Source organism: Dendropsophus ebraccatus, chromosome 5, assembly GCF_027789765.1.
Source record: "Dendropsophus ebraccatus isolate aDenEbr1 chromosome 5, aDenEbr1.pat, whole genome shotgun sequence".
Classification (NCBI taxonomy): domain Eukaryota; kingdom Metazoa; phylum Chordata; class Amphibia; order Anura; family Hylidae; genus Dendropsophus; species Dendropsophus ebraccatus.
Genome location: NC_091458.1, coordinates 51,933,858 through 52,005,946, shown reverse-complemented (window position 1 = coordinate 52,005,946; position 72,089 = coordinate 51,933,858). Strand labels below are relative to the sequence as shown.

The window sequence follows — 72,089 nt, the reverse complement described above, 5'->3', positions numbered from 1 at the left end:
CAGGCACAGCTCTGCCTCCTCTATGAGAGGAAGCTAACATCACACACATCATGGCCGCCCTCCATCCCAGTGATGTCCACACACACATCAAAAATAACACTGTCCCCCAGCATCCTCCTCAGGGGGTAAGGGGAGCACTGCTGCATCACATTCAGGAGGCTGGGAAAGCTGGGTGACAGGTAATGATCAGCCAATATCCTCCTATATACACTCTGCCTGGTTGTTTAGTAAGAAAGGAACAACAGAATGGCCGTACAGAACACTAGGAAAGCTGGGTGACCGGCAGGAGTGGTCAGCAGACCCAAGAGAAAACATGGTATAGTAATTACTAGCAATGGATTTCATATTTCCTACTCATATCTCAGCATTCCTGCAGCAGCCTGTATCTCAGCTTCCTCATGCCTGCAGCAGCCTGTATCTCAGCTTCCTCATGCCTGCAGCAGCCTGTATCTCAGCTTCCTCATGCCTGCAGCAGCCTGTATCTCAGCTTCCTCAGGCCTGCAGCAGCCTGTATCTCAGCTTCCTCAGGCCTGCAGCAGCCTGTATCTCAGCTTCCTCAGGCCTGCAGCAGCCTGTATCTCAGCTTCCTCAGGCCTGCAGCAGCCTGTATCTCAGCTTCCTCAGGCCTGCAGCAGCCTGTATCTCAGCTTCCTCAGGCCTGCAGCAGCCTGTATCTCAGCTTCCTCAGGCCTGCAGCAGCCTGTATCCCAGCTTCCTCAGGCCTGCAGCAGCCTGTATCTCAGCTTCCTCATGCCTGCAGCAGCCTGTATCTTAGATTCCTCAGGCCTGCAGCAGCCTGTATCTCAGCATTCCTGCAGCAGCCTGTATCTCAGCTTCCTCAGGCCTGCAGCAGCCTGTATCTCAGCTTCCTCATGCCTGCAGCAGCCTGTATCTTAGATTCCTCAGGCCTGCAGCAGCCTGTATCTCAGCATTCCTGCAGCAGCCTGTATCTCAGCTTCCTCAGGCCTGCAGCAGCCTGTATCTCAGCTTCCTCATGCCTGCAGCAGCCTGTATCTTAGATTCCTCAGGCCTGCAGCAGCCTGTATCTCAGCATTCCTGCAGCAGCCTGTATCTCAGCTTCCTCAGGCCTGCAGCAGCCTGTATCTCAGCTTCTTCAGGCCTGCAGCAGCCTGTATCTCAGCTTCCTCAGGCCTGTAGCAGCCTGTATCTCAGCTTCCTCAGGCCTGTAGCAGCCTGTATCTCAGCTTCCTAATGCCTGCAGCAGCCTGTATCTCAGCTTCCTCAGGCCTGTAGCAGCCTGTATCTCTGCTTCCTCATGCCTGCAGCAGCCTGTATCTTAGCTCCCTCATGCCTGCAGCAGCCTGTATCTCAGCTTCCTCATGCCTGCAGCAGCCTGTATCTTAGCTTCCTCATGCTGCAGCCCTACCAGGGTGAGCTCCATCTCCTCCCTCCAGAACATGACTGTAAGAGCGCCCCCTGCCGGCCCGAGGCTCCTCCCCCACTGCGGAGGGTGTACCTGGTGCTGAGCTGTGCAGTGCTGGGCACAGTGGTCCGTTGTTAGGAGCCCAGGCTGTGTGTATGGAGCGCTGATCCCCTCCTCCTGCCTCCTCACAGGAGGATGAGAGAGACATAGTGCCGCCCCCGGCCTGCCACACACTGCCCCCCTGTGGTGGAGGACACTCACTGCAGCTTCTGACACAGAGACCCGAGGCTGGGAGCTGAGTTATATGTCACCTGCAGCTGTAATGTGTAGCGGCCAATAGGGAGGAGGTGATGGCGGGAATCCACGCAGCAGCAGCATCTCTGTAGTGTCCTCTGGCAGAAACACAGCCCATCTAACTTCTATTTGTTGTTAGATGTGCTGTGCAGCTCTCTGCCGGAGCGCCCCCTAGCTGGCCGGGAGTGAGGCGCCCTGTGCAAGGGCACAGGTCGCACACCCCAAAGGCCGGCCCTGAACGTATGCTAGCGATTCTGAGATTGTTTTTTCCTAACATATGGTACTTTATGTTAGTGGCAAAATTAGGTCACTGTCTTGTGTTTTTTTTGTAAAAAACATCAAAATATCATGAAAAATTTTAAAAATTTGCACTTTACGAACTTTGAAATTCTTTGCTTCTAAAAAAAGAAAGTCACATGATAAAAATTAGTTAGTAAGTCACATTATGAATATGTCCTCTTTATTCTGGCTTCATCTCGTAAACATATTTTACTTTTTTAGGGTGTTACAGGGCTTAGAAATGTATCAGCAAATTATGAAATTTTCATGAAATTTCCAAAACTGATTTTTTTTTAGGCACCAGTTCTTTTTTTAAGTTGATTTAGGAGGCTTGTATATTGTAAACCCCCATAAGTGACCCCATTTTGGAAACTAGACACCTTAAAGAATTAATCTAGGGTATAATGAGCATTTTAACCCTACAGGGACTGGAGGAAAGTATTCACAATTAGGCTGAAAAAAAAATGGAAAATAAAAATTTTCCAATAATATATTTGTTAAGATTAAAGTATCTCATTTTCATAAGCAACATGAGAGTAAAAGCACCCCAAATTTTGTAACGCAGGTTCTCCTGAGTATAATGGTACCCCATATGTGGGCATAAACCACTGTATGGGCACACAGCGGGGCTCAGAAGGGAATGAGCGACAATTAGCATTTCCAGTTCAGATTTTTCTGAAGAAGTTTCTGAGCGCCAGGTTCGTTTGCAGAGCCCCTGTAGTGTCAGCAGAATAGAACCCCCCCCAAAACTCACCCCATTTTGGAAAGTACACCCTTCAAAGAATACATCTTGGGGTATGGTGACCATTTTGACCCCACAGGTTATTGGAGGAAAGTATTCAAAACTAAACCGTAAAAAATGAAAAAAATTAATTTTTCCAATAACATGTTTGTTTAGTTTAAAATTTCTCAATTTCAGGGGAGGAACAGGGGAGAAAACTCACCACAATATATGTAACACAGGTTCTCCTGAGTAGAACGGTACCCCATACTTGGGCATAAACTACTGTATGGGCACAGAGCAGGGCTCAGAAGGGAAGGAGTGTCATTTTAGTTACATGCAATATGTGGGTGTTTACTGGCTATCTGGGGTGGTAATGGACAATCTCGGGGTGTTTACTGGCTATCTGAGGTTGCGAAAGGGAATCTGGTGTGGTTATGGGCAATCTGGGGTGGTTACGAGCAGTCTGTGCCAATCTGGGTAGGTTATGGGCAATCTGGGTGGTTACGGGCAATCTGGGGTGGTTACGGGCAATCTGGGGGTGTTTACTGGCTATATGGGGGGTACAGGCAATCTGGGGGTGTTTACTGGCTATCTGGGGTGATTACGGGCAATCTGGGGGTGTTCACTGGCTATCTGGGGTGGTGATGTGCAATCTGGTGGTGTTCACTGGCTATCTGGGGTGGTGACGGGCAATCTGGTGGTGTTCACTGGTGATCTGGGGTGGTGACGGGCAATCTGGGGTGGCGACTGGCAATCTGGGGTGGCAACCGGCAATCTGGGGTGGCGACGGGCTGTCTGCGATGGTTACGGGCAATCTGTGGTGGTTACGGGCTGTCTGCGATGGTTACGGGCTGTCTGGGGGGGTTATGGGCAATCTGGGTGGTTACAGGCAATCTGGGGAGGTGACGGGCAATCTGGGGTGGTTACAGGTAATCTGGGGTGGTTACAGGTAATCTGGGGTGGTTACGGGTAATCTGGAGTGGTTACAGTTTATCCGGGGCGACTTTTGACTTTGGTGACGGGTAAAAAAGTGCTGTCACCATTTGGAACAAGCAATCAGTGGTATATAGTATATACCGCTGATCGATTGTACTGGGACCACACCGGGTGGTCCCCGATCATTGCCCCATGCTCTCTGCCACCTCCGGTGGTGGAGAGAATGGAGCTTTGATCATTTTTAGGAATCCATCACTGTGAACAGAGTCTGTTCACAGAGATGGCGGCGGCCGTCTTGGATCAGATGGCCGCCCAGGGAGGGTCAGTGACCAGGTCACTAGGGTTAATTCTGGGGACAGGGGGGGGACATGTTTTCATCTCCTCTCACTGTGGATTCACTGTGAGAAGAGATGAAAGTGTTCAGCTGCGCTGGCAATGCCTGTTAACGGTGGCCGCCGTTATACTGGTAATAACGGCGATCGCCGGTGAGGGGACTGGCCGATTGCTGAGAGGAGGGGGCTGCGGGCATTACCGGCGCCGCTGCACTATTCTGCGCCATCGCCATAAAGAGCTGATGGCAGCAGAATAGAGCCCATTAGTGATCGCCGTAAAAATCCGTATCGGCGGTCACTAATAACATAATACATGTATTCTCTGGGTCGCTACGGTTACGGCGATACCACATTGGTGTAGGTTTCTTTAACTATTACCGCTTTGGCGCAATAGAAACTATCTTCCTAGCAAAAACCCACAAAAACTGTCGCTGCATTGCAAGATCCATAGCGTTCTCATCTTTTGCGCGACAGAGCTGGTTTTGGGCTTATTTTTTGTGGGAAGATCTGTAGTTTCTATTGTTTCTATTGTTTCTATAACATATTTTCTAAAGCAGATTGATAAAATACTGCTATTCTGGTACTGTTTTTAAAAAAAAAAAAAAGTACAGCGTGTGTCGTGCGGTGTATTTATTGATATAGTTTTATAGATTGGGTCATTACGGACGTAACGATACCAAATATGTATATGATTTGTGTTTTTGATCACTTTTATGTCACGTTTTATTGTGTATGGGGAATGTAATGCATCTTTATTGTTGGGGGGGACTGGGGGGGGGCTGTGTTGTGTTTGGTGCACACTTTTTTCACTTTTTTTTACTTTTACACTAGTGTACATTACTGTACACTAGTGTAAAATACTTAGATCACTGATACAATACATTTCAGTACCTGATGTACTGCAATGTATTGTATCATGCCTCATGCTGACAGGTAATAGCCACGGCCACCCCTGTCAGCATGAGGCATCTCCATGGTGACCCCGGAGACCTTCATTAGGACCCCGGGATCACCATGGAGACATCGGAGGACCGGACGGCGCCGCGGGACATCGTGAATATGCGTGCGGCGGTCACTAAGGGGTTAAAGATGTTCACATGAGACTTGCAATTATGCTTCGCTGTAAAAAAACAAACAAAACAAAAAACAGCATTTTGAGAAAATAAAAAAATTAACATTTTAAATTTTGAAATACAAATTTGTAATAAAAAAATTGTATTTACATTAAAAAACATTTACAAACATTTACAAACTTAATTACTGATTACTGATTAAGTATTTTTTTTTTGTAAAAATAAGACTCATTTAACTATCAATATTTTCAAAGATTAAAATGGAAAATTTAAATCATATCCTACTATGGTAGTCTACCAGTTTCACTCAAAAAAAGCTACCATGATTCCCCTTGTATAAGTGGATTAAAGTAGATTAAGTAGTACACTATTCGAAATACTCATTTTCGATCGAGTATTCGACCAAAAATGCAGTAAAAATTTGATTTCCCTCGCACCTCCCTGGTGCTTTTTTTCTTCTTTTTTTTTTAAATAATAATTATGCAGGAGGGGGTGGGACAGGCACTAGGAGCACACAGGCAGTGAAAAAAAATCCTGTACATTCATTGGCTGGTTAAACCAAGTGACCGTTAGAGTACAAGAATAGTGGTTTTCATATTCTTTTTCAGATGCTACTTGGAGCTAGACAGGGAGACAGTGTGTAGCACTGACAGTCAGGGGTTAATTTATTTTAGGCATCTACTGTATACTGGCAGTGTGCAAAAAAAAAAAAAAAATAAAGATTTGGTACTATTGTTTTGCATTCTGTGTGTACCATAAACCAGTTGAACGCCTGTTGCCTGTAGGCATTCAACAAATTTCATACATTGGGCATTTGGCTGTATACTGAGAGTATGCAAAAAAAAAGTTTCCGTTTTTAGTTAAAACAGAAAAATTTCATTCTAATTTATACAATACAATTTATTGTGAATGAAAAATAGCATAATTAGAATGGAAATTTGATGTTTTAATTAAATATAAGCTATTACAAGGAGCGGTATTCCCAGCATTAATACAGCTCCCTGTGACAGTTAATATTTAATTAAAAAAAAAAAAAATCATATTGCTATTTTTTGTTTACAATAGCAAAACTGAAACAAAAAACTGTTTCAATTAAATATACTGTAAAAATATTTATTTATTAACAGTATTATTTAATTGAAACAGTTTTTTTTTGTTTGTTTGTTTTGCTATTGCTAAACGCAAAATAGCAATATAAAAAGGAAGATTTGCTGTTTTTGATTAAATATTAACTGTATCTGGGAGTGGTATTGCTGCTGGGAACCCGCTAATACCGCTCCCTGTGATAGTGGTGTAATACTGCTTCCAAGTTACATTCCAGAGGTGTTTGCATAATTTTCTGAAGGTGTCATTATGGACTTGGTGACCTCCAAGTGGTCGAATTTAGGTTTCCAAGAAACAAGCATTTTTTTCCCCATTGACTTTAATGGAGTTTGAAATTCGATCAAATTGAGTATCGCGGTCTATTCGAATCAAATTTTGAACTTTCGAATATTTCACTACTCGCCCATCTCTAGAGATAATAATAACTAGCCTTTAACAGACATTAGAAAGCAAATTGCATGTTTTTTTTGCTATTTTGATCACTCATTTGAGTAAGAATAAGACCATGTTTTTTGTTGTCTGGTCCTATATGCAAAACAGCTTGTTATTTTATTTTATAAGAACTCTGTATTAATGTCGCTTTTCAAATGAATGATACACATTAATAAAACATTGCCATAGACGTTATTAAAGTAAAATCACTAGCTTGTTCTTAGAGAACTCCTTTCATCATTATACATTACAACGTTACTTGAGTTTTGATAATAAAGGTATATAGCTTGTATGATGTCTATAAAAGTGCATGATGCTACAATGGTCATTGAGTGTATAGAGATTGGTAACACCCAGGTGGAGTATAAAAGCCCAATGTAACAGATGCAGAAGACATAAGTCAGGTGGAATCTCCAGAGTACTTCACATTCTCTTTCACTGAGAAGAACCATCATGTCTCATCACTCCATCCTCGCCTCCTCTGGACACAAGCACTCCAGCTCTCATGGCATCTTATCCCATTCTTCTAAACACACAGGACATGGACACAAGGCTCATCATGGCTTCAGCAGTGCAAGTGCCCATAACATTGGATCCAAGGGACATAAGATCTCAACTGGAAGTTTTCATAAAAGTGGACATGGATCTGGATTTGGAGGAATTGGTGGTGGTTTTGGAGGACAATCTGGCCACGGTGGTATCACTCCTGTGTCTGTGAATGAAGGACTTCTGGCTCCTCTTAACTTAGAGTTCAACTCTAACATCCAGAGAGTAAGGAATGAAGAGAAAAACCAAATTAAAGGCCTCAACAATAAGTTTGCTTCTTTTATTGACAAGGTAAGATTTGCAAAAAAAAAACCAAAAAAAACTAAACTGGACAGACTGTTATTGATTCAGAAGCCAATCGCAGCCAATTGCAGACAAGGTGCCCTAGGGGGCCCAGTAAGGATATTCATAGTTTATATAGGAGGAAGGGAGAATGCAAACATTCTTATAACGGTGAGAAAAATAAATTCATGTAAGATGCTAAAATACACACTTTTTATAATTTCTTTAACCCCTTCACGTCCGCAATGCGCCTATATTTGTTCCTACTGCTGATGCCCAGTGCAGTAGGATTGTATATAGAGACGTTTGTGGCCATGAAGGGGTTTTAATGTGTGTAGGGAGGCTCCAATGAGAGTGGTCCTGCACACAGCAGTTTCCCCAGGACATTAACCCCTTAAATGCCACAATCTATAGCAATTGCAGAGTTTAAGGAAGTCAATGACAGGATAAGCACCAGTCACTGACTGATCGGGACCTGCAAGAGTCCTGATGTCTTTCCCTGACAAGCGAAGGACAAACACTCATGTCAAATCGTCAAAGATCGCTCTATGAGAAGATCGCTGATAGTTCTGATCAATGCTATGCAATGAAATAGCGTTGATCAGTATATGCAATCCAATGATTGCATACGTAAATGGAAAAAAAAAGGTTTTAGAAATATTTTAATTGCTGATTTTTAAAAAATTATATTTAGAATTTTTTTTTTATAAAAAGCTGTCAAAATTTTTCTTTTACACCAATATTATACCAGTAAAAATTTGTGATCATGGTGCAAAAAATAACGCCCACCCAGTATTGTAGGTGGAAAAATATGGAGTTATGGCTCTTAGAAGGCAGATTGTGACCTTTAAATCCGTGCCTCAATGACCTTCGGTCATAAAGAGGTTAGAAATAAGTAAGCTATGCTATTCGTTATACTGTATGCTAATGTTTTTGCCTTTTTTTTTTTTTTTCATTAAGGTGAGATTTTTGGAGCAGCAGAATAAGATGCTCCAGACCAAGTGGGCTTTTCTACAAGACCAGAAAACAGCCAGATGTCAGATTGAACCTCTGTTTGAGACCTTTATCGGCAACCTCAGGAGACAGCTGGAGAACCTGGAAAGTGAGAGGGCTCATCTAGATGCTGAAAGAAACAATATGGAATCAACTGCTGAAGACCTAAGAAGAAGGTACTAATCATCCAGTTTTTTAATTTCTAAGACTTCTCACATTAGGTATCAGGGTTATGAAATCCATACAATCTAATCCATCTAGACGGTCCATTTAGCACAGAGAGTCAATTTTGTTTCAGTCACATTTAGGCTATGTTCCATTTTGTGGTAGTTTAACAGCCTTCTTGTTGGACAGCCGTCATTTTGGCGCCAAAATACAGATGAATTATGCAAATTACACGATATACTTATTATTCAAAATAACACGTTATAGTAACACTTGAAATGATGAAATACCGTTCTATAATTTGTTACATTGGGGCCTAAAACGAAATAGTAGATAAATTCCTGGGGGCAGGGCTGTGTGTGGTATAGACAATAGAGAAAAAATGCATCCATAGACAATAACTATTTTTTTAGTTATGGATAAAACACTTTTATGGTAAACACTTGAAATTCCTAGTCCCCAATGCAAAAATGTAAATGGGCCCTCACCTTGCATTTTCAACTTATGTGTCAAAGGCCCAAACACCAAGGCCTACACTGTTATAAGCTTTGTATCTGCACCCATAGGGAAGTATAACATTATTACAGAGCCAGCATAGGATAAGAGATAAGTAGAATCAATATTAAACCCAAGACATTAACCAATAACATGTTTCTTGCAGCTATGAAGAAGAGATGAACAGGCGCATGGCAGCTGAGAATGAATTTGTTAGTATAAAGAAAGTAAGTAAAAAGTTGTAAAGAGAAAGTATTGTATTAACATATGTATAATATTATATATTATAAGCTATGACTACCTTGCCTTACTACACGCTTAATATAATATGTATCTTTGTATTAATTGTGTATTTGTTTTAGGATGTTGATGCTGCTTTCATGAACAAAGCTGAACTTCAGGCCAAGGCCGACTCCCTCACTGATGAAATCAACTTCCTAAGGACGTTATACGATGCTGTAACTATGATATTTGTGGTTCATTTTTTACTGAAATTGTAGGAGTGTGTGTATATATATATATATATATATATATATATATATATATATATATAATTATTTTTTACAGGAGATCAGTCAGCTCCAGGCTCAGATATCAGACATTTCGGTTGTTTTGTCCATGGACAACAGCCGAGACCTGGACCTGGATAGTATCATTGCTGAGGTTAGAGCCCAGTATGAAGAGATTGCTAATAGAAGCAGAGCTGAGGCCGAGGCCATGTACCAGTCAAGGGTGAGTGTACAACATGGGCAGTTAGTACATATCTGTATTTATTATCAGTATATGTTGATACATGGTTATTTTTCTGACCTTGCAGTTTGATGAGCTCCGTATGGCAGCCGGAAGAAATGGGAGTGATCTGCAGAGCAGCAGAGATGAGATCGCTGGACTCAACCAAACAATCCAGAGACTTAAAGGAGAAATTGAATGTGCAAAATCCCAGGTAAGCAGAAATAAGTTCAACAACTGGCAAACTGTTTAGGTTTGCATAAAACAATAGTAATTGTTACTGTATGTATAGCGTGCTGCACTGGAAGCTGCTGTATTGGAGGCTGAGGAACGTGGTGAAGCTGCTGTGAGGGATGCCAAGAATAAACTGGTAGAACTGGAGGCTGCTCTACAGAAGGCCAAGCAGGACATGGCTCGCCAACTGAAAGAGTACCAGGAACTGATGAATGTCAAACTGGCTCTGGATATTGAGATCGCCACCTATAAGAAGATGCTGGAGGGAGAGGAGCACAGGTGAATAAGCTTTTTATAGATCATGGGTCTCCAAACTGCGGCCCTCCAGCTGTTGCAAAACTACATTTCCCATCATGCCTGGACAGCCAAATCCAATGCTTTAGCTGTCCAGGCATGATAGAAATTGTGGTTTTACAACAGCTGGAGGGTCGCAGTTTGGAGACCCATGTTACAGATGTTCATGTTTATGTCAAAATCTTTAGTGTAACTGACTAAAAATAAAAATAACAGAAATGTGTTTGTAAGAGAGTTAAAACTAAAAAGATCATCATAGCTATACAACTCCAAAATAACAATCATTGTGTTCTGTTTCAGGATGGCTGATGATAGTTCTGTGAAGATATGTAAGTATAAGCAATATGCTAGTCATATTTACACTTTATATGTCTTTAGAAAGCTTTGTACTTAGGATATTCTAAGATTATACATTCCCAAGGTCCACAAAAACCTTCTCAAATGTCATATAGGCAGTATATGTAAATATGTAATAAATGCTTGACAAATGGGACATCAACCAATAGGGTGCACGGTGTGTTCCTCCTTTTTCAAAGGTAGGGGAAGACAAGACAATACATGTAATTAGTTGACAGTGCCAGTCACACAGTACCCTCCTAACAATGCCAGCCATACAGTACTCTATGTGCCAGTGAAATTCCTTTTCTTCCAGCTCCTTCAATGATATCTATAATAATCAACAATCACAATCACACTAATATATTAAAAAGTATACATCTTTTGTTCACAAACTGATTTCTACTCTTTTGCAGCTGTTCTACATTCAAGCACTGGAGGACATCACCATTCAGGAGGTCACCATGGTGGACATCACCATCCAGGAGGCCACCATGGTGGACATCACCACCATCCAGGAGGCAACCATGGTGGACATCCCCATTCTCATCACCACCTTGGTGGACATCCCCATTCTCATCACCACCTTGGTGGACATCCCCATTCTCATCACCACTCTGGTGGACATCACCATTCTCATCACCATAATATATCTAGCAGCCATGTTTCCAGCAAACACCACTCTGGTCCCAGCCATCATTGTTAAAGTGCAATGTTAGACCACAGACCAAACGCCCAATGAATTCCACAACACTGTATATATTAATGTATGCTTTATTGCTGAGCTTACAGGAGAGTGAGAGTCCATTGTATTTTAGTCTAGTAGTTTTACCTAAATCCATAGGATGCATTGAAATGATGACTGCTTGTCTGTGCTGCCTTAAATAAACCGCTGACTTCAAAATGTATTGTAATGTCATTCTTAGTTCCTAAATATAAACCTCTAGGAAAGGCTCTGATGTAAAGGAATGGAGATTTACAGTATTATACAATTCATAAAGTAATCTACTGCCATAAAAATTTATTTGATTTACATTAAAACTTCTTCAAGACAACAATTTCAATCCAATTGGTGTACGACCTGTGCAACACTACTCACACGGTGCTGGCTGTCCTTAATATTGGTCAAGATGAGAGAACAGCTTAGAGCGTGGGTCTCCAAACTGCAGCCCTCCAGCTATTGCAATACTACATTTCCCATCATGGCAGGACAGCCAAATACAAAATTTTAGCTGTCCGGGCATGATGGGAATTGTGGTTTTGCAACAGCTGGAGGGCCGCAGTTTAGAGACCTATGGTTTAGAGGAAATGTTCCTTGCAATTTAACCATTGCAGGAGCAAATAGAGTGGGACAAACTGCATGAAATGGAGACGAGAAGGCAATCAGAGAAAAGATTTTTGAGGTATTGAGTAACCCTGATGCTTTGTCAAATTCCATAAGTTCAAAGTCCATAAAGTTAAACCTACAGAACCTCTACTGCTTTATTCTAGAAGGCAGAAAAACCCTTATGAGGCAGGTGCCAATGCCCCCTCACAGAGAGAAAAATTCCTTCCCGACTACAATGGCAAACGGAATAAATCCCGGAGTCATTGTTACATCACATGAAATCTAATGTCAGTCAATCAAAGAATGTTGGCGAAAATGTCCTTGATGGAGGAAATTTCTGATTGTCCTTACATGAATATTCCAAACAATACCATGAAGGCTTTGGCCCAGGTCAACCAGTCAGAAAAATGTCAACTCCTGTCACATTGCCTCAACCAGGTGTTATCTATAGACCTATAGATATTGTTATTAAACATGTTCACATGACACTTTCAAGTATGCTTGACTGTTTACAAAAATATAGCATTTTGTAAAAACGTAGCAAAATCAAGAAACCAAGTCATTACTTTGAGCATAGCCTTCAATGACAACGCAGATGAATTAGCAATCAGCATCAGCTGTAGCCATTAACGCTATAGAGAAAATATCTTTGTAATGATAAAACTCAGACCCAATGCATGGAGATTTTACAATTCTGAAATGTCTTCCGTTAGCTCAGACAGAGTAAGGGAATTGAGTGGTTTCCAAAAATTATTTTAGATACCTCTTTCCAAATGTGAAGGTTTGGTTGTGGAAGGAATTCATATACAGTGGTGCCTTGGATTACGATGCATAATTCGTTCCGGGACCGTGCTTGTAATCCAAATCCAATCTTAAACCAAAGCAAATTTTCCCATAAAAAATAATTGAAATTGGTTCCACACCCCAAAAATAATAATCATTTATTCTGAATAACCTGTAAAACAGATAAAACAAACATTTAGAAACAGCTGAATATGTCATATTGTAAGTTACTGTACAGTAATGGAGAGGATGGGAAACACAATGGCAGACAGAGACTGCAGGGAGCATGAAGGAATGAGCAGGGCAGATGTGAGCACTTAAAGCGTAACTGTCATGTTTTTTTTTTATTGCAGAAATCAGTAGTATAAGCGATTTTAAGAAACTCTGTAATAGGTTTTATCAGCCAAAAAAGCCTCCTTCTGTACTCAAGAAGCAATCTCCCAGCCTCCCCCCCTGACTTCTTATCTGTGCATTATCAGGCAAACACGTCTTCATTACTGAGAAGCCAGTGAAGATGGGTTCTGCTCTCTCCATTGTAAGCCTATGAAGGGGGGAGGGGCTGAGGGAGATGGGGGAGCAGGAAGAGGTGACATGAAGGTCAGCTGTTTGTAGACTCTCTGGGCACCTAAAACGCTAAATTCAGGTGTCAGAAAGGTCAGTGCTTATCTATGAACTTACTGAGAGAAGATTGCAGGGTGTTGTGCTTTGCAGAAATCCTCTGTGCTCAGTCACTCCTAACAGCCCCTCCCCTCTCCATAGCAACATAATGGAGACAGAAATCCTGCTTCATCTGATGTGAGGGGGGAGGCTGGGAGATTGCTTTTTCAGTCCAGAAGGAAACTCTTTTAGTACATAAAACCTATTACAGAGTTTCTTAAAATCGCTTGTACTGTTGATATTTAATGTTTTCAGAAAAATGGCCCTGAAATGACAGTTACGCTTTAACTGCAGAACTCTCTGTGCAGGGAGAGAGAGGTTACAGCTATGGAGAGATAACCTCCACAGTCCTGTCCCCTGATGCAAGCCCCAGCCTGAAGTAGATCTGCTATGATTTGGAAGGTGAGGGAGACTTCCTGGGTCAGAGTACAGTGCTGTAGACCCTGCTATGCAGACCATGCCCTCCCCCAACTCCCCCTCCCACCTAGTACAGGGAGCTCTTAAACCAAAGCAATGCTCTTATACCAAGTCACAATTTTTAAAAACTGTGAGCTCTTAAACCAAAACTCTCTCAAACCAAGTTACTCTTAAACCAAGGTACAACTGTATATTTAAGGGTATAAAACAAAAATCCTTAACAAAAAGGGAAATAACAACAATTTTCCAATTTGAAGCTGGGTTCACACTACGTATATTTCAGTCAGTATTGTGGTCCTCATATTGCAACCAAAACCAGGAGTGGATTAAAAACACAGAAAGGCTCTGTTCACACAATGTTGAAATTGAGTGGATGGCCGCCATTTAATGGCAAATATTTGCTGTTATTTTAAAACAACGGCTGTTATATTGAAATAATGGCAGTTATTTACTGTTAAATGGTGGCCATCCACTCAATTTCACCATTGTGTGAACAGAGCCTTTCTGTGTTTTTAATCCACTCCTGGTTTTGGTTGCAATATGAGGACAATAATACTGACTGAAATATACATAGTGTGAACCCAGGGATGTGTATAAAGCTCCTGTTGCAAGAAAGTCTAGGACAGAATAAGAAAAGAGTCCGAATAATTAATTTTATCCTGGAAAAATGCTCAAATCTAACATAAGCAAAAAAAATTTTTTTTTTAAAAGCATATTACATTGCATGATAATTGTGTTCTTTGCTTCTATTACTAGTTGTCATTAACTGATAGCTGAACTATTACGCAGTTCAGTAGCAGCAGGTTTGATCGATAATCCACCTGTGTGCCTTAAATTATGTTTCTGCTTTATTTGGGACTCTGCCCACCCCCAGGAAGGACTGTAGTCCCTGCATCGTCTAATCTTTTTTTGTCTACACAACTACTTGTTCTCCTTAACAATAGAGATTAGGCTATATTTATTACACACTCAATGGTTACTTTACTACAACAAGCTGAGACCCAAGTGATAATGTAAATGACCAGAGCCTAAAGGGCCAGTTACACTGAGCGATTATTGGCCTAACTTGGCCAGTTACCGACCGCTAAGGCCGATAATTGTTCAGTTTAATAGCACATGTTGAAAGGCAACGATCAGCCGACATGCATGATGTCGGTTGATGGTGGTCTTTCAAAATGAGGAAAGGTCAGCAATGGTCTGTAGAACATAGGGGAGAACATTATAGCCAGGGAAGCAACTGGAAATGACTGGGCCCCATAGCAAGCTTTGATAGCCTGCTCCCACACCGATTTACCACAAACCCATCAGGTGTAGGTGCAACTGTTACCATTTAGGCTACATTCATACAACGTATATTTTTCTATTAATCATGGCCGCTGTTGCCGATTTGCAACAACAGCCGTGATTAATAGAACATTTATGTTGCACTGCAGTCAGAGGGAATCCTGGCCAGAGTGTATACGCATAGGTGTGAGGTGCAGAGCTCCTTTCTCTCCTTGTCTGTATACACATAGGGGGACATTTATTAAGTCCGACATTTTTTACGCCGGACTTAAAAATGTCCCTGCATCTCCGGCGCTACCAAGATTTATGTAGAGGTGGACTGCCTCTACATAAATCCCGTGCGCTCCGGTGCGCACGACCGAAAACGTACGCCAGCTGAGGGCTGGAGTAGGTTTTTGGCGTAACTTTAAGAGAAAAAAATAATGAATCACGCGGACTATGAGTCCGCGCCCCCGTTCCGCCGCTCCACAACCCCTCCCCGCCCCCCCCGCCGTACCCGACAAAAAATGCCGTTTTGCAAATATTTTATAATATTTCGCCGAAAATCAAAGATACAATACACAAGGGTAGCCCCAGATCTTCACGCCATGTATATTAGTAGAAGAACTGAAATTTTTCATCAACTGTGAAGATCTATATTAAAATATAACTTTTATTAAATTGCTAATAAAATGTGCGATAGTGTGAAATTAAAAACAAATGGTGCAACATAAGCTAAACTTGACTATAAATAAGATGTTAATCAGAGTAATGTGTAGTGTCAGATGAAATTGCAGTGTAATAACCCAGAGGGGTAAACCGTATTAATGTCCCAGGGGCACTTAGCCACTACCTCTCAGCTTTATGGACACGGTCCCTTGTAACAGTTAGTGATATTGAGACAAGTTATATTATGTCTCTATTATGGCGATAAACAGTGATCGCTACTGATTAGTAAGTGAGCTGGATAGCAATATAGATGTAATGGGAAATGAACTCCCTTACCTATACCTATAAAGTAGCTCAACTCTGATAGCAATTACATACAGATTTCACAGTGATTCACAATAAATTGTAATGACATCACTGAGACTCTGTCACTACTGTCACAGGTTATACTGCTGTATATCAAATCATTCGTACGTATATCGTACGAGTTTCACAGTGATTCACAATTAGAATGACATCACTGGGACTCTGTCACTACTGTCGCAGATAAACTGCTGTGTATCAAATCATTCGTATGTATATCGTACGATACGTATATAGTTCAGAGCGCAGCTATGGTCCCGTCCGGTGGAGCAGCCGCCACCCCCGGATTAGAGAACCGCAAACAGCGCTATGTGAGTTCACTCAGTTACACCATTTTTTAAAATCTGCTAAACACAACCCTCCACCACCCCAACGTTTCACCACTAAAGTGTGGCTTTATCAAGGGGAATACAGAACTATAGTATTACCATATAGGTATAGGTGTTACCACCTCTTATCAATGTGAGGCAGGTACACACCTTTCACAAAGTAAAGGGTAGCAATCGTTTGTTAATTTATTCACACATTTCTATGAGAATTAACAGGAATGTGTGTGTGTATATATATATATATATATATATATATATATATATATATATATATATATTTATTTATTTATTTTTCCCTTAACCTAGAAAAAAAAACCTAAATAATATGAGAAATGGTGGTGTGTTGTCAGTTGCTGTATAAACTCCTTCTGTTGTTTTCATCAATGTCATCACTTAATTGTTATTATGCTATGATACATCACTGTGCTAAAAGACTGATCAGCTGAACCAGTGTGTTTTATAACATGGTAAACATAAGTCATCACTGAGTAAACTAAAGGTTTAGCAGCTATATTGTGTTAGCAATCGAAGTAAGCTCCACCATTAAACTGTATGTCAGCAGGATGTTCTCTATAATTTAACCCCTTCTCGACCCATAAGATAAACATATTTTTAGCGTATGTCAGCGATAAACTGGGATATATACATAATTTTACTTAATTACTGTAATTAAATATATATGCCAACTTTATTTAGGTATTTTTAGGCAAATTACCTTTTTTTGCCACTTGGGTCAATGAGAGAATAAACCTGTCCCTATAGTATACTGCTATCACATAGGGTAATGTTCAGTAGCATGGTGACAAAATGGCCGTTCTTGTCATTGAGAAATGTGTTGTATTGAACGCAATGCAAACAACAGTCGCTGTTCACACAGTGTATTGAAAAACAGCTTTGTATTTAACCACAGCTGACATGTCAATTATTTCCGGCTGTTGAGCATTGATTTCAATGAACTTTTCAATGCAACAACAGCTGTTGTTTTTGAGTGTCATACAACAGCCGTTGTCCATACCTTGTGTGAACATAGCCTAAGAAAGCAATACATTTTCCCTAAGTTTCTATTTTGAATGTGACAACTTGATGTATTTAGTACAAGAGTAACCTTTGTGTTATTAGACCTTGTTTTCTGCTAACCTGTATATTATCACAGAAACACAATAACACGTCTAGTGGTCATACTCCATCCCTTAGAAATATGCGAAAACATGATTATTTTGGCCAATTGCTAATTTAACACATTAGTACAACCATTTTTCATGCTCTGTGCTATGCATGTATGCAGATAGCACATTCATTATTCTGAGCACAGCCAATAATGTACGTTATAGCTTTGATAATGAAGGCGTGTTGCTGAACTACCTTCTATAAACTGCAGCAAATGATGCTACCACACAACACTCATGAAGTTGTAATAATTTTATGTGATTAGTAATAAGCAACTCAAGTATAAAAACAGCAACCAGAAGGTCTTCTGAACAGCAGCTGTACTCATTGTTCATCCTCTGTAGCTAAGCACCATCCCGAAAAGAACCATCATGTCCCACCACTCCATCCTGAACTCTTCTGGACACAAGCACTTCAGCTCTGGATCTGTTGCGTTACCTAAACACTCCAGCTCTCACGGCATCTCATCCCATTCTTCTAAACACACAGAACATGGACACAAGAACCATCATTGCTTCAGCAGCAGGAGCGCCCATAATATTGGATCCAAGGGACATAAGATATCAACTGGAAGTTTTCACATGGGCAAAAGTGGACATGGATCTGGATTTGGAGGTACTGGGGGATTTGGAAGATCTGCAGGTTCTGCAGGGATCACCCATGTCACTGTAAACCAGAGTCTTCTTGCCCCTCTAAATTTGGAGATTGACTCCAGTATCCAGAGAGTGAGAACTGAAGAGAAGGATCAGATCAAAGGACTGAACAACAAGTTTGCCTCCTTTATTGACAAGGTGAGTTTTGTACAATACATGCATAACTCTGTAGAGCTGAGTCTCTTTGTAGATTGAGCATCTCTGTTTTTGTCTTATTCAGTACTAATTAAGCTAACTAATTCTGTATGACACTATAATTCTGTATAACACCAGTATTAATGCAGTAAAGAAATGTAATTTCCCATTAACACATTTAGAAGGATATCATAGAAACCTATCAGAGCTTCCTCTAAATTAGCACCTATAATGATATGTGACTGGAAACAAGGCTGCCCTTAATATTAAGTTATGTGACCTGTCTAGTCACTGTCTAGTCACTGCTAGCTAAAAGAAACCAATGATCCTCTCCCCTCAACACTGTTCACACTCTCAGTGTATTTGGGGAGAAGTGAGGCTGATTGTTGAACACTCACTCTTGGTGGTGCTCAGCTACCATACAGTTTATTGATACAATGTTCTTCAGAAGAGTAAATGAGGCTGCGTCATTTACCACTATTCAATATTTAATCCAACCACATAGTTCACGACACAGTCAAAAATGAGGACAACACCAGTTTTTTGCTGGTACGCGCTTTCTCTTGGTTCATGTGTCAGTGCAAAATTGCTGTTGCCCTAATTTTTGTCTGTGTCGTGAACCATGTGGTTGGATTAAAGATGTTTCAAGGATATTGGTGAGTGCAGGGCTTCATTTACTTTTTTGAAGAAACTAAATTATTTGGGTACCGGGAACTTGCACCCTTGAGCTCATACGTAATGTGCAAACCAACAGAAAGCTTAATAACACGGTGCAGCTCCATTTCATAGTTAATAGTTAGATAGTATTAATTGCATTATTTGGGTGCTTTATGATAAGCAGGAAAGGTTAACAAAAAGTCATTTAACCCCTTAAGGACCAGGCTAATTTTCGTTTTTGCGTTTTAGTTTTTTCCTCCTTGTGTATATAAGGCCATAGCAGTTGCATTTTTACACCTACAGACCCACATGAACCCTTATTTTTTGCGTCACTAATTGTACTTTGCAATGAAAGGCTGAATTTATGCATAAAATATGCTGCGAAACCAGAAAAAAATTATATGTGCAGTGAAATTGAAAAAAAAAAATGGAATTCTTTTTCTTTGGGAGGGCTTTGTTCTTACGCCATTTGTCCTATGGAAAAACTGACATGTTATATATTTTCAAGTAGTTTTTGATTAAAACGGTATGTAACATGTATAACTTTTATATTAAATTGATGGCTCATAAAAAATTAAAACCTTTTACAGAAAATAAACGTTCCTTAAAATCGCTCTATTCCCAGGCTTATAGCACTTTTATTCTTTGGTCTATGGGGCTGTGTGAGGTGTCATTTTTTGCGCCATGATGTGTTCTTTCTATCGGTACCTTGAATGCGCATATGCGACTTTTTGATCGCTTTTTATTACAATTTTTCTGAATTTTATGCGACCAAAAATGCACAATTTTGCACTTTGGAAATTGTTTGCACTTACGTCATTTACCGTGAGGGATCATGATATAAATAACTTTATATTTCGGGCAATTATGCACGCGGCGATACCAAACATGTTTATTTATTTATTTATTCATTTATTTTTATTTATAACATGGGAAAAGGGGGGTGATTTGGACTTTTATTAGGGGAGGGGGTAATTTATTAATAAAAACACTTTATTATTTTTTTACATACAGTAATATGAAGCCCCCTGGGGGACTTCCATATACACAGCACTGATCTCCCATTGAGATCAATGCTGTGTATATAACATAGCACCGATCCATCAGATCGGTGCTCTATTATAATGGTCTGCTGCAGACCATCTGAATAGATTGCCGAGCCGGGATCAGCGTCATTCCGACACTGAGCCCCGGCCGGCTCATTAGAACGGATCTCCCCTCCGCAATCACATCGCGGGGGGGATATCTCCCACTAGACACCAGGGAGAGGGGCCACAGTCACTATCCAAATGCAGCTGTCAGCTGCATAGTTAATTAGCCGGCCGCAGCGATTGGCGGCTAATACATGCGGTCCCTGGCTGCACATAGCAACCGGGGACCACAGGCTGCAGAGAGGGATCCCGCCGGGAGCCCTCTCTGTTAACCCTTAACGACCGCATGACGGGTATACCCGTCATGCATCGTTAAGGAGAGCCAGTCCTGACTGTAAGTGCTTAAAAAAATTTGCTCACACTCCCATATTTGTTGAAATTTCTAAAAGCAGAAGAAACCTACTGGTAGTTGAGTTAAAGGGAGAGAATACCTCCTCTGGGACATTTGTGGCATATCCAAAGGATATACCAAGCATGTCTGATAAATGCAAGTTACATCACGGATCAACGCCTATCTCAAGAATGGGGCTTGGTTTTGGTGGCTGGAGGTGGCTGGGCAGCCCATTTTACACAGTTTGCATAACTACCATTGACACACAAACTGTGTAAAATAAGCCTCTCCATCACTCTTGAAAAAGGTGCAGGTCCCAAATGGGAGTATCCCTTGCAGATGCAGAATTGTGGTAATTCATGCTACATAAAGTATTGTTGCCTTCAATATTAGCGATAAATCAAAGTTGTCATTTTATAAGGCTTTAACATCTTGTTTATGTCTTTCATGGATGTTTATGTCAGGAGTATTCACAACATATATCCCTAACATATACGTCACTCTATATGTTTATAGTGGCATAAGCTGCTCCTTGACCTCAATATTAAAAAAGTTTAAATGTATATTGCATGGTATTTGTGCTGTATATCTTTATGTTGGAAAGCATAGCAGACTACTCTTTCTTTTACAGTTTGTCTACCAAAAAAAGAGTAATAGTGGAAACCTTCCCATAGATAAAAATATACAGTGTAGTGCTGAGTAAACTTCAGGCAACACCTCTAAAACACTGCTAAAAGTTCACTCAACTCTAATACAGTAATCGTGGCTATATTACAATAACTGTGCCCTAATATCTGCACTTGTGTGTAGGTAAGATACCTGGAGCAGCAGAATAAGATGCTGGAAACCAAGTGGGCTCTTCTACAAGAACAGAAAACAGCCAGGTGTCAGATTGAACCTCTGTTTGAGGCTTTTATCAGTAACCTTAGAAGACAGCTGGAGAGCCTGGAAAGTGAAAGTGCTCGCCTAGAAGCAGAGAGAAACAACATGGAGGAAACAATGGAAGAATTTAAGAGAAAGTAAGAAAATACTTTACTACCTAGAATGTGTTTCACACATAATCCCCATTATGTGCTGAATTGAGTTCTTTAACAACCCTGCTTCAGATATATTGTCCTAGAATGGATTTATGGAAAGTCCAATACTTACTGCCAGGATTCCCCTGCCATTGTCCATATGTACAACCCTATTCGAAGCAAGGTACATGATTATTAGTGGAGATCTGTATCCTGTGACTTAATGGCACTTTTTATACAAGGAATTGTTCAGTCCTATACATTTTTGTCCAGTCTCATTTTGGCAAACAAATGAAAATATAATACTCACCTGCCCAGATTCCTCGCCTATGCCTCCTGCCTTTTGAAACAAATCAGGAAACATTGCTCAGCTGGGATAGACTCAAGGGGATTGAAAGCAATAGGGGACACAAGACACATGCCCCCATAAAGTCTCAGTAACACATTAGAACTTTTTTTTAAGGTTACATTTTTACCTTTCAGATTGAAATATAACTTTTATATTCACTATGAATAACTGTGATATCTAACATATAGGTATGAAGAAGAAATGAACAGGCGGACGGCAGCAGAGAATGAGTTTGTCTTGCTAAAGAGAGTATGTATTAAAATCTCAAGCTTCCTAAGGTAGTGGTAATGCATAGCTGTGACACAATCCATATATCGACTTATTTTGTAGGATGTTGATGCTGCCTTTATGAACAAAGCTGAGCTGCAAGCAAAGGCCGACTCTCTGACCGATGAGATCAACTTCTTGAGGACTCTCTATGATGCGGTAAAATTATTTACCATTTGGTACCAGCCACTAATATTTCCAGTTGCTTATTTTTACATGGTCAAGTAATACAATAGGGTGACATTTGTTTCGGATTATTTCTATAGGAGATCAGTCAGCTCCAAGCTCAGATCTCTGACACTTCAGTGGTTGTGTCCATGGACAACAGCCGAGACCTGGACCTGGACAGTATCATTGCTGAGGTCAGAGCTCAGTATGAAGAGATTGCTAATAGAAGCAGAGCAGAGGCAGAAGCCATGTACCAGTCAAGGGTAAATCTATGACCCACATACTAAATATTGGATTTTCTAATATTAAGTGCTCAGCAATTCTTTTTATTTCCTATATGAACAGTTTGATGAACTTCGTATGGCAGCTGGAAGAAACGGCAGTGATCTAGAAAACAGCAAACACGAAATTACTGAACTTAACCGGGCAATTCAGAAACTCAAAGGAGAAATTGAATGTGCTAAATCCCAGGTAAATACATATAAAAGATGGCCTACTGTAAGCTGCCCACAGTAAGCACAGTGAATCCCTTGTGTCCAGACACTTATGTCTTATGATCTGGATAGAACCTCTTTAAATATTGATGGCCTCATGCTCTGTTTTTTTTTCTGTTTCTGCTAATAATTGTTTCTGGGCTGACAATTTTTTTTCTCAATACGTCTTTGTCTTTGGAGAAAATGTCATTATTACAGTAGTAAAATGTAATATTTATTTCTATAGGAAAGTGGCTATAGTAGAATTAAAAAAAAAAAAAAAAACTCAACACAGTTGGATAACATACAGGCATTTAAAAACCCTCGGCAGAACTCAAGCTGCTGGTTCAATTTTACATTATATACAGAATAATCTATGTCAATGGGTCCCAAAATTTTCTCCCTTATTGTTCACTTTCAAATAAGACACATGTTCACCTACACTGAATATTAAAAGGCAAAATCTATCGATCTATGAGGATATAAATGCCCTTAGTTGCCTTAGTTTTATGTTTTGTAGTACTATTGCATGCTTGGCACCAATAGGGACAATAAATTACTTAGAAATGCCACATGGTGGGGTTTCGGAAACACAACTCTTCAGCTAATATAATGCTGTTTTTTTTATAGCGTGCTGCATTGGAATCTGCTATAGCAGAAGCTGAAGAACGAGGAGAAGCTGCTGTCCAGGATGCCAAGAATAAGCTGGTAGAACTGGAGGCTGCTCTACAGAAGGCCAAGCAGGACATGGCTCGCCAACTAAAAGAATACCAGGAGCTGATGAATGTTAAGCTTGCTCTAGATATTGAGATTGCCACCTACAAGAAGATGCTGGAGGGAGAAGAGCACAGGTGATTGGATTTGATTATATAAATATAATCGTATGTGCTGATATACAGCTGTAAAACATAATAACAATGTGCACATTTTTACTTTATTCCAGACTGGCTTCTGATGGCTCAGTAAGCATCTGTAAGTGAAACAATTTACTATTCATATTTATAATCCATACATTTGGTTCCCAGGTATGTTACAGAATTTCTATTATTCTTCATGCTAAATGTTTTCTCTTCCCTAGCTGTCCTGCACTCAAGCACTGGAGGCAAACACCATTCTGGAGCATCCCCTCATACTGGACATCATCATCATCATCACCACCACAATCATTATAATAATCATCATCATCATGGATTCGGTTCTGGCAGTCATGGACATGCACACACAAGCAAACACCACTCTGGCCATGAGCATCACTAAAGCAATAATATACCACTGCTGCACTTTGGGCTTAAATCCCTAAGCTTTCATTGGTCTTCTTTTTGGTTGCTTAACTATTTACTCTTGCTTTTTTTATATATCTGTTACCTTACATTTTCCGTTAATAAACTACCATTTGCATTGCCTTGATGTGGTTTTGACTATTACAAAACATAAAAACATTCACACAAACGTAAACAAAAAATTGCTAGCTGTTAAAGGGTGATGATGCTGTGGAGATGTAGAACTTTTGGAGAAAGTCACCAGGAAATAGAACCTAATGGCTTGTTAGGCCTAGCAGTGTCACAACCAGTCAAGGGCAAGTGGTCTTGGGGGATCTCACTATTGGTGGTTGTCTCGATTTTCCACGGGCACTCCCTGGTGTAGGTGTCAGGAGTGATGGAATCTGAGATGCCCTGGTTTTGTGGTGTGGACAGAGATGTCGGATATTGGATTGTTGATAAATAAATTCAGCCCTTCTTTACTCAACTAAGCAGCAGGGTATTAAACATAGGAAGTCCTGATAAAACTGTAATGGATAGTGGGCTCCTTTGCTTTCTACTTACTGTCTTTCTTCTCTTCAAAGTCCAGTCAGTGGTGTGAGGGAACCTTGAGATGTAGCTTCCTCAACTACTTGTATGAGTAGGCCAAGCCTGAACTCTATCTGATCCTAGAACCCAATGAGACAGACTTTCTCTTTCTTTTTCTCTTTTCAGCATTCCTTTAGTATTAGGTGACCTTAGTATTCTTACAATGATCTGCAGGGTCTGTTGTGCCAATCGTACCCAGTAGTCTGAAACCAACTCTAGGAAAATGGGAAGCTAGGCTGCTCAACACACCTTCTTACTCTTTGCTAGCTTTGCCTAGGTTCTACTAACCGGATCGGACAGGATTTCCTCTTACTGCCTTGAGAAAGACTGGACTTGAGCAAGAGACCTCCCTTTTTCTAGGGTTTCCCTACTGTAAGTCTACAAGCAATGTACCATTTGTATAGCGCTCCTGTTTACAGCCTTGACATAGGGCAGCCACTGGGTGGTAACAACACGCATATAGACATATTACCAATCCTTAACAGTACATTAGCAGCACAAGTAATAGACATATTGCATAAAGTACAAATGCAGTAAAGTGCATGACACTGTGAGTATAAACGTTCACACAAGCAACAGGTATAGCAACCATAATGACCAAAACTATAACATTATCATGTTGCTACCTCATGGTGAACACTTAATCAAAATCAATGCATTCTAATATAGGTGGCACTTGTATGGGGCTAAAAAAACAACAACTCTGATCATGATTTTTACATATGGCGTCTATTTATGTTTTTTTTTAATAGAAAATTACTATCTAGAACTGTTTCTTTAACAAAAATGAAAAGCGTATTAACCCGCAAAGGTTTTCACACTACATTTAAAGCGTGAACATGGCCTAGGGGCTTCCAGATAATGAAAGCAGGTGACAGCGGAACAAAATTAGTTGTCTCTGTGATGTCTTTTTGCTGTCATCAGAGGCCCCTAGCAAATTTATGGTTTGCCTCCCCCTTAGTAACACCTGTCTATTTACCCATACCAATATTTTTTCCATTCCTACTTCCCAGACATCTACAGTACATACACTGTACATAAACCACATCTGCATTCCCAAGGATTAATATTAAATTCTCCAATAATTGGTGATGTATAATCTTGTGACAATGCATTCTTCGTATTTAGCTCTATTACAAATGTATTTACATACAGTAAGTGAAATACATCTAACTAGGTGAGATCTGTAACTCTAGGTAAATAAACCCATGCAGCAATATTTTAACTATTGCCAATTAACAGAGGCTTATTTTACATGTTGAGCTCTTTTAAAGGTAATGTGTCACCTGAATTTTCTTTTATTTTAATTTTATTAGAAGTAGATACAAAAAGTTATGGGGGCTGCCATCTTTCCTGAGCTGTTCTTAACAGCATTTAGTGAATTGCTTTACAGCAAGGCTCATGGACACAGACAACAATGGACAGACTCGGTTCCCTTTGAGATTAATGCAAAACATTACTGAGCGCGCTCTGTGACCTGTGAAGAGGTAATTCCACAGGGAGCTGCTATTGTCTCCATTACCACTGCTGTCACATGTTTACATGTTTACTTTACAGCAGCCTCCTCTTATCACTATAGACACAATAAAAAGGCTAAGCTTAGTTTTAGCCCCAGTGGTGAGAATAGAAACTGCAAGAGTTCAGGGTTATTTAAAGGAGAAGTCCGGCGTTTTCTAAAACTCGGCATCCTGCAGGGAGAGGGGGTAATTGATTACAATTACTAACTTACCTCTCCTCATGCCCTCGATGAGTGGCAGAACCAGCCGCGGGACCCCTGTTCTTTACAAGATACTACTGATGGTGGAGATTTTCCTGGAGGACCCGCCAGGTCGCTACCTCTTGAGACAATCGGACAGTACAGGCAAATATGTAGACACAGGACACACCAGATGCAGGTGACAGATGCAGATACTGGAAACGAAGACACAGGTGCAGGTCACACAGTTCAGGTCACACGGTGCAGGTAACAATGCAAGAATGGGTAGCTGGTAAAGACATGGGTCAAGTCAAGTTCACACTCTGGACAGGAACATGCAGGAAAACGGGAAAAAACTAGGGGTCCTCAGCCCAGGAACTTTGCGGGGCAGCTGGCAAAGCTCACTGTATCTGCATCCTCCTCCGGACATAGATACGGTGAAGTAGAAAGGGAGAACAGGCGCTGTTAGTATCTGCTCCGCCATTTATTGTAATAGACTGCAGGAACCTATGTCCTGCAGCCTCTGAAAAGCAGGAACAAGATCCCTATTTATTGGCCGGCACGAAGCTATGATGGATGTCATTCCGCCTCCCCAGGGATCCTTTGCCTGCAGACAGATAGGAGAGCTTCATTGGAGCGATATGTAAGGTATTATTATTATTATTAATATTATTATTATCATTGTCCTTGGGGCTACATAGAAATGGCCTGTATTATATAGGGGGAGGCTGACCATAGGAGGCCTATACTATATGTGAGGGAGGCTGCAAAGAGGAGGACTATAGGGGGGGTTTGCACAGAGGGAACTTATATAATATGGGGAGGATGCTGCACAAATGAAGCCTATACTATATCGGGGGGCTGCACAGAGGGAGGCCTATACTATTTGGGGGGGGGGTTACACAGAGGAGGCCTATACCATATAAGGGGAGGCTTCACAACAGTTGTAGGGGGGCTGCACAGAGGGGAGCTATACTATATGGGGGGCTGCACAGTGGGACGTATACTACTTGAGGGCTGAACAGAAAGGACCAATACTATATAGGGACTGCACAGAGGAATCTATACTATATAAGAGGCTGCACAGAGAGGACTATACTATATAGGGTCTGCACAGAGGGGTCTATATTATATGGGGACTGCACAAAGGGGCCTATGCTGTACAGGGACTGCATAGAGGGGCCTATGCTATATGGATTCCAGGTTTTGAAAGTTAGCATGCCAGGTACATTTAAAAAAAAATGGCTGCTGTAGCCAATTCATTGCACCTAAGTGTATTATTGCTATTAGGGAGGGTTGTTATTGGGTTGGGCAAGGAGGGTGGAAGGGTGAGAAATTAATGCAGGGTGTTATATTTTCCATAGGGCCTTGACAATACCCTATCACGCAAGTGCAATCATAGCTTTATCAAATGCATGTTCGCATATAAGTATATTAGGATTACAGCGAAAAACATAAATCTGAAGAGAAATGCATAGTTTCTGCATTTGGAGAACCTACACCTATAAGGAATAGGAAAGGTGTTTTACCACTCTTGTTACATTTGGCATTAGGCAGAAGAATCCTTAATGTATCTAATAAGAAAATACTATTACAATCTAAATCAAAATGAAATGTATAAATGTGAAGTTTACATAAGCTTCTGAGTTGTTCTAAACTGTACAGCAACACCTATATTTGTATCCTAAATAAAGCAGGTAAGTTTTATCATTTATAATAACACTTTGTAATTGTTATACTGACTAAATATCCCTAAAAAGCAACAGTAAAAACCTATACTAAGACAGGGCAGTATACTAAGAGATAGAAGAGCTGATTAACATGCACCATGGTCTTCAAGTTAAAGAGTTGGTATACAGTGAGTTACTGCTGCCCTCTAGTGTCTCCCTGCTATACTGCAGAAATAAATTTAGAATCATGACCGAAATGAGTAGGATAAATGTCAATATTAAAGGACAACGGACAACTCCCACAAATTTTTATATTTTTTTTGCTTATTTAACACACATTACAAAGTTATATAACTTTGTAATGTGGTTAAATACCCGGTCTGGCCCCCTTCCCCCATTTCCGGACTACCCAACCCCCCCTCCCCCCCTGGCTGAAATATGGGGACTACCCAAAGAGCGGTCACATATTTTCATCCTCATTAAATATCAGCTGTTCAGAGGGCCATGGGTCCAATAAATACACAACAAATGTTGTTTATTTTTATTCTATATAAGACACAGTGAGAGGTTAGTTGAGAAGCAATGTGAGAAAATATTACTTTACTGAAGAGTAGTAGATGCTTGAAATAAACTTCCAGCAGATGGGGTTGGTAAATCTACAATAACACAATGTAAACCTGCCTGGGATAACATATATCTATCCTAAGATAATAAGAAGGGGAGACTAGATGGACCAGGGGGGCTTTTTCTGCTGACAATCTTCTATGTTTCTATGTTGATGTTTGTATATTTACAACATGAAATTAGGCCTGTGTTGTTCATGCAGAGACACAATGATCAAATTATTGATCTCATTTAAAGGGGTATTCCAGCGAAAAGGTTTTTCCCAGTAATTGAAACACATTACAAAGTTATATACCTTTGTAATATGCTTCAATCTCCTATCTGCCCCCTTCCCTATCCCCCCCCTCAATCCCCCCACTGGGAAGGGAACTAAGCTCATTCTTACCTAATGACTGTTGACCCCAGGCTTTTCTGTGGCAGCCATTTTGTGACAATGACATCATCAAGAAGGAGGCGGGTCTAAGCCCTGATAGGCCAGCCTCCCTTTGTCAGATAACTCAGGTTGCTCAGCTCTGATTGGCTGAGCAAGATGTAAGCCATCTAACAGTATTACAAAGTCAGTTAGACATCACAAGAGACAAAGTGCATCATGGGAAACCCCAAACCAGGAAACAAAGAAAAAAATTAGGACATCAACTGGAGCTACACGGACTTGTAAACAGCGGGAAATTCAAACGGAGACAGACTCTGGAGGGATGGTAAATGTAAAAACTATGTTTATGTTTATCAGCACTGGAGTACCCCTTTAAGTGCATCAGCCACTGTTTTCACAATATGAGCCTTGAGGTGGTGGTGTTATAGTAAGGGCAAGTGTGTCTAGTAAATGGAGAACTGAATGGTACAGTGACATGCCCATACTACTTGAATAACATCATTAATCCAGTCATTGTACCTCTGCATGAACAGCTCAGGCCTCATTAAAGGAGAAGTCCGTCGAAGATTTTTATTTAAGTATTGTATTGCCCCCCAAAAGTTATACAAATTACCAATATACATTTATTACATAAAGTGCTTTTTTTCCCTGCACTTACAACTGCATCAAGGCTTCACTTCCTGGATGAAATGGTGATGTCACGACCCGACTCCCAGAGCTGTGCGGGCTGTGGCTGCTGGAGAGGATGATGGCAGGGGGACACTGAGGGACACAAGGCACTGGAGGGACACTGAGCATCCCCCTACCATCATCCTCTCCAGCAGCCACAGCCTGCACAGCTCTGGGAGTCGGGTCGTGACATCACCATTTCATCCAGGAAGTGAAGCCTTGATGCAGTTGTAAGTGCAGGGAAAAAAGCACTTTATGTAATAAATGTATATTGGTAATTTGTATAACTTTTGGGGGGGCAATACAATACTTAAATAAAAAATTTTGATAGATTTCTCCTTTAACCCTTAGAGGACCGGGCCAATTTAAATTTTTGTGTTTTTGTTTTTTCCTCCTTGTGCTTAACCCCTTCGGGACCAGGCTAATTTTTGTTTTTGCATTTTCGTTTTTTCCTCCTTTTTCTTCTCGTTTTTTTACACTTACAGACCCACATGAGCCCTTATTTTTTGCGTCAATAATTGTACTTTGCAATGAAAGGCAGAATTTTTGCATAAAATATGCTGCGAAACCAGAAAAAAATTATATGTGCAGTGAAATTGAAAAAAAAACCACAATTCTTTTTCTTTGGGGGGATTGTGTTTTTACGCCGTGTGTCCTATGGTAAAACTGACATGTTTTATATGTTCCTCAAGTTGTTACGATTAAAACAATATGTAACATGTATAACTTTTCTTTTATCTGATGGCCTGTAAAAAATTCAAACCATTGTTAACAAATATACGTTCCTTAAAATCGCTCCATTCCCATACTTATAGCGCTTTTATCCTTTGGTCTATGGGGCTGTGTGAGGTGTCATTTTTTGCGCCATGATGTGTTCTTTCTATCGGTACCTTGATTGCGCATATACGACTTTTTGATCGCTTTTTATTACTTTTTTTCTGGATTTGATGCGACCAAAAATGCGCAATTTTGCACTTTGGGATATTTTTGCGCTTATGCCGTTTACCGTGCGAGATCAGTATTGTGATTAATTAATAGTTCGGGCGATTACGCACGCGGCGATAGCAAACATGTTTGTTTATTTATTTATTTACTTTTATATATAACCTGGGAAAAGGGGGGTGATTCAAGCCGGCCGGCTTCAGTAACGGAGATAGCTCCACACTAGACACCAGGGAACGGCTGAATCCGGTAGTTGGAGGCAGCTGTAATCTTTGACAGCTGCCTCCGATTATCTAATTAGCGGGCACGGCGATCGGACCGTGCCCGCTAATAGCCGCGATCCCGGGCTACATGAGGCACCCGTAATCGCGGCAGTTCAGTTACGTCCTCGTGCGGGAAAGGGTTAAAGTGTCACTGTCGTGATTTTTTTTTTTTTTTTTTTTTTTTTTTTTTTTAGAAATCAATGGTCCAGGCGATTTTAAGAAACTTTGTAATTGGGTTTATTATCCGAAAAATGCATTTTTATCATGAAAAAGCAGTTTGAAGCTCTCCCCACTGTCTTCATTGTTCTCCTATGGAGAGAGCTAAATAAAAGATTGAAACAGGACAACAAAGAGTTAATCTACAAATACCTCACCCTCTATCTCCTTTGACAGTCAGCACTGACCTCTCTGAGCTCTGATTACAGCTGTCACCCAGCTCTGTGCCTGTAATCCTCTGTTATCTGCTTTCTGCTTCCGGCTAACTCCCTCCTTCCTCCTTTCCCCTCCCCTCTCCCTAGAACAGACAGAGTGTGACTCATGCAACAAGATTTTTTGTAGTGGATGGAAAAGAGGAAGGAGGAGGGGGACCTGGGAAAAGGCTTTTTAAATGCAGATAATGGCATATTTGGCTAATAAACCCAATTACAAAGTTTCTTGGGCTATTGATTTCTGTAAAAAAACAAAAATACGACAGTGACTCTTTAAAAGGCCATAGCACTTGCATTTTTTCGCCTAGAAACCCACACGAGCCCCTTTTTGTTTTGCGCCACTAATTTTACTTTGCAATGACAGGCTGAATTTTTTCATAAAGTACACTGCAAAAGCAGGAAAAAAAATTCAATGTGTGGTGAAATTGAAATAAATAACGCATTTCTTTTATTTGGAGGGTATTTTTTTACGCCGTTCGCCCTGGGGTAAAACTGACTTGTTATATATGTTCCTCAAGTCGTTACGATTACAACGATATGTAACATGTTTAACTTATCGTTGTATCGTTGCAATGTAACATGTATAACTTTTCTTTTATCTGATGGCCTGTAAAAAAGTTCAAACCATTGTTAACAAATATATGTTCCTTAAAATCGCTCTATTCCCAGGCTTATAGCGCTTTTATCCTTTGGTCTATGGGGCTGTGTGAGGTGTCATTTTTTGCGCCATGATGTTTACTTTCTATCGGTACCTTGATTGCGCATATACGACTTTTTGATCGCTTTTTATTACAATTTTTCTGGATTTGATGTGACCAAAAATGCGCACTGTTGCACTTCGGGATTTTTTTGCGCTTGTGCCATTTACCGTGCGAGATCAGAAATGTGATTAAAATTATAGTTCGGGCGATTACGCACGTGGCGATAAACATGTTTATTTATTTAGCATACAGAAATGGAATCCACGCAAGGGATCCCAAAAAAGTTTTGCTAGACAATAACTAATGTATCACAATAAATCTTTATTATTACACAGTTAATATCCCTTGTGTGGATTCCCTTTCTGTATGCTAAGTTGCGTATAGGACAAATTATCCTTAATGACCTTAATGGAATACATTGAAGTCAATGGAATGACGGCCGCCCAATGCACACAGTGTATTAAATAACGAATGTTGTTTGTGCAGATAAAAAATAATGATCATGACAATTATTAGCGGATGTCTTTTGTAAACAGCGGACATTATTTTTTAGTTGTTCACACAATTTTTTACAATTTTTTCACTGTCTTCACTTTTAAATTCAATAGACTTTTTAATAAAAGAAACACGCAAAGGGCAGTCAGTCCACCTGAGCTAGAATACTGTTCCAGAGGCCCTCATTGTAATGACAGGCGTCCAAAATGTGAAATGACTGACATGAATTTGAACTCCATGACGTATGATATAAAATAGGGTATGAAAACTGCTAAATTTATCTTTTACATCTGTGTAGAGAAGTTATAATGCAAAAAGGGGGTGACAGTGTCACTTTAAAGGGGTAGTGTCATTAAGCAAAGAAGGTAAAATCAAATGTGTTTCACATACATATAGGGCAGGGACGGATTAACTTTACCATGGGCCCGGGGCTGTTCACCAAGCTTGGGTCTCCCCAACCCACTGTAACTATGGCGGCACTAACTTAGGTGTTTTTCCTCCATAATGCAGCTTGTAAAGGACCTGTGGTGACATCATTGTCACATGATAAGGTCCTCCAATATATTCTCTAATGTTACTGCATTGTCTCCTGGCTGCAGTTTTGCCCTGATTTGTGCAAAATTGTTGTAAAAAGCAGCAATTTTTATGCAAATCATGGCTGAACATGTCTGTTTGGGGGCCGTGGGCCTCTCAAGAGTTCAGAGCTCCGGGCTACTGCCTGAAGTGGACCTATTATAATCCGTTACTGATATAGGGGCAAATTTATAAAAGGGTGTACAGTAGATATACACCTGGTGTAAACTGCCCACAGCAGCCAATCACAGATATATTTTACCAGAGCTGAAAGCTGAGCTGTATTTAGTATTTCCTGACAGTAATCAGTATTTATGGTCAGGACTGCCTTCAGGATTTCGTGATCAGAAAAAAAAGCATTATACTGTCCGTATTGTGGATCAGGAAAGCATCAGCATTTTAGGATGCCCAATATAACCCTATGGGTCAGGAAATCTATCTTTCCTGACGTGTGAAGGGGGCCTACGTCTATAGCTATGTTCAAACTATGTTTTTTTTCTGATTGGTTGCTAAGGGAAACCAAGACATTTCTACTTTACACCAGTTTGATCTCCCCTATAGTGTACACTCCGGCCAGGATTGCTAGCGGCCGCAACGAAAACTGGCACTGGTTTTATGGGAGCTTTATTTATGGATGACAGCTATATGATATAATGGGGATGCTACGGTAGACCGAACAATGTACTCCACAATACATTCCATACCATTCATTTCAGCTCCCATAAGGAAGACACACACTCATGGGACTCCATGAACTTTTATATTTTGATGACAATGCCAATATCAGTTTTCTTCAGCGGATTGTACTCAATGAGAGGCTTGATATCTAAGCTTTCCAATGAGGTGACAACTTTTCCTTTTTTGTCATATAGATCTGACTACCTTCTATTTGTTGCATTGCTTATACAGGATACATGTTGCACTGTGTATATTTTTCATTCACAATATGATTCCCATTTGGTTATCACCATGGAGATACACCATTTGGAAGGTTTTGTTTGCCCAACAACTGCTGCACAGTTAGCTTATAATGATCCTGTGATAGTGAGCTATTGTTTGGTGACAGCTGAACCGCTCTACCGCCTTGTCCTCCAGTTATTACATTGTATTCTAATGAAAGGAAAATGTTCCTTGGAGTCATAGAATAATATTTATTGTGTGATTTATTGTCTGGTTAATCCATTTCTGTAAATTGTAGATTAGTCTCAAATCAAATTATAGTTACAAATAAATTCTTAATGTTCTACTTACAGGTGGAGTATATTAATCCCAATACATTGCAAAACCGGCATCTTGTAAAATATACACTTAATTGTGACAGTCGTAATGACTCCTATTATAGGATTATCCCATTTGGATATTTTTCTTTTTGTTAGACATGTGCCCCAACTATGAAATGATTACAGGGTTTCCCACAGCGGAGACCCCAATAATCATCTGTGTTTATAGTCTGCAGCACTGAACAGAGATTGTCATCACTCACATAAATGTCTAGTGTGATAGGACTCCAGTGTAAACATGGACATAACATACAAACTCCAGGCAGATATTGTCTGTGGTTGCATTTTAAACAACCTTTTACACTGTAAAAGTCCTTGGGCCAGTGATTGGGCTGTGAAAAAGTGTTAGCAATTAGTCGAGGAACGGGCTTTAAATTTTATTGTTATGAGCTGCACATCCTCCTGTCAGTTTCCAGATCACACATGACGTGCATACATACCTTCTGCACTGCTGTGTGATCTGGCATCCCACACTCTGGCTTTCCCATACCACTCTCCAGCTGTTTATTCAGGCTGGGGGTGGCCTGACAAAGCAGCGGCCAATGAGCAGGATGGGAGAGCCAGAGAGTGGAATGTTGGATCACACAGCCATGTTGAAGGTAAGTATGTACTACTGGTGTGATCTGGAAACTAACAGCATGGGTATATGCATATCGATGCTGTCAGTTTCCATTGCCGCATGAATAATACAAAGATCGTTTGTGCAGCCCGGCTGCTTAATTTGTTGTGTCCTGTAAAGGCAAAGAAGCTTGTTGATCTTGCTGATCAGAGCTCGTTTCCTACCGCAGATAGCCGAAGATCTGTAGGTATAAAAGGACCATAACCCAGATAACGTTTTGAACCATCAAATCACCTTGCAAGTATTTAATTACCCTAAAGTCCCACCCGGGCATAACAAAGTTCTTATTGATATCAATTGAGTGCAATGCATCCTCTAGAATGAGAGATAATAGTTTAAGGTAATGCATAATAGATGAAGATCCACAACTGGATTCAGAGAGACATGTCAAAAGTTTTGAACAGTCCGGGTATGTGTGTCAGACTCTGACTCGAGAACGAGTAGAGAGAAACTGCGCTCAGGGCATTCCTCTCCCGGCTCTGTGTCATGTGACAAGGCGGCCTCATGATGTAACCCAATGGGGCACATTTCTTTCACTGACACCGAGCAGGGAGCAGACCACTGATCGGACAGGGTCCGAACACACAGATCAATCAACGTTTAAATTGAACTTGAAGGGTATTCCAGACCAGTGGGGAGTGGGACATCGCCAATCAGGCTGTCACTGCTCAGTACCTGCAAGATCAGTGCAAAAAAAAATGATATATATATATATATATATATATATATATATATTACCCCCCTTTAATTTGAATATACACACAAAGAGTTCCCTCATGTAGGGATTGCTCGGATCTTTGCGACAATATGGGTGAGTGCAATAGAAACTTAGGTTCTATTAAGTGGTAATGGTGATTGAATGATTCTATCTAAATAGTAATTCCCAGAGATGGTAGAAAACTTATGGGATCCTTCAGACTTCCATGTTTACTCCTGTATTTTTTGTACAGCACATTTAGTCTATACTAGTCCTCAGCATCCCAATTTCTAAAAATGAATGTGCACAGTCTTGTATTACATATATATATATATATATATATATATATATATATATATATATATACTAGAAAATGTACCCGGCGCTGCCCGGATATAAAGTGTCAGTGTGTTAATTAGATTTGTTCTAAGGTGCCCAGGAGGCCAAGCTAAAGGTATTGTTTCATCTGAGTTAATCAGTGGAATTAGTGTATACCTGTAGTGCATAGTTGGAGGGGTTCTTTATACCCACAATGTATAGTTTTTAGGGGTCTCGCATATCTGTAGTGCATAGCTGGGGGGGCTGCATACCTATAGTGTATAGTTGGGGGGGTCCTGTATACCTGTAGTGTGTAGTTGGGGGGGCTGTATACCTGTAGTGTATAGTTGAGGGAGGTCCTGTATACCTGCAGAGTACAGTTGGTGAAGGTCCTGTATACCTGTACTGTATAGTTCGGGGGTCCTGTATACCTGTAGTATATAGTTGGTGCTGTATACCTGTAATATATAGTTGGTGGAGGTCTTGTATACCTGTAGTTTATAGTTTGAGGGTCCTGGATAACTGTAGTGTATAATTGGTGGAGGTTTTGTATACCTGTAGTATATAGCTCGGGGGTCCTGTATACCTGTAGTGCATAGTTTTAGGGTCCTGTATAACTGTAGTATAGAGTTGGTGGAGGTCCTGTATACCTGTGGTGTATGGTTTGGGGTCCTATATACCTGTAGCATATAGTTGGTGGAGTTCCTGTATACCTGTAGTATATAGCTTTGGGGTCCTGTATACCTGTAGTATAGATTTGGTGAAGGTGCTGTATACCTGTAGTATAGAGTTAGTGGAGGTCCTGTATACCTGTAGTGAATAGTTTTGAGGTCCTGTATACCTGTAGTGTATAGTTTGGGGTCCTATATACCTGTAGTATATAGTTGCTGGAGTTCCTGTTTACCTTTACTGTATAGTTTTGGGGTCCTGTATACCTGTAGTGTATAATTTGGGGTCCTGTATAACTGTAGTAAATAGTTGGTGGAGGTCATATATACCTGAAGTATATAGTTGGTGGAGGTCCTGTATACCTGTAGTGTATAGTTTTGGGGTCCTGTATACCTGTAGTGTAAAGTTTGGGGTCCTGTATACCTGTAGTATATAGTTGGTGGAGGTCCCGTGCACCTGTAGTGTATAGTTTTAGGGTCCTGTATACCTGTAGTGTCCTGTATACCTGCAGGGTCGTATTTACCATTAGGCACCCATGGTCTGGTGCGTAGGGTAGCATCTTGCAGAGGGGAAGTACCCTCCCGTTCAGACTTGCCCAAAAATCTGGTGTCTTTTCGAGGGGGGTATGGCGGTATTGGTCAGGTCTGGTATAGCGGTGTTATCCAGTCACAGTAGGGTGGTATTGGTCAGGTCTGGTATGGCAGTGTTATTCAGTCACAGTGCGTCGGTATTGGTCAGGTCTGGTATGGCAGTGATATCCAGTCACAGTATGGCGGTATTGGTCAGGTCTGGTGTGGCGGTGTTCTCCAGTCACAGTGTGGCGGTATTGGTCAGGTCTGGTATAGTGGTGTTATCCAGTCACAGAATGGTGGTATTGGTCAGGTCTGGTATGAAAGTGTTATCCAGTCACAGCATGGTGGTATTGGTCAGGTCTGGCATAGTGGTGTTATCCATCACAGTATGGCGGTATTGGTCATGTCTGGTGTGGCAGTGTTTTCCAGTCACTGTATGGTGGTATTGGTCAGGTCTGGTGTGGCAGTGTTATCCAGTCACAGTATGGCGGTATTGGTCAGGTCTGGTATAGTGGTGTTATCCAGTCACAGAATGGCGGTCTTGGTCAGGGCTGATATGATGGTGTTATCCAGTCACAGTATGGCGGTATTGGTCAGGTCTGGTATGGCAGTGTTATCTAGTCACAGTGTGGCGGTATTGGTCAGGTCTGGTATGGCAGTGTTATCCAGTCATAGTATGGCGGTATTGGTCAGGTCTGGTATGACAGTGTTATCCAGTCACAGTATGGCGGTATTGGTCTGGTCTGGTATGACAGTGTTATTCAGTCACAGTATGGCGGTATTGGTCAGGTCTGGTATAGCACTTTTTTCCAGTCATAGTATGGTGGTATTGGTCAGGTGTGTTATGACAGTGTTACCCAGTCACAGTATGGTAGTATTGGTCTGGTCTGGTGTGGCGGTGTTATCCAGTCATGGTATGGCGGTATTGGTCAGGTCTGATATAGCGGTCTTATCCAGTCACAGTATGGCGGTATTGGTCAAGTCTGGTGTGGCGGTGTTACCCAGTCACAGTTCGGCGGTATTGGTCAGGTCTGGTATGGTGGTGTTATCCAGTCACAGTATGGCGGTATTGAACAGGTATGGTATGGCGGTGTTATCCAGTCACAGTATGGCGGTATTGGTCAGGTCTGGTATGACAGTGTTATTCAGTCACAGTATGGTGGTGTTGGTCAGGTCTGGTATAGTGGTGTTATCCAGCTCAGTATGGCGGTATTGGTCATTTTTGGTGTGGCAGTGTTTTCCAGTCACTGTATGGTGGTATTGGTCAGGTCTGGTATAGTGGTGTTATCCAGCACAGTATGGCGGTATTGGTAGGTCTGGTGTGGCAGTGTTACCCAGTCACAGTTTGGTATACCTGTAGTGCCCTGTATATACATGTACTGTATAGATGGAGTAGGGGGCCCTGTATACATGTACTGTATAGATGGAGTAGGGGGTCCTGTATACATATACTGTATAGATGGAGTAGGGGTTCCTGTACACATGTACTGTATAGATGGAGTAGGGGGTCTACCAATTATTTCTGTGGATGTTGAGAGGCAGCTTCCCTAGCAACCATTCACATTCCAGCTCCCTGTGAAAATGAAAGTAGTAATCCTATTGGTTGCTAAGGCTCCAACTGCCGTGTCTGCTGCAGCTAATTATATCACCTATGTTTGCAGTGTGAAGATTTTCCCATTCATCTCTATGGGGCGCCGCTCTTCCCCCTCCCCCTCCTCTCCTGTACATCTGGCGGGGACGGGACCTTCGCAATAACCTTCCCGGGCACCCAATGTATCTGTGTGCCAAATTTGGGGTCAAACGGTTCAGGCGTTTGGAAGTCTATTTGGGACAGACAGACAGACAGATAGACTTTCATTTTTATTATATATATATACACACATATTACCTGGTTATTTTTTTATTTTATTACATGGTACATTATTTTAATTATGTATGTTTTATAAATCATTCTAATAAAGAAGATGTAATTTAGATTCTGAACTATGCCCATTGCTCTCTTTTGTGTACAATACCCCTTTAATTTGCACTGCAATATTTCTTTAAAAAAGATAAATATTCTACAGATATAATTATAGCATCACCCTATTTTTTTAACAGAATCTCTGCTATAGATTCTATGCGAAGATATCAACTTCTGTTTGTTCTTGTTAAACATAAAGTGTATTGGACATAGATGTTCGCGTCTAAGAATCTTTTATAGAAAAGATCTGTGGATTGTGCTGTATATTGAAAGTCTATTGTGACAGATAAACCATGGGTGTAGAGGAGTGGACAATTTAGCACGGACAACTTTTATGATAAAACAAGTGAGAAGAGCAGAACATTATGTTTGGCAGTGACAGACTGATTTTTAAAAAGAGTCACAATAGGAAATCACTAAATTCCACCCAGTTGTTAAAACGTCATAAATCTTAAAATGCAATTAAAACAAACAATATTTCCCATTAGATTCACCACTTGTACTTCTAGTCATAACATGTCACAAATTGGGGTTCCATCCTGGGCCCCTATTTATATTATTTCTATAGCTCCTACATGTTTTTCAGCATTGTACAGAGATTTTCACCATTCATATCAATCCAATAGAGATCACAATTTACTTCAGTGAAAACAATGACTCCTTAATTTTCAAGATCAGTGGGCTGTCAATAATGTCAATGCAGTGGGTTTACACAACTAGAGATCCCCATACACCTTATACCGGCTCGCAGCAGGTTTGGCCACCGGTGTAAGGTGTATGGGGCTCTCCTGATCGACCACTGACAAATGATGTTAGTGATAATTCGGGTGTGATGGAAAATCACTGCCCAACACCTATGTTCTGGCCAATATAGGCCACAATAGATAGCTGCTTGGAGCATCTGTGTAGACTGCAACTGATCGGGATTCGCCACTGCCGTAGGCCTCTCTGCCTGTTCTGTTTCTATGTGGGCAAGATGGCACAGTAGACTTACATCATGCAGTTGTCTCGGTCAGATGACTTTTTCTTAGACCCCCAGGCCCCAACCAATACATAATTTTTGATTTAAGGAAACACCCACTTAAGGATGTCATCTATTTTGGCCTTTAAGATGCTGCAGGGTTTTGTTTTCCTATATTTTCATTAGTGCATTCTCAAAGCCATAAATAGAGTATTACATAGATAAAAAATAGATAAAAATGTTGCTTACTTCACTAATGATGTCCATGCAGCCCTTACTGCAGGCTTGAGAAGCGAGCGACGGTCTTAAAGCTTATGTCACCATGTAATACGGACTTATTTCACATGGGATAAGTCAATTTGTTTATAAAGCCGGTCTCAACAAATAGTTTAATTGTTGGTCATGCAGCATGCCTGTGTTCATACGTTGCAGTTTTGCCACATTTTATTTTTAAATGTTTTTTTTTTTTCCTTTTCATTTTGGTGAAATCACAGCAAAAAAAAAAAAAAAATACGACTTAGTTTGCACAGTTACTGTAAAATGTGGCAAAACTACAACAGGTGAACACAGCCTTAACCATTGTTTACTTGTGCTACTTTACTACCATTCAAGCTTGTAGCTTGAAGCGAAATTCTCATCATCAAAAGTTATTTCCTATCCACAAAACAAGGCATAACTAATGTATCTATGGGGGTCCCAATGCGGGGTCTCCTACCGGTTTCTGAGATTGCATATCAATTACCCCCTTCATCTCAGCCATGCTTGTGTTCTTCATGGGGAGTAGATATCTGCTGACAGACAACTTCCAACTCATGGAAACATAAGACCTTCCAAAATATGGACCCTAAAATTGAAACGTTAACATAAAGTTTGTGTGTAGTGATAGAGGAAGATATTTTTAGATGAGATCTACAATTTCATGAAGACTGGAATTCATAATGAGTTTTGAAATTATATAAGAGATTGTATTACACTGGAATTACATAAATGCTCAGTCCTATCATAAGTGCCCCCCAATCTCGATGAAACAAATGTATATATGTGAAAATGAGTACTGCCTATCTGATTTTGCTTGTTTTAACGTTTAGCCTTTTATGAGATCTCTTTGCCATGAAGACATGTAATTATTTTACACTGTATATACTGCAGTAAAATATAACACTTAGCAGTACACATGAACATAATTTATTCTGACACTTTACCCTCTATGATTATTTTTATCTCTTCAGAGAAATGCTGGACTCACGCCAGTTAGTATGCTTTTGTATGCTTGTCGCCCAACCTTATGTACAAATTATATTAGTTGATTTGTCTCTTTCTGCAGTTTCAACAGTATAAAAAATTATAATAGTTTTATTGGGCAGACGCCGCCAGTTACAAATTATTAAATTTTTGTCTAAGGTGTGTGAGACAGTCCTAATTTTCAGGTTAGAATTGGGCATTGCCTCCCTACAGAAGCCAATAAAAGGGTATCTCGGTTTTATTGTTGACCAAACCCAAATTAGCATCTGTATATAAGGCCTTAGCACCAATATATCCCAACAGAGCTGGTCTATTCCTGAGACAACTCCTCATCGCTCCAAAGACAAAATGACAAGCTATCGTTCCTCTAAATCTGGAGTTAGAAACTTCAGTTCTTGTTCTTATACACCAAAGAATGTGGGTGGTGGAGTCAGTATGACCTCTTTCCGCAGAGGTCCAAGCTTTGCTAGCAGAAGCCTTTACAATGTAGGCTCAGGTGGAAGCAGAATCTCTGTTGGAAGTGCCAATCCCACGAGGAGCTCATACATGTTTGGTGGATCTGGTGCTGGGGGTATTAGTTCAAGCTACAGCTATAGGGTTGGCAGTGGCTATGGTGCTGGCTCTGGATTTGGTGGTGGAATGGGTATTGGTGGAGGATTTGGTGGTTATAGTATGGGGCTTGGGAGCGGATATGGCGGTGGCCCTGCTGGAATCACACCTGTTACCATTAACCAAAGTCTCCTTACACCACTAAATTTGGAGATTGATCCAAATATACAGAGAGTAAGGAAAGAGGAAAAAGATCAGATTAAAAACCTCAACAATAGATTCGCCACCTTCATTGACAAGGTACGATAATAATAATGTGTTCTGTTTTTTACAAAAAGGCTAAATGGCATCAATATGGTCTGTAACATATTTCTGACTAATTTACAGGTCCGTTTCCTGGAGCAACAAAATAAGATGCTGGACACTAAATGGACACTTTTACAAGAGCAAAAAACCGTGAAGAGTTATCTGGAACCCCACTTTGAGAGTTATATTAACAATCTAAGAAGGCAACTAGAAGGCCTTGGTGGAGATAGAGTAAGATTGGAAGCCGAGCTTAAACACATGCAAGATGTGGTGGAGGATTATAAGACAAAGTAAGTGAAAGAGCAAAATATCCATAATTTAAAGGTGCAAATACAGTATGTATAGTAATGACTCTTATCTAGAATTTTTAGAGTTTGATATGAATCCTTTGATTTCTTTTTTTCTATCAGATATGAAGATGAAATCAATAAGCGTACCAGCGCCGAGAATGAATTTGTCGTCCTTAAGAAGGTAAAGAATAAAATGTTGTGTACAAAAGAATAGGATTGTGTGTTTCTTTGATCGTGTTTTATTGGAATGTCTCTGTTCATATATATATATATATATATATATATATATATATATATATATATTACTGTATAATATAATAGCTGTCTGTATTTGCATTGCCAAGTGTTATTTATTTCTGCAAATAAGTAAAATACAGGTTTGTGGTTTCCTGTAGCAGGTGGTTTATAATCACTTATTCTAAGTCACATTACAGAATACAGTGATAGTTATACAGTATATAACCTTTAAACCAGTTTAGCCAGCAACTGGGGAGGAGCCGATGAAGCATATAAACTTAGCTATGGGTGCCTTGGCCTAGGTATTGGATATAGGCCAAGGGCAGTGAACTGGATCTGTGCCTACAACTCTGATCTGATATATTTTACTTCAGAATTTTGCCATGCAGGAAATGTTGAACTATTGTTCTCTTTTTGTAACAAAAATATTAGAACTATAATGTCTTTCATTTACTGGCAAGAATTTAGCTATTTTGTTGTTGCTGGTACATGTATTGCTAGCTCTTGTGGTATCTAAAGCTGCACTGAACAGCCAACCCTATAGCACAGACCAGAACCATAGTTTAAAAGTTGATACTAGCCATTAGAACGTGATGCAAGACTACTGACATTTTATAATGTTATCAAATTGATCATAACACTTTGCTTCATGACACCAGGGATATTGGCCTATGTAGCAGCAGTCTGGTCTTAATGCTCAGACGTGTGCTGTATAGAAGGCTTGTGACTTGTAATTTCACAGTTTTTTCAATCTGTAGTACGACCATCAGCAAAGTGAGATTTAAGAAAGTTCTGTATACTTTATATAAATGACCTGCACCTTGGTCACTTTATCACTTCAACATCCTTTTTGTTTTAGGATGTGGATGCAGCTTTCTTGAATAAAACAGAACTGGAGGCAAAGGTGTCGGCACTGATAGATGAAATCAACTTCCTACGTACAATCTTCCAGATGGTAATTTTGTTGCATATGTTAGCACTCTCTGAGCACTTATGTCTTGTTGACTCTCTATAACATATCACTAACTATGGTTTCCCAGTTACAACATTCTATAGACATTCCTTCCACCAATTTATTAATGGTCTGAACTGTTTGAACCTCTGTAACCTGTAGAGGTATCCAACAAAAGCTACCATGGAAAGTAGCGGTAGCAACTGAGAGGATTAGTAATGAAGTATTATTAATGGCTGGTGACTATTTTATATTCTAGGAAATTGATCAGCTGCAAGCCCAGATCTCTGATACCTCAGTTGTTGTGTCCATGGATAACAGCAGAGACTTGGATATGGACAGTATCATCGCAGAAGTCAGAGGTCAATATGAGGACATAGCTAACAAGAGCAGAGCAGAGGCTGAGACGTGGTACCAGTCTAAGGTGAGTATCTTTACCTATTCTAACCACAGCTCCTTTTGATGATGGCTCAAAATTTTAATTTATGTTAATGGTTTTCCTTTTCTTTTTTCAGTATGAGGAACTGCGTATGAGCGCCAGCAAGCATGGTGACGACTTAAGGAACACTAAAAACGAAATTGCTGAGCTCAACAGACTGGTGAACAGATTTAAGGGAGAAATCGATGGTGTGAAAGCACAGGTAGGATTGTTAGAATTTATATAACATACTATATAACTTACAATGAATTTCTCGACCATGAACATACACAGCCCACAACTACAGGTTATACTGTAGGGTCATGTAAGTAGAATGAACCAGACAGCAGGTTTTTGACTGTAGAATCTACAGACTTGCAAATTCTGGGAGGATGTGAGATAAAAATAAGAAGCCTTGGGCAGAATACACTGCCTCCATACTGTGAACCCATAGAACGTTACTTGCTCTGCTGCATTCTCTATACAAAGATGTCCAATATGCGTGAGAATATAGAAATATGTAGCCCAAAATTTTTCTTTTTTTGTCCTCAAAAGAGAGCCAAGTTGGAAGCTGCTATAACTGAAGCTGAGGAACGTGGCGAAGCTGCTGTCCGAGATGCTAAGAATAAACTGGCTGAGTTGGAGGACGCTCTTCAGAAGGCCAAACAGGAAATGGCCCGCCAACTGCGCGAATACCAGGAACTGATGAATGTCAAACTGGCTCTGGATATTGAGATCGCCACCTACAGGAAACTGCTGGAAGGGGAAGAGAGCAGGTGGGTAGTTAGCCGACTGTTATTGGACTAAAATTAGATTGGCGTGTTACTCAGAAGAAATATATTGCATTACCTTATTTAGAGGGACTTAATACCATGATTGTAAACTATAGTTAGCTGCTCCTCAGCCTCAAAATGACTTCTCCATAGCAGAGATAATAACTTCAATTGCACAGAAATACAATACAATAGTGAGAGGAAAATGAAATTAAACAAGTTAAAAATAAGTGTCATGTTTCTATTCTGATTTTGTTAATAAATAGTTTGATATGGTTTTGAAATTTTGGTGGGGCCTCATTTGCCTCAGTTTGCCTCATTTCCCAAATCTGGATGAAGCAAGCCTTTGTATTAGTAGATTGCTACATATTATAAGATTGTGTTGTTCTATTAAGTTGAATTCTAATAGAAATAACTGTAACCGCCTAATGGAAACATATTTCACAATGTTTTATTATATGAAATGTAATGTAAAAATCACTCCAGATTTTTTTAAATCCTATTGTACACTGTAACTTGTATCTCCTAGCTTTCCTTCATATATAGAAATACTGGGCCTCATTTACTAAGATGCTGTAATCCCCCCCCCCCCCCCGTTCCTTTGTAGTTTGTGTTTTATTATTTCCCGTCTAATCTGCTAATGTGCCCCATTGTGCTTAGTAAATTCCGAAAGTTTATTACGTGACAAAACTGAAACCCGACCTTCCCGCTAAACTAGAAGTGGTTGTTATTGAGAATGGAAATATATTGATTATGGCAGGTTTTACAGGGTGACACCCACAACATGACCACTTTTCAGATTTTAAATCAGAAAATGGCAGATTTGTCAGGTCTCTGGCATTTTTGTGTCGCACACCATTAGTATATAGGTCAGAAAAGTAAACCAGCAGGAAGAATGTACACAAAACTGACAATTTTCTGACAGAAGCACATTAGTAAGTCACTCCACTGTGGTATTCTTTGACTACCTTTAACTCAATGCCCTATGCTTTTTGGCAGATTGTCTGGAGATGGAGGTGCTGTCTGCATCTGTAAGTATCATTTCAGATATCACTGTCGCCATTAGTCATCTATGAGTAGGCACACAATAACTAAGGTTTCCTTCCTTACAGCGGTGGTGAGCTCCAGCACTGGAGGAGTCCTCAGCTCAGGTGGAGGAAACTACGAAGGCGGAAGCGGACTCTACCATGGAGGAACTTCATTCAGCTCTAGCAGTGGAAGAAATGTCACTTCTTCTAGATACAGCAGCGGAAGCGGCATGACCTCCGGCTCCACCTCTGGATATACCACAGGGGGATTACAAACTGGGTCTGCTGACCATGCTACAAGTGGTCTGCTCAGTCCTAGTGGGTACTCCTCTGGAGGAAGCACCTCAAGCGTTAGTATTGTCAGAAAAACAACCACATCGAGCACAAGAAAGGTCTAAAGCTTTAAAGGTTTAATGTGCAACCTTCTAGTTTTGTGCTTTCCTGTACTTCCTTACACTTATTCATACATCAATTTAAAGCGAGGTGATACTTACCTTTACTTTAAAGATTTTCACTGCCATTAACAATATCCAATGCACTAAATAATGTGGTTTGATAAGTCATGTTTAAAGATTTATTACAATGCTGAAAAGAAATGGGAAAAAAAAGCTATTTTAAGACCTTAACATAAACCCACCCCACATGTATCAATCAAACATAACCAAGAAGTTTCTTGGATCATTACAAGCCTTCATACCTGCCTGTTCCAATAAAAAGCATTTGGACAACCCTTTGCAATTTTTAATGCATTGTCTTATATCTACCACATTTCACCTGCATGTCCTATCAAAGCTATAGTCAGTAATACATCCTTTCATGAACAGGTCATTCTTGAAAGCAAATATTCAATTTGCACTTTGTACTTGTGCTACTGAAATCTCCATATAATGTAATAGATTTGCATTGATTGTTCAGTCTGATTTGGCTTTGTTGCATTATGTGCACATTCTGCAGCTCATCAAATTCTTCTAAATTGTATGTGTGCAAATTGCTGGAATATATTGAGATGTGTTTGAAACTTCCTGAAATAAACCATTTTCTGCTTTTCTGACTAGAAATTCTGTTTTTTTTTGTTTGTTTGTTTGTTTTAATTTGTATGCAGGCAGATATAATAAGCGTTTACAAAGGCATGTGTTCCTTTAAATTTGTTCTATACTTTATTAAGAGAATAACAGTCTCCATTAGGGATGGTCCGAACCTGCCGAGGTTCGGGTTCGCACGAACCCAGACTCTTGGCAATGATTCCCGCTGTCTTAAACCTCCGTGGAGAGGGTGGATACAGCGGGAGGACTGCCTGGAAAACCGGGATACAGCCACAGCCATAGGCTGTATCCCAGTTTTCCAGGCGGTCCTCCCACTTTATCCACCCTCTCCATGGAGGTTTAAGACAGCGGGAATCATTGCCGAGAGTCCGACCTTATCAAACAGTAACTGATTAATCTAGAAGGTTCCCAGGGTGATCAAAGTCTCCTAAGCTGCCCCCCATCTTTCAAAACAGTACTCCTTTCAATACTTACTGATGTCCATAAGTCTACTCTCTGCCTAGTCAATTAGTGTTTGGCTTACTATCAGTATGGAACAGAATAAAAGGCCTAATGCCTAAAGGCCCTAATACACCAACAGATTGTCTGACAGATTTTTTTTTGAGCCAAAGCCACAAATGGACTATAAACAGAGATCAGGTAACAAAGGAAAGACTGAGATTTCTCCTCTTTTCAAATCCATTCCTGGCTTTGGCTTTAAAAAAGCTGTCAGATAATCTGTTGGTGTAGTAGGGTCCTAAAGGGGCAGGTTGTACCTTTCATCAACAGTCCATGGCATTTGGTACAATTAAACCACCACTATTATGAACACCACTGATTATGAAGATATGAAAAATATATCATTGATGTGGTTCCCATCTCTGGGATCCACACCCATCTCTAGAACAGGGTCCTCAGACACATTGTTGAGTAATGGCACACCTTTGGCATCACCCGGTGCTCTTTTTCTTTCAGGGAGACAAAGGTAGTGACATTGTAGGCAAACAAAACACAGCAATTGCTGAGCTCAGGGAGACCAGCCACAAAAAAAAATCAAATGGAGTACTCACTGAAGAGTCTCCATTGATACATTGCCCCCTATAAATTTAAATATGCAAAAAAGGGGTCTGTCTAGCCTCAGTTACGAGTCTCAAAACAAAGGAATAGCCAGATATCCCTCCAGGGGAGAAAAGCCTATTGCCAAGGGGGTGACTCCCAGTGGGGAGATCATCAAACCACCCTGATACTAGTCCCTTAAGTCCTACGCAGTTGTGAGTATTGGAACATAAATAGGGAAATACCAGGGTGGCCCTTTTTGCGTCAAAGTCTAACTCTGTGGCGAGTATTGCAACATGACAAGGGTTTACCAAGGCAGGCATCAATCCACAGACAGCCTTTTCAGGGTAGTTGCCGCTCGTCAGCGTGGAGTAGGATTCTGGCTAACAGGGGCAATTGTCATGTCGCAATACTGGCCACAGAGTTAGACTTTGACGCAAAAGGGGCCACCCTGGTATTTTCCTATTTATATTCCAATACTCGCAACCCAGGGGGACTTAAGGGTGGTTTGGTGATCTCCCCACTGGGAGTCGCCCCCTTGGCAATAGACTTTCCTCCCCTAGAGGGATATCTGGCTATTCCTGTGTTTTGAGACTTATAACTGAGGATCCACAGACCCCTTTTTTTCATAGTGACATTGTAGGCATACACTGGGCTTATACAATGTTTTTTTCCCCTCTGTGGCCAAGACCACATTAGCAAGGGAACAAGGACAATGACTAAATAGTTGAGGTATACTCTGGATGATGCTATATCATTATCCCCACGTCATGATATCCATATATATTTTGTTTTGGCAGAACAGTGACTGCACAGCAAAGTCTTGACAGCTGGGCTCAACTTCACCAATTCATAGTTTGACCAGAACCGCTGAGGCCCCATAGGTTAAACAAAACTGATATCAAACTCTGGTGTACCATAGGGAAGCATCAAAGCACAAATGTTAACCATCTTGAAGCCCATCCTTAGAAGGAATTGAGCTACTTGGCTACTGGCCCCTAACTGACAGACAAGACGTGTGTCTTCTAAGTGAAGAGACCACCAATACTCACAATTTCATCAATGAAAGGAAGATTTATTCCATGGTACACGGTACATACTGCTCACAGGCTGTTACAATTTCACAAGCATCCAACCTGCCATTGTCCTGCAGACTTTTCGGAGGATAGGCTACTCCAACCGCAAGTCCTGTACTTTTGGACACTACAGGGGAGAATTATTAAACATGATGTAAAGTGAAACTGGCTCAGTCGCCCCTAGCAACCAATCAGATTCCACTTTTCATTCCTCACAGACGCTTTGGAAAATGAAAGGTGGAATCTGATTGGTTGCTAGGGGCAACTGAGACAGTTTCACTTTAGACCATGTTTGATAAATCTCCCTCACTAAGTCCATTTACAGAGTGCAGGCAAGGGGTGTAGATATAATTCACCACTTGGTCTTCTTACTCATTTTTACCCCAAGGTGCCAACTCTGGGAATTTATATCCAAACACAATGTTCTCAGGACTTGGGCCATAAGTACTCCTCTCTAGTGGTTCTCTTCACCTGATAGTTTCAACTAGGTGATACTGTTTACCCTTGTGCAGGGGGCCCACTTTACTGAACCTGCTGGCGTTGCTACAAGCTACTAGGTGGTTCTTTCTATTGGTCACTATCCACTCATTATCATCCACCTTGCTGTTAGGTAGCAGCCCCCTCAACCTTCACTCTGTGTTACCCATCATCTCTCGTAAACCAACTCTCCATCCTCTGCTGTCCCCAAGTAACTAACTTTCTGATAGCTGCACTCCTATTTCTGAGGAAGATTCCTCCTTGCTGTAAACTTTGCGGCTTCTTTCCACATCCAAAGCCTCAGAAGCAATATAGAAGCTACATTGCTACTCCTACAGGACTGGGCACCAGATCATGACAGGTACATTTTTTTTTATTTAACTAGCTAAAATATGTCTCTGTTCAGGGACTTTCCAACCTTCATAGAAAAACAGTTAATAAATAATATTATAAAGATATGGTAAGCAGACATGTGAAGATATAAAAATCCCCTAATAAGCAAGTCATTCTCAGTACTGTGCTTTTTTCAGGTAATTTGAAATCTGATCCCTTAGCATTTCAGGATAGTAGAATCAACACCTTTTTTCTTCTCGTAGTTCCTGACATTTCATTTACTTTTTGTTTTTGTTTTTTTATTAACTAAGCCCCAATGGGTGCTACATAGAAAAACACTCAATACTTACCTCCCTCACTCCCTCACTCCCATACCACCATTATCACTGAGCTTCAGGCCTGCTGCATGGAACTCTTGGTGTTGGGGTCAGAATGTCAAATTGCCAGCTCAACCAGCAAACGGAGGGGCACAATCATGAAGCCACTGGTTCATTCCACATGTAGACTTCAAAATACCTGAGCACTGAGACAGGAGCTCTTTGATAACAGCGGCCTTGGAGGAATAGAGAGAGATGGTATAGATAATTTTTCTATTTAGCATAATTATATTTAAATAAAAACACTCCCTGGAATACACCTTTAAGTCTCATTAGGTACCACCTGATATGGCTCCTCTAAAAAAGGTGCAAGTTACTCACTCCTGTCTGGAGAATAACATGCATTGCGATTGGTTGGTATCTGTGTAAGACAAACAGTAGAAACAAATCTGATAAATCTGGGCCATTGTTCTTTATGTTAGTGTAAAATTTTGGTCCATTTCATGGTTATTTGTTGAAAAAAAAATAATGAAAAAATATGCAATTATTTTTTAACATTGCATAACGTCTGCATTTCCAAAAGATAATCATGTCGCATAAATCAGTTATTAATTCCCATTTACATTATGTTTACATAATTTTTTCTAGAAAATTTCAAAATCAGATATTTTAGGGACCAGTTTAATTATAACATGAATTTTAAGAACAATAAAACACCCCATTTAAATAAACAGGGCAGTACTCAAAATAACATTTAGAAAGTTTATTAACTCTTTGGGTGCCTTCACACCTAGCGACTCGCAGCGTAAATTACGCTGCGAGTCTGTAAGGTCCTTGCAGATCACTTTCACTACATACACGCAGCGGTCTGAACGACCGCTGCGTGTATGTAATTCTGCCGGCCCCTTAACCCCTTCAGCTTCCGCCCAGCTCCCGCTCCCACTCCGCTGTATACATTACCTCTCCTCGCTGCACGGGTCCCGGCGTACTGCTCTCCCGCCCGGCCAATCAGTGGCTGCGGCAGGGCAACACACTGATTGGCCGGGCGGGAGAGCAGTACGCCGGGACCCGTGCAGCGAGGAGAGGTAATGTATACAGAGCTGGATCGGAGCAGGAGCCGGGAGGCAGCTGAAGGGGTTAAGAGGCCGGCAGAATTACATACACGCAGTGGTCGTTCAGACCGCTGCGTGTATGTAGTGAAAGTGATCTGCCAGGACCTACCCAACTCGCAGCCTAATTTACGCTGCGAGTCACAAGGTGTGAAGGCACCCTTTAGGTGTTTTACAGAAATTAAAGCAAAGTGTAACTTAAAATTTAAATTTTTTATTTTGCAGATTTTGCAGATCCATTTTAATCAATTTTTTTTTAATTAAAAATTTAACATGGCCTGTGTTGACAGAAGTGCAACTCAATAATCATCCCTAGAATTCAGGAGATTTGAAAAATTTCCTGTATGTGGACCTAGTGCACTACTTATGGAGGAGCACCTGGCAGTTTTTAGGGTCTTCCTTTTATTGATATTATAATATAATTTGCAGGGATCATATCAAGTTTGTAGAGGCCTCGTTGTACCAAAATATATGTGACACAAATCACTTTTTATTGCATTTTTATGAGACAAAACCATTTATTTTTTGCCAAAAATAAATGCTTAATTGTCGAAAATTTTTGTTAGGTGTAACTTTTTTCACTGACAGAGCTGTATGAAGGCTTGTTTTGCGAGATGAGTTAGTGTTCCTAGTAATACTATTTTTAGGTACACTTTTATTTCATTTTTAGGGAACAAAGATTACAAAAAAAAAAAAACTTTTGAATTTTTATAAAAATTTGGCAGCTCCTGTTCTGACAGTTACAAAAGGAGGCCAGCAATAAGTCACAGCCGAATTCTGCTGTGGATGACACTGACACTGCTCCCAAGCTGGTTTTAAGCTCATGACGTATCTGGTACATCTCACTGCACCAGGCACATCATTTGGGGGAAGGTGTTAAACTGTAACATTTCTAAATTTATGGGAGACTGGATATATATCAGCAACAGTGGCCCTACTAGCCCTGGTAACCTTTTTTGAATGCCAAAATATTCTATAAAGAACATTCCTGATTTTGCTGAGACAATTCTATGTGTGGTAACCCAGGGGTGATAGTTGTTACTTGCAAGGGCTAGGTGTTGCGCTATAGCTGCGGCACTTATCATGGCGATTGGGTAATGTATGCCCTCCTTGGGTCCCTGTAGTGCGATGGTGCAAGACAAGGAATCCACAAAGTCAAGGATAAACTTAAACAGAATAACATAATAAGTTCAGTTAACCCTTAGGCGACCCTGGACGTACCCGTACATCCAGGGCCGCCTCCCCGCGTTCAGAGCAGGGCCGCGTTCAGAGCGGGGCCGCGCGGCGGCCGCGATCTGAACCGCCGCGATCCCGGGTGCCGCATGTCAAAGATGACAGCTGCCTCCGATTACCGGCTGCAGCACTTCCCTGGTGTCTAGTGGGTGAGATCGCTCCTCCGGGACGTTGTCCCGGAGGAGCGATCTCTGTACCTGATGCGGCCGGGGACCTCTCCAAGATGGCGCCGTCCATGGTTTGTCACTCGTTTGTTTTTGGCTGCAGCAGCCGAAAGCAAACAAGTGCCGATCTCATTGATCTTTGCTGTATATCTATACAGCAAAGATCTCAATGAGAGATCAGAGTGCATATACTAGAAGTCCCACAGGGGGCCTTCTAGTATATGTGTAAAAGTAAAAATAAAAGTGATGTTCTAAGTAAAAAGCCCCCTCCCCTAATAAAAGTCAGAATCACCCCCCTTTTCCCAGGTTATAAATAAAAATAAACAAATAAATAAATAAACATGTTTGCTATCGCCACGTCCGTAATCGCCCGAACTATTAATTAATCACATTCCTGATCTCGCACGGTAAACGGCGTAAGCGCAAAAAAAATCCCAAAGTGCAAAATTGCGCATTTTTGGTCGCATCAAATCCAGAAAAATTGTAATAAAAAGCAATCAAAAAGTTGTATATGCACAATCAAGCTACCGATAGAAAGAACATATCATGGGGCAAAAAATGACACCTCATACAGCCCCATAGACCGAAGGATAAAAACGCTATAAGCATGGGAATGGAGCGATTTAAAGTGACATATTTTTGTTAACAATGGTTTGAATTTTTTACAGGCCATCAGATACAATATAAGTTATACATGTTATATATCGTTTTAATCGTAACAACTTGAGGAACATATATAATAAGTCAGTTTTACCCCAGGGCGAACGGGGTAAAAACACAAACCCCCCAAATAAAAGAAATGCATGGTTTTTTTTTTTCAATTTCACCACACTTTGAATTTTTCTGGTTTCGCAGTATACTTTATGCAAAAATTCAGCCTGTCATTGCAAAGTACAATTAGAGGCGCAAAAAATAAGGGCTCGTGTGGGTTTCTAGGTGAAAAAATACAAGTGCTATGGCCTTTTAAACACAAGGAGGAAAAAACGAAAACGCAAAAATTTAAATTGTCCGGGTCCTCTAAGGGTTAAAGGGGAACTATCAGCAGTTTTTTGCAAACAAACCTGCTGATATCACCCGGCAGCTGCATACCTGTTGTTTGCAGCGATCGTCTTCTTTTCCGGTGGTGGGCGGGCCGAGGTGGTGCTCTATGGGGCTGAGGAACGTAACAAACTGATTAGCATATTTGCTATAAATTGCTTAGAAATGGCAGGAGCTACAGGAAAAAGAAAACTGCTGCTGCATGAGGTACAAATCTGCAGGAGGATAGCAGGTACGTTTGCACAAACCTGCTGATAGCACCTCTTTGAAGGAGGAGTACACTACATACAAAGAACTCTTTATACACAAGGAATAGAGAAATAGCTTGTACTCGTGGCTATGACTGATCCACCTAAGGCTGGTCGAGGGCACTGAGGGACACATACAGTAGTACAGGCCCCATCTGATTGTGAGACAGGCCTTCCCTTTTAGGTCCTTGTAAGTTGCAGTGGGGTAAATAAGCTTTATTTGCACTTACCCAATCCCCTCACTGACTAGACTAAAACTCCTGAAGAGTACAGGGCTTGAAGGGGAAAAGAGAGGATAGGATTTGGTTTCCTCCTTAGACGTGGGTCGCACCTGAGGTGTAGTTGACCGACACGCATAGTATGTAGAAACACTTCAAGATTCAGGAACAGTAGACACTGGTGGAACCCAGCATGTGGGCTCTGGCTAGGTGGCCAGGCCCAGAAAAGTCCCTCAGCAGGAACCAGCTTTGTCTTACTCTCACTATACTGACTACAGAATTGTACTGAGCACGTGTACATGACATCTGAGGCTGAATAACATAAGGTAAATTTTAAAGTTTTAAAGTGAGGAAGACTCTGCAGGGATTGGATAGCAAACCAACTCTTAGCTGGGGGCAGAAAGGAGAATACATGTGATTATGTCCATACACCATTAACCCATTTACACTTATGTCGTGGCCCAGCTTGCTGGGACTGGTATTGAACCGTTGGTGGGCTTTGGTGTTTCTCACGGTGGCCAGGAGTGGTAAAACCTGCCCACGGACACACGGCAACCAAACCTTAGTTAGAACTGATGTGAAGTGTGAAGTGCAGGTGCAGCGGCAGAGATGACAGAGTCCCACTTTAAACAGTATTCAACTAAAAGTAATATCTTCATTGCAATAAAAGTAACAACAGTGCTTTAAGTACTTAGTGAAAAACTTGGTAATATCAACATTAGCTTGCAAAAAACAGGTATAGGAAGAAATAGAGTTGTAGCAGGTGTCAGAGACCAGATAGGAGGGTCTCTTGCCTTATGTAGTGAGTACTCTGCTGTGATGTGGTGAAATGAATATCTATAGTGTCTTGGAGAAATCCTTGTACTCACGTATAGATGACTCAAAAATCCACCAACAAGTTCATATAGTACCTAGGTATACATAGGCATATAATGACTCAAAGTGTCAATCCACTAGACAAAAACCTAGTAGTTTCCTCCCTACTCAGCCGAGTGAAAGTCAGTAGAGAGCGGCTATCTTGCACTGTGCTTCACTGTGGTACAGTCCCTTTGATCTCAACTACTTTGGGTGGGTGACTGTTGGAGTTAGGGTTGCTAGCTTTAGAGACACATGTTCTCCCTTCCTTGTCTAGCTTCCAACTCATTAAAGAAGCAGTTCACCCCAAAATTTTTTGCCCCCCCCCCGGTAGCCGCTGGCAGGTATACTCACGGAAGATGATCGATGTCGATGCCGTTCAAATCTGGCACGCGCTCACTTCCGCTGGCGCTGTGACTCCTCTTCTCTCCCTTTTAATTTGAACGCCCGAAGTCAAGCGCTTCCATAGAGAATGCATGGAAGCGAGTGACTTCCGGCCTATAATGACAGCTCAGAGAAGAGGACTCACAGCGCCGGCGGAAGTGAGCGCGTGCCGGATTTGAACACTGTGGGACCGGAACGGAGCTATGCCACTGGACATCGATCATCTTCCGTGAGTATACATGCCAGCGGCTACCGGGGGGGGGGGGGGGGGCAAATTTTTTGGGGGTGAACTGCTTCTTTAACTAGAGGAAGTCCAGTGTAGCCAAGAAGGGGGGTGTGTGTGTAGCTAAACCTGACCTGACTGCAACTATGCTCTGGGAGAGTGTGACACCTAGTGGGTGGAGTAGCGCACAGCAGTTAACTGCACTTACTGTGACACCTGATAGAGACAGTTTTACCTAGGTGTAAGAAAAGAAGAAAAACGTGTAGTGGGACACTACACATACAGTATACCTTCAGCTGTGCTTCACAGAGACTAGAAAATTTACAGAAATCTAGTGACTAAAATGCAGTACATGTATACTATGCAAATACATGTATGCTTTCAGAGAAGAACTACATATACACAAAACAGCAGTGTAAAGAGTGAAGATCTATCCTGCCCCAAAGTGAGCTTTTTGGGGTTGCTCCCATCTGTGCCAGAGATGGGACATAAAGAAGACCATAATATTTACCACAGCTATGCTTGGGCACTCCTCACAGCATTACAAAGCGAATGCCTGAGTATGGTCCATGTGGTCCGAAACATCACATAAATATTGTTCTACAACTATTTTTTGTCATAGTATATGTGGCTTGGTGCATGTTGGACTTTATTTCACAATATGTTAGTTCCTGCACATTTATTGCCCTGCATGATGAAAGAATAAAATAAAACTTATCAAGTTTTTGTACATTGGAGTGGAGTGCTTACACTGTTCAAGCAGATCTGTATACGGGTAATATACTCCACTTGGGCAATTAGTGGCTGCAGTGGTGAAGACAAATGGAAGACCAGAGAGGTAAGTATACTTTCCCCACTTCCTCCACAGTCTGTAACCCAGGGGGCTAACCAGGGGGTTGTTTTCAGATTAACCAGGTACCCTCTGCTCTTCTGAGCAGGGGGCACGGGTTAAATACTTGAGTCTCCCATTGTTTTCAATGGAGCTTGTTACTTACAGTAAGTCGAGCACTCAAATATTTTAGTGCTCGCTCATCTCTGGTTCCTAGAACTGTTTCCTGTGCACTGGGATTATTTGGCAGGTTACTTCTCATGTGTGTATAGAGAGTTATTTTTCACTTAAGAGTGGCAAGCAGGGGCGAGCTAAATACAGAGGGGCAACTTGATGTCACTGAGCCTCACTTTAGGGACTGCACATAGGCCCATATTACACTGATACCATAACTAGAACTACAGGGTGGCCATAGGCCTTCAACAGCTGTTGGAAAAAAAAATGCCTGTTCAGCCATCAGCTATCTCTCTTCAGCATGTAGTAAGCATGGTTCTCAATGGAAAAAAAGAGAATAAGCTGTTGTGAGGTACCTCTCTCAGAGCTGTATCCTATTTTGAGAACAAAAGGATATATAACGTGCAAGATCATTCCGATTCTCATTGGGAGAAATTCAGCGCTCAATCCTGGGAGAATCTGTGTTCCTGTCATCAATGGATGTGATACCACACTGATAACAAAGAAATTATTGTAGATTATCAATTTTATTATGCATTTAACAATGCTTTCCGAGAGTCTGGAACACTTTCCTTATCAAGTCACCTGAAGAATTCTAGTAAAGTTAACCCCTATTTGCAAGTTACCACTGTCTCAGTTGCTCACATAACATCACTAGTACATCCCCAGACACCCCCATCAGTGTACTTTGGGGTCAGAGACTTCCTACTGTTGTGCAGACCCCCCATATAAAAAAGTTGCTTGCATCCACAGGGGGATCTATAAAGGTTTAGCCAGCCATAATGCTATTTGTTACTCCACAAAGGAATTTGCTTGACAGACTACTACCCTCAGCTTCCCTTGACTACTTTACCTATTCTCCCTGTGGGCCTTACACATGGACATGTATATTCGGTGAATGTACATAAAGTGTTAAAGTGTAGTCAAGTGTTAAACTGCTGTGAGCATACATTTTAACATGATGAGTCATCCAGGATCTCATTTAGTGCTGTGGGTGTGTATGATATGCCAGGCTGCTAAAGGAACTCTCACTGCAGTTTGGGTCTAGCTGCCTGTATTATGTGTATTATATACCATGCACAATGCTGCTAAAATAATCTTTACTAGTGATGAGCGAATAGTGAAATATTTGAATATTCGATATTCGTACGAATATCTCCCGAATATTCGATCAAATATTCAATCCCATTAAAGTCTATTGGAACAAGTATTCGATTATTGAAAAACACTTGGAGGTAAAAACCGGAAGCTGGGGGATTTGAACGCTTATCCAATATTAATCGAATATTCTGCAAACTATTCGATAATATTCAATAGATCGAACAGTATTCGCTCATCACTAATCTTTACTAGAGAATTGAGTAGATGTACCTACAGCTGACGGAGTACCTATAGTTTATTCTTTGCAAACCACCCTATTAGATAATGCATTGCAATTAGAGATCAGCAGTAAATAAAGAAGCAAAGAGCTTCATTATGTCCACAATCTGCTCATCAGCCAGCTGCCTTTTAACTTTCTGCGGCTCCTCCCCAGGTGCTGTGAAAAGCTGAATCCAGTCCTGATGCTCACTTTCGCATAGATTTTCTGTATAGTCACAGTAACTGATGGAAATATATATGTGATGTCACAGCCGCTCACCTGACATACATTTCTTGCAGACACTTTACGCATGGCTGTAGGTTGCATGATAATCACCCACCAATCATAGTGTCTTCTCGGGATTGTAGTTTCTTATGTAGAGTTCAACTCCATAGTGTACATCGTCCATTTACGATTACCACCTCTTGCATCACATGACATTACAAGGGTTGGCCACTATATGATAAAATTCTTCAGTGTCCTGTATTAGTAAAGTTATGATACATACTCACTAACAACTGTTCCTGCTGTGCCCCGTAGTGCTTGGCAATATTATGGACAGAAGCTTTGTTTCCATTGCCAAGCAGGATGGCATAGCAAAGGGGATGGGCTTCTTTTATCTGCATTATGGGGCACAGCTGGAGCTCTCTATTGGTACTTCACCATTCTTTACCCACAGGAGGATTACTACACACTCAGGTCCTTGTATCAGTCTCTAGTAATAATCCCCTGCTCCCCCAGTTATAGTATAGAACAGTATAGCAACAACCCGAACAGAGTTCTGCTAGCTATTTTCTTCCCAAAAGTCCTCTTCTCCCAAGTGACAACAAATCTCTAGCTCAGCCTACTGCCTGCATGTTATGGGTGCAAGTGCACAGGTGACACTAACCAAATTAACTATTTGTTGAACAGTAGCAAACAATTCCAGTGTTTGGTAGAACAGAGTCTTTATTATTGAGCAACAGTCTCTAATATTTAAAAGTAGTCTATCATTAACAATAAGGATGAAAGTCACAGTTCAGGCAAAAAAAAAAAAAAAAAAGAAATGAGGAAGCACATATATCCATCTGCTGTCCACTCCTTTTAACTTAAATGGAAAAGCTGGATCACCTGTACAAAATAGGACTTATGTGAGCCAGCCATTGCCTCAGGATCTAGGCTGTGTCTACTCTGTATTGTTGTCTCAGAAGGATTGAATTGAACCGGACTCAACTCTGTTTCCGGTGACTCCTTCTGACCCTGGCTATGTCCACACCCTTTGTACTGGCTGCTATGCTCTGGGATATTCACCACACTCCAACACTAGTAAATAACCGTGGGTGGTGTTGCTGATCCAGTGACACTTTCTGTCACAAGAAATGTTGGCTCTGGCCTAGCCACAGGGCTGTATTAACCGCTGCTGCTGCCCTAGGCACTAAACCTGAAGACGCCCCATCTTGGTAAGTGTGGTTTTGGCCACATGCATTTCTCTACATGTAGAAACATTGTCTGAGTCACATTTTTCATGGTTTTAATCTGCTAAAAGATACAATTCCACCATACCCCCTCAAAAAGACACCAGATTTACTGTCAAGTCTGAACGGGAGGTGGGAAACAAAAAAAAAAAGTTGTTTCCTTTCCCCTGCTCCCTGGTGCTGCCCCCTTAAAAGATGCTGCCCTAGGCCCCGGACCACAGGTGCCTAGTGGTAAATATAGCCCTGACTAGCCGCATAGGATTTCATGCATTGCCTTTGTTGTACTTAGCTTAACACTTCCTCTATAGCCCAAAGCCCGCACCCTTCATAGCAGGATCTCTCATTTGACTCCTCCTTTTAGGCTTATTTAAAGGGGGTCATGCCTCATGTAACTGGGAATGACTCCTGTACTCCATGACACACTTCAGGTCTTGCTTAGCAATTTCAAAATGACAACTCTCATCAAAGGGTCTCTCAAAAGCTTGTGGGATGACCCACCAGTCTTTTACAGTAAAACACGTAGTCTCTTCTGCTGAAAGGTAATATACATTTGGCCTTCTAGACACTGCATGAAATGCAATTAACAACATTCTAAAGTAGATAGAGATCATGTCTCAATATTCCATTCTGCAAGGAATTCATTAGAGAGCAGTTGTGAACACTGCAATAATTTGCAGTGTACTTACTGGGCAGCGAACAAGTTGGAGAAGTATGTGGACAATTTATCATATAACAAGGATACATGAAGCTGTATGTCTAGGGATGGAATAAAAAAAACTAATATATCGACAGACAATTTTATATTTTTCAATTTTCTAGACTACAACCTATAATGTGTGGTTTAGACTGTGGATGTCAGGTGAGAGAGTTATTTACATGGTTGGTAAATGTTATATTTTATGCATTTATTTGCATTGTTTTTAGCTTATTTTCTTAAAATACCCATTTGAAATATTTAAAGTCCTTACGTTAGATAGATATTTATAGCTTTCTCTGCTTTCCTTACACAAACGTCAGAAATATAAACGTGGAGATCAAGCGAGTTGAAATATTGTATAACATAATATAGCCTGTGTTAAAGTTTGTCACATAAGTGGGATATTTCTGCAGAGAGGGCTGCTAGCAGTTCATGGCGCTTTACTATCTCTAGATATTTTGGCTGAATAATAAAAGGAAAATCTTTGTGATGTATTTTATAAGTATGATTAGAATTCATGTGTACAAGTAATTGAACCTCTAGAACAGTGGTGTAGCTACCATAGAGGCAGGGTAGGCAGTTGCTATGGGGCCCGTGCAGGAGGGGGGCCAAGGGGAGAAGGTAAGAGCATGTGTCCTTCTGTTTAACCCCTATTGTACTGCAGTGTATAAGTGACCCAATGTTTACTTACATGCTACAACAACAAAAAAGTGTTAAAAAGCAGAAGACAGATCTCTGCTTCACTGCTCTGATAACCTCTGTTCTCCAACTGGCAATCAAGTAGGAAAATGTGCAGAGCTCCGTATAGAGGTCAGGGGTTATCAGTGCACCAGCAGTAAAGCAGATATATAAATATATATATATATATATATATATATATATATATATATATATATATATATTATGCGCAGTTCTTTGTGTTGTGCATAGGGGAGGGGGGCCCTTAGAAATTTTTTCTATGGGGCTCCGTGAATCCTAGCTACGCCCCTGCTCTAGAATGTAGGATTACTGTGTACTGGGTTTTTGTCTTGTCACGATACACACAAGTACATTATGCTTTAACACAGGGGAACCTTCGGCCCTCCAGCTGTTGCAAAACTACAATTCCCATCATGCCTGGACAGCCAAAGCGACAACCTTCAAATTTTACACAGCCCTAATTATATTAATTAACTAGAAAATGTACCCGCCGCTGCCCAGGTATAAAGTGTCAGTGTGTTAATTAGATTTATTCTGAAGGTGCCCAGGAGGCCAATCTATGTCCTTGTTTTTTTTTGTTTAAGGGTGCCTTCACACATACCGTATCACTGCGTTTTTAACGCTGCGTTTTTAAGGCTGCGTTTTTGGTGCGATTTTTACATGCGAGTTTTTATTTTCACATGAAAATTATGTGAAAATCAAAATGCGCATGTAAAAAACGCAGCAAAAACGCAGCGTTAAAGACGCACCGTTAAAAACGCAGCAATACGGTACGTGTGAAGCTACCCTAAGGGGAAATCGCCAGTAGCCCTATATATCCCTATATACCTGACAGTTCTGCACTGTTTATGTAAATTGTAGCTTATGCACATTAGAAATAAACTAAAAACGTCAAACATCCGTCCTGTATACCTGTAGTGTATAGTTGGGGGGGCTGTATACCTGTAGTGTATAGTTGAGGGGGTCCTGTATACCTGTCGTGTGTAGTTGGGGTGGGGGCTGTATACCTGTAGTGTATAGTTGAGGGAGGTCCTGTATACCAGTAGTGTATAATTGGGGGGGCTGTATATCTGTACTGTATAGTTTGGGAAGTACTGTATACCTGCAGTGTATAGCTGGTAGAGGTCCTGTATACCTGTACTGTGTAGTTGGGGGTCCTGTATACCTGTAATATATAGTTGGTGAAGGTGCTGTATACCTGTAATGTATAGTTGATGGAGGTCTTCTATACCTGTAGTTTATAGTTTAAGGGTCCTGGATACCCGTAGTGTATAGTTGGTGGAGGTCTTGTATACCTGTAGTATATAGTTCGGGGGTCCTGTATACCTGTAGTGTATAGTTTGGGGGTCCTGTGTACCTGTAGTTTATAGTTGGTAGAGGTCTTGTACACCTGTAGTGTAAAGTTTGGGGGTCCTGTATACCTGTAGTATAAAGTTGGTAGAGGTGCTGTATACCTGTAGTATATAGTTGGTGGAGGTCCTGTATACCTGTAGTGTATAGTTTTGGGGTCCTGTATACCTGTAGTGTATAGTTGGGGGGGCTGTATACCAGTAGTGTATAGTTGAGGGGGTCCTGTATACCTGTCGTGTGTAGTTGGGGTGGTGGCTGTATACCTGTAGTGTATAGTTGAGGGAGGTCCTGTATACCAGTAGTGTATAATTGGGGGGCTGTATATCTGTTCTGTATAGTTTGGGAAGTACTGTATACCTGCAGCGTATAGCTGGTAGAGGTCCTGTACTGTATAATTTTGGGGTCCTGTATACCTGTAGTATATAGTTGATGAAGGTTCTGTATACCTGTAATGTATAGTTTTGGGGTCCTGTATACCTGTAGTGTATAGTTGGTGGATGTCCTGTATACTTATAGTGTATAGTTTTGGGGTCCCGTATACCTGTAGTGTAGAGTTTGGGGTCCTGTATACCTGTAGTATATAGTTGGTGGAGGTCCTGTATACCTGTAATGTATAGTTTTAGGGTCCTGTATACCTGTAGTGTATAGTTTGGGGGCCTGTATACCTGTAGTATAGAGTTGGTGGAGGTGCTGTATACCTGTAGTATAGAGTTGGTGGAGATCTTGTATACTTGAAGTATATAGTTCGGGGGTCCTGTATACCTGTAGTGTATATTTTGAGGGTCCTGTATACCTGTAGTATATAGTTGTTGGAGTTCCTGTATACCTGTAGTGTATAGTTTTGGGATCCTGTATACCTGTAGTGTATAGTTTTGGGGTCCTGTATACTTGTAGTATAGAGTTGGTGTGGGTGCTGTATACCTGTAGTGTATTGTTTGGGGTCCTGTATACCCGTAGTATATAGTCGGTGGAGGTCCTGTATACCTGTAGTGTATAGCTTGGGGTCCTGTATACCTGTAGTATATAGCTGGTGGAGGTCCCCTTCACCTGTAGTGTATAGTTTTGGGGTCCTGTATACCTGTAGTGTCCTGTATACCTGCAGGGTCGTATTTACCATTAGGCACTCGTGGTCTGCCTAGGGCAGCACCTTGAATGGGGGCAGCACCAGGGAGCAGAGGGAAGGAAACAACTTTTATTTTTTTTTATTTTTTTTCTAGTATTCCACCTCCTGTTCAGACTTGCCAGAAAATCTAGTGTCTTTTCGAAGGGGGGTATGGTAGTATTGGTCAGGTCTGGTGTGGCAGTGTTATCCAGTCACAGTATAGCGGTATTGGTCAGGTCTGGTGTGGCAGTATCCAGTCACGGTATGGTGGTATTGGTCAGGTCTGGTATGGCAGTGTTATCCAGTCACGGTATGGTGGTATTAGTCAGGTCTGGTATGGCGGTGTTATCCAGTCACAGTGTGGCGGTATTGGTCAGGTCTGGTATAGCGGTGTTATCCAGTCACAGTGTGGCGGTATTGGTCAGGTCTGGTATGGCAGTGTTACTCAGTCACAGTATGGCAGTATTGGTCAGGTCTAGTATGACAGTGTTATCCAGTCACAGTATGGCAGTGTTATCCAGTCACAGTATGGTGATATTGGTCAGGTGTGGTATGGCAGTGTTATCCAGTCACAGTATGGCGGTATTGGTCAGGTCTTTTATGGCAGTGTTATCCAATCACAGTATGGCGGTATTGGTCAGGTCTGGTATGACAGTGTTATCCAGTCACAGTGCGGTGGTATTGGTCAGCTCTGGTATAGCGGTGTTATCCAGTCACAGAATGGCAGTATTGGTCACGTCTGGTATGGCAGTGTTATCCAGTCACAGTGTGGCGGTATTGGTCAGGTCTGGTATGGCAATGTTATCCAGTCACAGTGTGGCGGTCTTGGTCAGGTCTGGTATGGCAGTGTTATCCAGTCACAGTATGGCGGTATTGGTCAGGTCTGATATGGTGGTGTTAAATGTGACCTCTGGAGCTATTATCTTCCAATCTATCATGATGCTAATTAGTGAGTGGAGATTGGGGCGTCCTCAGGTTTAGTGCTTAGGGCAGCAGCAGCTGGTAATACGGCCCTGTATACATGTACTGTATAGTTGAAGTAGGGGGTCCTGTATACATGTACTGTATAGTTGAAGTAGGGGGTCCTGTATACCTGTAGTGCCCTGTATATACATGTACTGTATAGATGGAGTAGGGGGTCTACCAGTTATTTCTGTAGATGTTGTGAGGCAGCTGCCCTAGCAACCATTGCTCCCTGTGAAAATGAAAGCAGTAATCCTATTGGTTGCTAAGGCTCCCAACTGCTGTTTATTGCTGGGCAAAGCTGCAGCTAATTATATCACCTGTGTGTGCAGTGTGGAGATTTTCCCATTCATCTCTATGGGGCGCCACCCTTCCCCTTCCCCCTCCCCTCCTGTACATCTGGCAAGGACAGGACCTTCACTCTAACTTTCCCGGGCACCCAATGTATCTGTGTGCCAAATGTGGGGTCAAACGGTTCAGGCGTTTGGAAGTCTATATGGGACAGACAGACAGACAGACTTTCATTTTTATGATATAGATAATATAGAGAAACCTCTATGCCCTAAGGGTACGTTCACACTACGGAAAACACACCTGTGGACTCCGCTCTGAATCCTGCCTGCTATCTGTTGTAATGAGATGCCTCATGTGCCTCCACTCTCTGCTCCTCTCCGCTCAAGTAATTTAAATGTCTAGATTTGTATCTCCGTGCCTCTCTGTTCAAAGAATTGACATTTCTAAAGTTGGATCACGATTTACGCCTGTCAGGCGTACATCATGATAAATGAGGTGCGGGAGAAGGCCAGTTAAGGCCCTATTCCACGGAACGATTGTTGGCCGTAATTGTCACGTGGAATAGAGGGCAACGATCAGCCGACATCGTTCATGTCGGCTGATCGTTGCGTCGCTTGTTTTTCAAACATGTTGAAAAACAAGCTACTGATTTAGCAGCGTTCTGCTGCCGTTGCTCCGTAGAATATGAGCGGTGGTAGCAGACCGCCGCTATCTTCTATGGGCTGCCCGGACGATCTAGCGATCACCCGGTAAGCCCCCCGCAGCTCAAACACTAAACAGAAAGTATTAGAAATATTTTGGATTTTACCACTTATATAGAAAAGTCCATTTTGTTTTGTTTTAGTTTATATATATATAAAAAAATATGCAAAAAAGAAAAGTAAAAACTGTACCGGAAATCTATTATCTTGGCAAATATTCTGTGCTCTCATAGCAACACATTATGTTTTCTTCTGTTTTCCAGGGCTGACTCAGCAACTACCGTACCACACGTAACAGCGAAGCAAGGTATAATACAACCAGGTCACTAGAGTAAAATCCAAAACTGACCTTTGCTCCAGGAAGCTAAATAGGATATTCACATGAGGCAGACTTCTCATGCAGAAATTTCTTTGAAAATCAATTCATCTGAATACGGCTGCATCTACAGCAAGCAAATTAATTTCTGCAAGCACCGTTCAGATATGTCTTAGTTACTGAAGTGCCTCTTGACAGGGCATATAATATGTGTCCTTTCTGACAGGCGTTGTGCGTTCCTGACAGGCCCTCCGAGATGTGTCCTTGGCAGAGAACGGGTTAAAGTGGCAAAGTTTGCTGGATTATTATCTGTAAAGTTAAATATGCAGTAATCTTTTGTAATGAATTTACATTTGCAACCACATAATATGTTTTGTCTTTGACAGTTTAATTACTCCTAAAAGGTGGTTAAGCGCTTCAGCGTATCAACTCTCACCCTATGTAAACAATTGAAGCGTGGTTATAGTTCCATTCAGGAGAACTAGTAGCTACAAGTCAGACCAGGACAGAATCCAGAAAACTTGTCTATAAGGTAGATGGGATCACTAATTTAAAGAAGTTATTTAGAGAGGAGAAAAGGTCCTACCCCTTCTTCTCTCCAACGCTCCACTCCCTCCCTCTGCATGTCTATGTCGATATAACTACCGTAGATGAGAGGGGGACAGGAGTTTGTTGGGGGCAATAACCAGGGTCGGCCTTAGGGGTGTTCGAGCAGTGCAGCCGCAAAGGGCGCTGTGCACTCCCAGCAGGAAGGGGACGCCACCTGCCTCTGGTCCTGCTTTAAACAGTGCAGAAACTTTTCAGTGTAACTGATCCTCTTACACACATAGAAAACTTGATCAGAGGAGGCTGCAGGAGGAGTATCCGCCCACAGTCTGTCTCAAGAGACTCTGCAGGGAGGAGAGGAGGGCTTACTGTAAGTGTCTGTGTCTGTCTGTCACTCTAGGGTATATATGTGCCAGTATTTGTATATGTGGCTGTATGTTTGTCTGTGTAAGCAGTATATAAAGTGTGTGTCTGTGTAAGCAGTACATACACTGTGTGCCAGTATGTGTCTGTGTAAGCAGTATATACAGTATATGTGTCTGTATACACAATAAGTGTCTGTATGTGTATATGTGACTATGTTTGTCTGTGTTAGCAGTATATATATACAGTGTGCCTGTATGTGTCTGTAAGCAGTATATACAGTGTGTGGCCATGTTCACAGAACGCACCTTTTACATAAATTACAGTTGCTGTTGCAATTTGCAACAACAGCCGTGATTAATTCAAAAGATACGTTCTATTTGAATGAATGGAATCCTGGCCAGAGTGTATACATATAGGTAGTATATATATACAGTATATACTGGCTCAGTTGCCCCTAGCAACCAATCAGATCCCACCTTTTATTCTTCACAGCTTTTTTAGAGAATGAAAGGTGGAATCTGATTGGTTGCTAGGGGCAACTGAGCCAGTTTCACTTTACACCATGTTTGATAAATCTCCCCTATAGTGTACACTCCAGCTGGGACTCCAACTGGCCCTACGAAAAACTGACATGTCAGTTTTGTGCGGCCACTATTCATTAAATAGCGGCCGCACAGATATGTCAGTTCACACAATGAAGCGTGAAGCTCTGGTCACACTCTCCATTGTGTTCTATGGTCAATTCAACATAAATGAAGATCATCCGGATGATCTTCTCTGACACTGGCCGTTTCTGACACGACCGGGTCACAGAACAGCCGGTCTCATACGGCGTGTGAACATGGCCTGTGCCTGTATGTGTCTGTGTAAGCAGTAGATACAGTGTGTGTCTGTACGTGTATATGTGGCTGTATGTCTGTGTAACCAGTATATAAAGTGTGTGCCTGTTTAAGCAGTATATACAGTGTGTATATGAGTGTCTGTATGTATGTATGTATGTATGTATATATGCGCCTGAATGAATGTCTGTGCTTGTGTGTATTTATGTGTACATATCTGACTGTATGCATGTATGTGTGTATATATGTGTCTGTAAGGCTTATTCTTCTCACACCAACTTTATCAAACCACTCAGCCCATCCCCAACCTAGTTCTTGGAGCCCATGCGTCATGAGATGCGATGGTGGCACACATGTAAACTTCACAGCTCTGGCGACTGCTAATAGGCATAATTCATAAATCCTTCCAAAGAAAGTCAGTAGCGGCACTCACCCTTAGGTTCAAGACACTTTATTTCGAAGGCAGGTAACAGACAAACAATAGTGCAATCCACAGGAAGAGCTATAAATCGTTTCACGCTATACAAAGCCGTTGATGCGCGTATCGCATGAAACGATTTGTAGCTTGTTGTCCCGGAGGAGCGATCTCTGTGTCTGCTGCCGTAATGGTGCTGATCCCGGCTCGGCACTCGAATGCTTTCGGCTGCTGCAGCCAAAAGCAATCGAGTGCCTATCTCATTGATCTACGCTGTATTACTATATACAGCATAGATCAATGAGAGATCAGTGTGCTTATACTAGAAGTCCCCCAGGGGGGCCTCTAGTATAAGTGTAAAAGAAAAAAAAAAAGTGTTATTATTAGTAAAAAAAAAACCTCCCCTGATAAAAGTTTGAATCACCCCTCTTTTTCCATGTTATAAATAAAAATAATTAAATAAATAAAGAAACATGTTTGGTATTGCAGCGTGCGTAACCGCCCAAATAATTAATTTGTCACATTCCTGATCACATACGGTAAACGGCGTAAGCGCAAAAAAAATCCCAAAGTGCAAATTTGCGCATTTTTGGTTGCATCAAATCCAGAAAAATTGTCATAAAAAAGCGATCAAAAAGTTGCATATGTGCAGTCAAGGTACCAATAGAAAGAACACATCATGGCGCAAAAAATGACACCTCACACAGCCCCATAGACCAAAGGATAAAAGCGCTATAAGCCTGGGAATGGATCGATTTTAAGGTACATATATTTGTTAACAATGGTTTGAATTTTTTACAAGCCATCTCATAATATGAAAGTTATACATGTCACATATCGTTTTAATCGTTACGACTTGAGGAACATATATAACAAGTCAGTTTTACCCCAGGGAGAACGGCGCAAAAACAATAAGGGCTCATGCGGGTCTCTAGGTGGAAAAATGCAAGTGCTATGGCCTTTTAAGCACAAGGAGGAAAAAAACCAAAGTGCGAAAATGCAAGTTGGCTCTGTCCTTAAGGGGTTAATTCAAAACTCCAACTGTTTCTTACACTAGAAAGCAGCATTAACAGAAGTTCTATAGCTTGTATTATTATCAGAATTATTTCCATTATAAGCCCCATCCCATCATAACTTAAATACGCTGTGAAATGTTCTGTATGCAAGATATACAGTAGCCTTATTAATGCCCCATGTACCAACTTTGTTTTGATAACCTGTTGTCCTTAGTTAGGACCCTCCTTTGGGCGTACTCTAAGGTGGATCACAGTCTCCTGATCTGTCACATTAGTACTGGCAGTTCGTCTTCATTGTTTCATGCAATTAGGGGGGGGGGGGAGGGGGGTGTTAGAAAGTAAGTGCACTGTTTTATGGCAGGGTCACAGTTCAGAGATCAGGAAGTGATAAGATCCATATATGTATATGGTACTCATCTGATTTCAGTAACTTTGATTAATTTTATAGCACCTTTAAGTCCATGGACATCCACATATATATATATATATATATATATATATATATGTGTGTTACAGAGGGTAGGGATTAATTTAAAAGCACCTGATAGACATAAATGTTCACAAAGAAGATGTCCTGGTAATAATTAGGGCTACACCTTTATTTCCAGTTGCATGACTAGTAAGCATTATGTAGCACTGTCTGGTTGCATGACTCCACCCAGCTAAGATTTTTTGCGACTGCGGGGTTGTGGGTACAGTCACTTTCTTTCTTAAATTAGCTGTACAAGTTGTACATTGAGACAGCACAATATGGTGGTTCTGGAAATAACTTTGTAACTCTAAACTATAGCTTCACTGGCGAATTTGTCATGCACATATACAAACTTATGGCATGTGAAAATTGCACATATTATTATAAGGTTTTCCTTAAAAGAGAGAATAGGTCCACATGTCTTAACAAAGTCTGCACATTACAGTCTGACAGTGAGGAAACAAAAGAAGTGTGCCTGGGATACATTTACATAACTCCCAATACTCCACGTAACAAATGTGGCCTAGACTACATCTCCATTAATGGTTATAAAGACTTTTATTCTTGCTTGCCAAAGTCACAAAAATGTATTAGATTAGAAAGAACTACATGACTCCCTGCAGGATATACAGCAGCTGATAATTACTTGAAGATTTGATATATATATTTTTTTTAATAGAAGTCATCTGGAAAATAAGTAAAAAAATAAATATAAATAAATATATATATATATATATATATATATATATATATATATATATAAATTATATAATTATATCTAATAAACTGTGCATATCTAAAACACTATTGTATACTGACACCACACAGAAAAGAGAGATATACTGTGGTTGTCGTATAAGAATACCTCCAGATCATATTGCATACATTGAATGACACGTCTATAATACGTCCGGTATACAGCAGTCCATAAAATGCAGATAGAGGTTACAGGGACAAGAACGTAAAGTCAATGCACACGCCCTTCCCTTTTGACACACCTAGGTTTCTGACTTTACACTGGCAACAAACAGTTTCCTCCTCAGCAGGCGATGTAGTTTCTGGAATCACACCCTACATTGTAAGCAGACCCCATGTCCTTGCAACATTAACTAAGCAGTAAATAACACAAATGATCTGTCTGGCCTCACATAAAAGCACAAATATAGCTGACTTTTGGCACTGAAATAGAAGATATCAAAGGTTGTGTGGTACTTATCTTGTAGTTATACACACAGAGAACACCCATAATCTACAAAACGAGACACCGGTGTGATTGGAAAGTCAAAATGTCTTCTTAGGTCCCAAAAAATATATATATATATATATATATATATATATATATATATATATATATATCGCTCCTACACTTTTCCTGCAAGTGAAAGTATATCATTAATGTCTCTCCTTTCCAATGGTCGCCGGGTCTAGCATTGTTAGGCCTAGGAACCGAAGACTTCCCTAAACCCGATCTAACGGTGGGTTTGCATCTCCTGATGGCCATTAGAAACTGTATCGCAAAAAGGTGGAAATCAGGGGATGTGCCCACGATAACGGAAATTTTTAACGCAGTTAATTATAACTACCAAATGGAAGTGGCCATAGCTTCTCGTGTGGGCTCCCACACAGTGGTACAAAAAAACTGGGGACAGTGGCCCCCTTTCGTCGATGCTAATAGGTCTACGGGAAGGGGCTTAGGAGTGTCTACATCTGCTGATGCACCTATTCCCCCTTAGTTCCCCACTTGAACTCACCTAACAAACCCCCCCCCCCCTCCTTTTCATGTTACTAGTGTCCTTACAGAACTTGTGACTTGCATATATACCAGAAATCACTCTACAGGCCAATTTGGATTTTGTTTTGTACTCGGTCAATGTTGTGACCGTGAAGTCGTTTTCTGTTTTTACCTATGGTGAACTTCTTATGTTATTTATTGCAACCTTTTATCATTTTCCTGATGTTAGCTACAGGACTGTTGCCTATTGTTTTCATTTTGTAAAAATGTTAAAAATTAATAAAAGAATAATAATAAAAAAAAAAAAAAAAAAAAAAGAATAAAGTAATTTTAAATGGTGATATTCTGCACTGACTGTAGCCCATCAATGTATGTAGTCACATACAGTAAAAGCAGGTTGGTATAGTAGAACAGCAATAAGGATCATTGGTTGGCACTGGGGTCCTAAGATTGTGCGTTTGTTTGTTCTTCATGTGCATTTAGGCTGGCTTCACACTGCCTTAAAGTCTTGGAAAAACAGCAATAAAAATGCCATGACATCTTTTTGCTAAAACTCCAGGGGCCAGATGTTAGCTGGAAGTCAATGGAAGTTTATGATTTGCCTTAGACACACAGTATTTTTTGGGGGTGGCGTTTTTCTCTCCTTTCTGGCATTTTTGAGTCTCTGTGGCAGTTTTTCCAAAACGCAGTATGCTGAGGGTGTGGCGTTTTTTTCTCCCATAGACTTTAATAGGTTTGTTCTTGTTGTCTAAAACACCATTGCGGTGTGTATGGCTTTTTTTCTGCTGTTTTTGTCACTTTTTGTGGTCTACCAACTAGGTCATTCACACATAAAGTAAATAAAACACTAGAAAAAAATGCCAGAACAACTGCAAATGAATGGGGAAAAAAAAGAACTGTGCCACACTGTTTTTTTCTAGAGTTTTTTTGGCCTGAAAAACACCAGACAAAACATGTGTGTAAGGGCACCCTCATAGGTTCCCCTTGTAATTTATTACTAGATTAATCCAGGTTTTTTCTATGCAAGAAGTATTAGGGCCTATCCACAG

At 40.9% G+C, this 72,089-nt stretch overlaps 3 protein-coding genes across 3 annotated transcripts; all 3 read left to right on the top strand.

Moving 5' to 3' along the window:
• Positions 1 to 7,011: 7,011 nt before the first annotated feature.
• LOC138793557 (keratin, type II cytoskeletal cochleal-like) lies at positions 7,012 to 10,285 on the top strand. Its single transcript, XM_069972168.1, has 7 exons — positions 7,012 to 7,395; positions 8,347 to 8,555; positions 9,206 to 9,266; positions 9,402 to 9,497; positions 9,607 to 9,771; positions 9,857 to 9,982; positions 10,061 to 10,285. The coding sequence occupies exons 1-7, from the start codon at positions 7,012 to 7,014 to the stop codon at positions 10,283 to 10,285; spliced, it is 1,266 nt and encodes a 421-aa protein (XP_069828269.1).
• Positions 10,286 to 17,978: 7,693 nt separating this feature from the next.
• On the top strand, positions 17,979 to 24,064 carry LOC138794150 (keratin, type II cytoskeletal cochleal-like). Its single transcript, XM_069972918.1, has 9 exons — positions 17,979 to 18,398; positions 21,345 to 21,553; positions 22,088 to 22,148; positions 22,230 to 22,325; positions 22,433 to 22,597; positions 22,680 to 22,805; positions 23,438 to 23,658; positions 23,751 to 23,779; positions 23,886 to 24,064. Exons 1-9 carry the CDS (start codon positions 17,979 to 17,981, stop codon positions 24,062 to 24,064), a joined length of 1,506 nt encoding a protein of 501 aa, XP_069829019.1.
• Positions 24,065 to 41,696: 17,632 nt separating this feature from the next.
• On the top strand, positions 41,697 to 47,020 carry LOC138792575 (keratin, type II cytoskeletal cochleal-like). The gene is made up of 9 exons (XM_069970170.1): positions 41,697 to 42,258; positions 42,346 to 42,554; positions 42,675 to 42,735; positions 43,651 to 43,746; positions 44,003 to 44,167; positions 44,259 to 44,384; positions 44,717 to 44,937; positions 45,934 to 45,965; positions 46,047 to 47,020. The coding sequence occupies exons 1-9, from the start codon at positions 41,758 to 41,760 to the stop codon at positions 46,358 to 46,360; spliced, it is 1,725 nt and encodes a 574-aa protein (XP_069826271.1). The 5' UTR covers positions 41,697 to 41,757; the 3' UTR covers positions 46,361 to 47,020.
• The last annotated feature ends 25,069 nt before the right edge of the window (positions 47,021 to 72,089 follow it).

Excerpts from the sequence above, each read along its gene's own strand:
- LOC138793557 (XM_069972168.1), top strand. The coding sequence starts at position 7,012 with ATGTCTCATCACTCCATCCTCGCCTCCTCTGGACACAAGCACTCCAGC. Across the intron at positions 8,556-9,205 it reads GCTGAAGACCTAAGAAGAAG|CTATGAAGAAGAGATGAACA; the intron begins GTACTAATCATC and ends TGTTTCTTGCAG. Across the intron at positions 9,983-10,060 it reads TTGAATGTGCAAAATCCCAG|CGTGCTGCACTGGAAGCTGC; the intron begins GTAAGCAGAAAT and ends CTGTATGTATAG.
- LOC138794150 (XM_069972918.1), top strand. The coding sequence starts at position 17,979 with ATGTCCCACCACTCCATCCTGAACTCTTCTGGACACAAGCACTTCAGC. Across the intron at positions 21,554-22,087 it reads ATGGAAGAATTTAAGAGAAA|GTATGAAGAAGAAATGAACA; the intron begins GTAAGAAAATAC and ends TCTAACATATAG. Across the intron at positions 22,806-23,437 it reads TTGAATGTGCTAAATCCCAG|CGTGCTGCATTGGAATCTGC; the intron begins GTAAATACATAT and ends TTTTTTTTATAG.
- LOC138792575 (XM_069970170.1), top strand. The coding sequence starts at position 41,758 with ATGACAAGCTATCGTTCCTCTAAATCTGGAGTTAGAAACTTCAGTTCT. Across the intron at positions 42,259-42,345 it reads TCGCCACCTTCATTGACAAG|GTCCGTTTCCTGGAGCAACA; the intron begins GTACGATAATAA and ends ACTAATTTACAG. Across the intron at positions 43,747-44,002 it reads TACGTACAATCTTCCAGATG|GAAATTGATCAGCTGCAAGC; the intron begins GTAATTTTGTTG and ends TTTATATTCTAG.